This window comes from Physcomitrium patens, chromosome 8 (assembly GCF_059467195.1).
Source record: "Physcomitrium patens ecotype Gransden chromosome 8, ASM5946719v1, whole genome shotgun sequence".
Lineage (NCBI taxonomy): Eukaryota > Viridiplantae > Streptophyta > Bryopsida > Funariales > Funariaceae > Physcomitrium > Physcomitrium patens.
In genome coordinates, this window is record NC_143417.1 from 11,924,858 (window position 1) to 11,996,946 (window position 72,089).

The 72,089-nt window shown below is 35.0% G+C and overlaps 4 protein-coding genes and 2 long non-coding RNA genes across 13 annotated transcripts in view; 2 read left to right on the forward strand and 4 right to left on the reverse strand.

Annotated features, from left to right (window-relative positions):
* Positions 1-2,168: 2,168 nt before the first annotated feature.
* On the forward strand, positions 2,169-3,793 carry LOC141045702 (uncharacterized). Its single transcript, XR_012218058.2, has 2 exons — positions 2,169-2,774; positions 3,002-3,793. It is a non-coding gene; the product is annotated as an uncharacterized LOC141045702 (long non-coding RNA).
* LOC112285757 (uncharacterized) lies at positions 3,323-6,328 on the reverse strand. 8 transcript variants are annotated; one of them, XR_012218057.2, is made up of 6 exons: positions 5,814-6,328; positions 5,459-5,619; positions 4,859-5,310; positions 4,549-4,655; positions 4,131-4,407; positions 3,323-3,792 (listed from the first exon to the last, which is right to left on the reverse strand). It is a non-coding gene; the product is annotated as an uncharacterized LOC112285757 (long non-coding RNA). The 8 variants fall into 8 exon arrangements; XR_012218056.2 differs by having other exon boundaries at positions 5,755-6,327; XR_016504511.1 differs by having other exon boundaries at positions 4,549-4,652; positions 5,459-6,328.
* A 378-nt stretch (positions 6,329-6,706) lies between these two features.
* Positions 6,707-12,901, forward strand: LOC112285756 (paired amphipathic helix protein Sin3-like 4). Its single transcript, XM_073535818.2, has 5 exons — positions 6,707-7,049; positions 7,893-8,740; positions 8,921-11,145; positions 11,353-11,719; positions 12,031-12,901. The coding sequence occupies exons 2-5, from the start codon at positions 7,926-7,928 to the stop codon at positions 12,806-12,808; spliced, it is 4,185 nt and encodes a 1,394-aa protein (XP_073391919.1). The 5' UTR covers positions 6,707-7,049; positions 7,893-7,925; the 3' UTR covers positions 12,809-12,901.
* A 3,235-nt stretch (positions 12,902-16,136) lies between these two features.
* LOC112285921 (uncharacterized) lies at positions 16,137-19,399 on the reverse strand. Its single transcript, XM_024527305.3, has 3 exons — positions 18,699-19,399; positions 17,591-17,835; positions 16,137-17,485 (listed from the first exon to the last, which is right to left on the reverse strand). The coding sequence occupies exons 2-3, from the start codon at positions 17,819-17,821 to the stop codon at positions 16,229-16,231; spliced, it is 1,488 nt and encodes a 495-aa protein (XP_024383073.1). The 5' UTR covers positions 17,822-17,835; positions 18,699-19,399; the 3' UTR covers positions 16,137-16,228.
* A 33,972-nt stretch (positions 19,400-53,371) lies between these two features.
* Positions 53,372-55,433, reverse strand: LOC112285493 (uncharacterized). The gene is made up of 2 exons (XM_024526370.3): positions 55,291-55,433; positions 53,372-55,095 (listed from the first exon to the last, which is right to left on the reverse strand). The coding sequence occupies exon 2, from the start codon at positions 54,578-54,580 to the stop codon at positions 53,927-53,929; it is 654 nt and encodes a 217-aa protein (XP_024382138.3). The 5' UTR covers positions 54,581-55,095; positions 55,291-55,433; the 3' UTR covers positions 53,372-53,926.
* Positions 55,434-70,992: 15,559 nt separating this feature from the next.
* Positions 70,993-72,089, reverse strand: part of LOC112286070 (protein CURVATURE THYLAKOID 1A, chloroplastic) — a 1,988-nt gene continuing 891 nt past the window's right edge. The window contains exons 2-3 of the mRNA XM_024527611.3: positions 71,880-71,977; positions 70,993-71,730 (exon numbers count right to left, since the gene is read on the reverse strand). Of these exons, the coding sequence (XP_024383379.1) occupies positions 71,467-71,730; positions 71,880-71,977 (362 nt within the window). The 3' untranslated portion in view covers positions 70,993-71,466. The remainder of the gene's footprint in view (positions 71,731-71,879; positions 71,978-72,089) is intronic.

A 72,089-nucleotide genomic window follows, 5' to 3' on the forward strand; every position in this document is an offset into this window, starting at 1 on the left:
TACACACATGTCAGTAGCTGAACAAACTCTGAGGTATTGAGGGTGCAAACATCGCATGTTTACATTTTATGATGGAATCGATAGGTAATTTTACCATTGTTGTGCCTTCTTAGAAACAAAACGTATTTGCTCTAGCCATGGTCATCATATTTTTAGTTTGCCAAGTTGAAGATTTTTCAATAAAAAATCATTTATCTGGCAAGATAGTATGTATTGTTGCAGAATCAATGAGCACATCATTTGATTCATCATTAGAAGATTTGTCATTCATATAAGCCTCTTAGTCATCAATACCAATTGAATCCATCGACGCATCTATGGTATAAACTTCATGAGCCTCAGCTCGTAGTTTCTTATTTTTTTTGAATATTTTAATAAAATATTCTGAAGTACGGCACACATGTGTTAAATGTCCAATCATTCCACACTTATAGCAAGAATGCATCTCTGATTTTTATTTTTTACTATAATTAATAGTAGAATATTTATTCTTTCCATATGGGTAGAAATGGTCATGACTATGACTACCCTGATACTTATAAGCATGTTTTTCATGTTTATATAATTTTTTCTTAGATTTTGAAATATTAAGTGCATGAGATTCTAGAACTGTAGTTCCAATAGGACGAGCTTCCGCATTGCACAAGTAAAATTCATTTTGCTTCTCTGCAGGAAGTAGATAGGACATGAGATCAAAATGATTATGAAATTTCATGTTCCTATGTTATTGTACAAGCACAGCAGATACAGGAGGAAATGTAGAGAGAGTTTTCTCAATCATTTCTTCTTCAGAGATGCTTTATCCACATAATCGTAATTGTAAGACAATACTATATATTTCACTATTGAAAGCATTTAAATTTGGAAAATCTAAGACACATAAATGTGTCCAATTATGACGTGCACGTGGAAGGAAAATGGTCTTTTGATGATCAAACTTGGATTTAAGATTCTTCCAAAGTTTTGCAAGATCTTACATATCCAAGTATTGATGTTGTAATGTAGGTACAAGATGACGACGAAAGAAGGATAAGTCCTTCCCAATAAATAGCAGGAAGAATAGAAATACTTATTGTAGGAGATTCTTCAAACATAATGGCATCCGAGAGTTGTTTTGTAAATAAATTTGCTTTTGCCATTTTCGCCCATAATAGATAATTGTTTCCATCCATAGTCAATGGTGGAAATAAAAGAGCTTGAAAATGTTAGGATGCAGTAGTAATAGTTGGAACTATAGTAGAAGTAGTTGAAGATATTAAAGCATTCCTTATAAATACATCTGTAAAGAAAATATAAAATCAAGTTCAAAATTGTGTAAAACGTACCTTAAAATACAAAGTCAAATAAAATGATAAATTTAAACTTGGAAAAAAAATTTAATTATTATTATTATTATTATTATTTTATATATAAAAGAGATTGTGGATTAAGGCAGTAGACCAATAGCAATAGGCAACGGCGGGCGGTAGTAGTAGGGTGATAGGGTGGCAATGATGGTAGAGCACGGTGATGGGCGACAACGACAAGGTCAGCGTCATCGACGGCAAGGTGGCAATGGCAGCAGCGAGTTTGGCAGTAGCTTGGCGACAAGCGCGGGGCATAGCAGGGAGCAAACTAAGATGAAGTTGAGCTGGATCAAATATTCTAAGCAAGTATTCTAAGCAAGAAGGGTAGAGAGTGGAATAAAAGGTCTAAGCAAGCAGCTAATTTGTGAGTGGCCAGCAAGAAGAGCAGCAAGATCATGAGGTAGACATTGAGCAAGAATAGCAACAGGTTTGAAGAGTCATGACTAGAGCAAAAAAAATTGTGATAGTGTATAGAAGAGAGTCATGTTGATAACTTGTTGAGAGTGTTTAGAAAGACACAAGAGTAATAGTAAGTAATACACACACACAAGAGTTGTAGTAAGTCATACACACAAGAGGGTTTATAAGAAGAGAGAGCTTCACACATAAAAATCTATTGATCTGGTTGTGTCTTGTATACACGAAGAGAAAACGAGAGAGGATAAACAATACTTCTCCACTAGACTCTAAATACTATAACTATGGCATTTACTATAGTCTACAATAAATATTATGAAGAGTGCCAGCTACATTTAATGATCTCAACAGAATTCATGACTTGACAAGGATAGGGTCCACCAGTGTGAACGCGTACAGACATATTTCTCTGTCGAATACGTCATCCTGGAAACAGAAACCTTGGGTGGTGGGTGAGTGGTCGGGTCCGTTCTGAGCACGTTGTGGTGTCCACTGCAACGGCGTCACAGTGACGGAGATCGCCTCAAAATCCTCGCATGCCGATCTTCTACCCAGCGAGTTCCGGATTCAAGTCGGGCTTCAACGTCCCAATCTGCAGACGTGTGGACGAGTCAGGCCTACAGACATAGTCATGTGGGGGTTTGGAGTTTTAGTTGTAGGGAGTTGCAGAGCCACGAAGCAGTAGTAGAATTGCGTGGAGGATTGCGTCCGCGATTGTAGTCCAAGAGGGTGAGAGATAATGGGGATATGAGTGTAGTTCTATGAAGCTTCGGGGATTTTGGGTACGTTTTTCTGGCTCTCTGCCATCGTGAAAAGCAACATTGCCGCACTCGCGTTGGCCGATGTCTCTGGGGTGTGCAAATGCGTTAAGAGCTGATCATCAACTACGCCCTGTTTATAAACCACGATAAGTTTTGGGACCAGGAATAGGCGGATGCGATCAGAAACAGCTTCATACTCTAAGATACGCTCACCCTTCTCGTCGCAACAATGGCTGGTTTAAATCGCGTGGTATTAATTTTTAATTAGCCCCATATTTCATGTGTTCTTTGCTCAAAATGCGAATTGAAAATTTACAAATGCTGTCATTCAAGTTATTGAAGTTCATCTTCAAGGTTTTTATTCTGGTTAATCTGGGATCGGAGTGGAATGAAGTGGTTCACTGTCAGGTAACAACAAACTAGTTTGCAAACCTACGAAGCGTTCTGAAATTCTCGCGTTATGACCTTGTTGTACAGACCAAACAGAGCTTCCAATTAAACTGAGGTGCCCACAATGCTTTCATGTTTCAATCTCCTCCTGAAACCTCCAAACCTGTACTTTCTTTGTTCCAGATTCCAGAAGTTGAGAGTTTTTTTTTTTTTTTTTTTTTTTTTTACGGTATGGCAGCTAGTACGACGGCACCAAAGGATCCTATTACCAGTTTTTAAGGTCTTAATGGTTTTTCATTATCGTTGCCTTGGTGGGAGTGCGCATTTAGACAGTAATACAATCGCTGGGGTAATTGTGTCTTGCCAACTAGTTGCACATGAAATCACAATGGAAAGAAAGAATGCACATGGTTAATTACGCTTGTATCCATCCATTAATGATTTAAGATAACACAACATAATATTTTCCTTGTCAGAAGGTGGCAATCCATGAGGAATTCTTTAAACGAAAACATGCACACGAGTGGCAGGCAGGCTCCAGAGAGGAGCACATTAAAGAACTGCTGCCGTTCTCACAAGTCACTCAATAGCTGTTTGGAGCTTCCTACTACTGTCCCACACAAAGGGATTGGTCAAGCCAGAAATAGAGCGCGATAAACACCTAATCCCTCTAGAGTTGTTACAAAGATGAATCAATGCAGCAACCATTTGTTGCTGCACACTGGCAGCTGAGCGCTCGCTCAATAGGAGTATTGGCTCACACATAGAGATGCGACCTCCACAAAGCTTCACAGTGCTCAATTTACGAGGGGATGCATCGTAGGGGACAATTTGGGAGGCAGGTATTCCCCGCATGCGTGATGCCAACCACAGTGATGCTGCATGATTGCCACTTCAGATTTAGTAAACAGCAATATCCAAATTCAAAGACATACCTAACCAAGCCAGGAAAGCCAACATTGTGCATGCTTTTTTCTCAAGCGATGAATCACGTGTCGAGCACGGACATAACTGCCTGTGTCAGATTTCACATAAGTGTCTCATAAGTACCGCATTAATACAATGGAAATCTATCAACCATTTTGTTGTATCGAATACATCTTGCCCTCACAATTACATTCAACTCATTCTTCTCACAGCTTACTTCTGTCTGAGGAGCAAGGCTTCACCAGCAAATGATGTGGAGCACAATCACCAGATTTTGAGGATGCCTTACCACAAAACTCATTGAAGAAGTGTTCGCTTCATAAATACCACCTAGCATTTGGTCTTCTGTAGAAACTTGTGAAGAACACTCCTCAACGACTCTCATAATTCACGAAGTTGATTTAATCTGCCCTGCTGTGCGATAGAAATTTCGTTCATCATTATTAGAAAGTACGAGAACAGCATGGCATGCTCCTCTGAACCGGATCGTACCCCTACAAATTTCAATCTCCAGAGTGTCTCTTCACAGATTTCATCACGTATGCAGTTCCTCTAGCGATAAAGTCCTTCACCATGCATAGAGTCGCCACCATCAATGTGAAAAATATCAATCATGGACTCCATGCAAGAATGGATATCCGAATTTAGTGCATGCGACCTTCCATGGTAAAATATTGAAAAATTTATGACAAGGAAACACCACTCACTAAATCTTTACACGTGGCGTCCAACGTCCACTCCTGCAGAAATGAATAATTGATAGTGTTGTCTTTCTTGACATTTATGTAAACGTACGTGCAATACGAACTTTCTACTGCACATTAGAACTTTACTGTTATTCTGGGAATTGTTTAGTAACTTATCTTCTGTGTTTCTCTAGTAGCAAGTTCCACCACATTAAAGAACTAATTGTCAATCATTTCCTGAACGAGTATTTGACAGCAAATAGCTAGACTTGAAACCTTGAAATCTGAACATGAGCATGACAGGCAATCATGAGACGTGAAAGTTGCATGCCTTTTGTATTGGTTCGCAATTAAAGAAAAGCGTTGCACGAAGCAAGAGCATCCAGTGACGAGGAGGTTGCATCACTCGGAGCATGAACTCAAGGCGCAAGGCACTCCCACAATGGGTTCAAAGTCGGCTGCACATTGGCCGCTTGCGGATCTTCCACTTTCAGCCTTATCTCAAGGTATCTGATTGGCTCTTCGTGTTGGTTCAAAGCGTTTCACAGCATAGCATTCCCTTGCCAATTCATGCACATAAGAAATGATTGGAACAAATGTATAGTTACTGGTCATGACCATCACATAATGTTTCAAGATTTAATTCAGAATTGTTCATGACACACCTAGGAAGATCCATATCGAGTCAAACGCCAAATCGACATAAAGACGCGGTTCTAGAGAAGAGAGCTGGGAGAAGTACACTTCATTGCAGCACTTCAAACAGTGCCGTAACACCAAGATCTGCACAAGAGATTTTTGAAGACAAATTTTAGGAGTCATTTTCACTAGTATAACCATTATTGAATGAAATGAACCTTGTCGATTGAAGAAAGACAACCCCCAGAATCAAAGACTCAACGAACAGCTAAAACCAAAAACAGGATCTCACCGATTCATTCCGCGAGTTCTAACGACGGTAAGGTTTTAAAAACATGCAGGGTCGCTCACGAAGAAAAAAGAAGGTTCCCATTTCTGAGCGCTTCCTTCTCGGGCTTACAGTAAAGATTGCCTGATGGTAGCAATTCATGACTACTCTCAAAGGTTTGCTTCCTGACGAATTCCACACATGAGAAACTCAGATTCTTCTTCTTACTGCGAATAATATACCCGCACACGATGGCCCGATCCTGTAAAGCTTAAGATATGCTCTCTAAGCAAAGAATTTGAAAACCAATGGGACCATACACTCATGCAAGGCGCTGTCTGACAATCAGAGCACGTAACGAAGTCGTGTATGCACACACAAATTCATATGTCCCGCTTCCATGTCGAGGGTTTCTCGCGAATTCCACTGTTGTGAGCTTGAGGAGATCGACGAATGACGATGTCCCTTCGTGGATGAAAAATATCGAATGATTTCGTAGGAACCGTGTATGGCAACGGACCCGGAACTACTCAGCTGGATTTGGACGTCTGCAACTCTCGATGTGACACTTTAAAGCTACGAACCAACTTTAGGGCTAGTGTACATTTAAGTTGTGAAATTCCACCACCGTAACTTTGATTGACATCCTTCCTCCTAACCACAACCTCCTTCTACACAGTAACTTCGCCTTTGCTGCAATCACACCATTGCTGCGCGGAAAAAAGCGTACCGCACTTATAACGCTTGTGTAAACAATGATCACATCTTGGATGATAGGTTACAATTGCTTCATACGTATGTTAATGGCTTGCAGAGATTTAAAACTTATCTCCCGACCGTGCCTCGACAAATTTCGACGAATTCAATAGAGCTTTTACTTAACACAGAAAAATATGATAGTGTTTTATGATTATGACAAAAAAAAAAGAAAAAAGGAAAAGAGCAAAGAAAAGAAGAGAAATCTCTCTAAAATAGGTCCTACAATGAGTCGTGGCATAAAACAACGATACAGGATACAGGGAAGTACAGCACCCGAACCCCGATGATGCAGATGCAGGAGAGCCTCGGGGTGCTAGAGTCAGGAAAGCAGCCATATACTGTGGATGTATGTGTGTCGGGCAATGCTGAAATGGAATGAGAAAGTGGAGAGAAGGCCGAGACCTCCCAGACTGTGGGGTTCCCACAGGGAGGGAGCGTGGGGTTCACCATGCGTTCTCTAAGAACAGTTGTGCCGGAGAGACTCCACTGTACTTTACTGCAGGGGCGAAATTTGCTCGCCTTGGTAACGAACGAAAGAAGACGGGAAGGTCCTTCTTCTTCTGTGCTTCGCTGAGCCTAAGTTACATCAACACCATGGCGATTGTCTCTTTGCTCATTCTTCCGCTTGGTTCCCTCTCTGGCCTGCCCGCTCGCTCACTCGCTCCCAAGCAGCCGTCATCCCATGCCATCCCATCCCATTCATGTCGCCTCTCGCGCGTGGTGCTTTCTCTGGAGGAATGAAGGACGGAGGCGCTTCGTTTGTTTTGCAAAGGAGTAGTTCTTGGGAGGTTGAGGAGCTGCGTGGATGAGGCGGAGGAGGAGGAGGAGGAGCAGGAGTAGTTTTATCGTCTTTCAAGTTAGTATTTCCTTTACTGCTGCATTAGCGATGGAGATTTAATTGTCATTGTCATTTTCGGCTTCTCATGCACGTCAACCCTACCGGCGACGCATCTGGCGCATTCGAGTCATTAAAGTTCTGTTTTTCTCTGTTTCGTGTTGATTTTTTCTGTCCTGCGAAACGGTGACGGTGTATCGGCGTTATTATTATTATTATTATTTATTTATTTAAATTTCTGCGACCAGACTTAATTCTATCGGAGGGTGTTGGATTGGGTCGTGGACGTGAACTGGCGGATGTGGTAGGTGGAGTTATGTCTTGAGGGGAGGATTTCGACATGTGTTAGTGAGGATTTTCTTGATGCGATGTCGTTGTGATATCCCGGTGATCTTGATTTTACACTGTTCTCGGGATAGTGATGGATTCCTAGCTTATTGTGAGGTTTTTCTCCGTTTAGAGCTCGACAGACTAAAATGTTTAATTACTTTTGGGAGGTTTTGAAGTAGTGAAGGAAGGATTTTATGGTCATAAGGTTTGAGTTGCTGAGTTTTAAGTTCGGACACATGAAATGCTAGAGGAAGTGATGATTGGAGATAAAATGAAGGAAAATTGACATTGGTAGAGGTCGCTGTTGTGGCAAGCTGCGAAAGTGGGATTATTAAGCGTCGTGTAGGCAGATACGATTGTATTCTGAAGTTCGTATTCTGAAGGAGATTGGCAGTCCTGACTTGCGCAAGAAAAACACGTCACCTCGTTGAATTGTTCGGCGGTCAGTTGACGTTCTCTCTAATGCTAGATAACTCAATTAGCGTTGGATTTGGATCCTGTTGCGAAAAGCTAATGCGCTGGTAGTATTTCAAGGTTTTGGGTGAGGAATAGGTATCGGTTAGAAAAATGAAGAAACGGGAGAGGGGAGACGATGAGAACGGGCCTCCGCAAGGGAAGCGAGCTGCGGGGCCACGAGGAGCCGAGTCTTCGGAAGCTGCCGCTAACAATTATTCGGCAGCGAACGGCCAGCGCCTCACTACGGACGATGCGCTTGCGTACCTTAAAGCCGTCAAGGAGAAATTCAAAGACGATAAAGGAAAGTATGATGAGTTTTTGGAGGTCATGAAGGACTTCAAGGCGCAGCGGCTTGATACGGCTGGCGTAATTACTCGCGTGAAAGACCTATTCAAAGGTCACCGACAGTTGATACTTGGCTTCAACACATTTCTTCCGCGAGGCTACGAGATCACCCTACCATTAGAAGAGGACAAGAAACAGCCTGCAGTCGAGTTTGATCAAGCAATCAACTATGTAAATAAGATCAAGGCTCGCTTTCAGACTAACGAGCATGTATACAAGGCTTTCTTGGAGATCCTGAATATGTATCGGAAGGGTAACAAGTCCATCAACGAAGTATATCAGGAGGTAGCATCGCTATTCGAGAATCATGGCGACTTGTTGGAAGAATTCACATACTTTCTCCCTGGGTCAACTGGATCACCTGTCCATCCTGTTGCAACACCCGTACAGCAGATTCCACGCCTACGAGACGAGAAAGGGTTTGGAGCAAATGTCAAGCCCTTGAACGAGAGGCTTGTAATACCAAAGAAAGGAAAATCTTCGGTTATGTCGGGTGAGCGTAGCCGAGACCGTGAGCCGGAGCGGCGAACAGAGAAAGATCGCAAGAGATCAGACAAGGAGAAAGATAGGAAGGATATGGGGTATGATTTACTATACAGTCATCTTGCATTGCGTTCAAAGATTAGGTCAACATGTAATGTATGATAATTCCGGGCAACCACGTGTATTTCTGGTACCTAGATCTCGTTGAGAAAATCAGTGTCTATAAGCAATTGTTCAAAAGTCTTCTTCTAGCTGAGTTAAGTGAAATGTGACGACAGGGACAGAAAGGATAGGGTCGGCAAGGAGGATGGAGGGCGTGACAAAGAGAAAGATTTCGCGGAGCAGAAGCCTGCAAAAAGAGCGTCTGCTCGTAATGCAAGCGATGCTATAAGGAGGCAATGTCAGGCTGGCGAGGGGGGCGACGGTTTCTCCGTGACCGCCTCCCAAGCGTTGACGGATGATAAGAAAGCAGTGAAAGGTGAGATTGGTGTGCAGTATCCATTTTTCGACAAGGTGAAGGCCCGGCTGCGCAGCCGAGACACATACCAGGAGTTTTTGAAATGCCTGAATATCTTCAGCCAGGAGATCATTACCCGCGCAGAGCTGCAGAGCCTGGTGGGTGACATCTTGGGGCAGCATGCGGACCTGATGGAGGGATTCACTGAGTTCCTGACCCACTGCGAGAACGTGGAGGGCTATCTGGCAGGGGTGTTCAGCGGGCGCAAGCTGGGGGATTTCACAGAGGCGGCACCGTTGAAGGCCGTGAAGACGGAGAGGGGCGGTGAGCGGGAAAGGAGCCGGGAGGACAGGGAGAGAGAGCGGGACGCGAAGGAAAGGGAGCGGGACGTGAAACCATCGCAGGCTGCGAGGGAGGGGGGCCACAAGGTGGTGTCGAACAAGGACAAGTACATCAACAAGCCGATATCGGAGCTGGATTTGTCTAACTGCGATCGGTGTACTCCGAGCTACCGGCTGCTGCCAAAGCATTATCCTCGGCCGGTGTCGAGCCATCGGACGGCGCTTGGAAACTCGGTGCTGAACGACAGCTGGGTGTCCATGACGTCGGGGAGCGAGGACTACTCGTTCAAGCACATGCGGAAGAACCAATACGAAGAGAGCCTGTTCCGGTGTGAGGACGACCGCTTCGAACTAGACATGTTGCTGGAGGGGACAGCGGTAACGGCGAAGCTGGTGGGTGAATACACTACGAAGCAAGAGGAGCTTAGCGGTAAGGCGGAGGCATTGCCTCCGATGGACGAGTTTTTGTCTGCGATCAATTTGAGGTGCATCGAGCGGATATACGGGGACCACGGGCTGGACATGCTGGAGGCGGTTCGGAAGAACATGAGCCGAGCGATGCCTGTAATACACTCGCGTCTGGTGCAAAAGGAGGAGGAGTGGACTCGATGCCGAGAGGAAATGAACAAAGTGTGGTCCGAGGTGTACGCGAAGAACTGCTACAAGGCGCTGGATCACCGCAGCTTCTACTTCAGGTCGCAGGACAAGAAGGCGCTGAGTACGAAGGGACTGCTGGCAGAGATCAAGGAGGTTAACGAGAAGAGGAGAAGAGAGGACGACACTATGTTGGCGATTGCAGCAGGTGATCGAAGGCCTCTGCAGCCTGATCTACAGTACGAATTCAGCGACCTGGCAATTCATGATGATATGTACCAGATTATAAAGTATTCGTCGGAGGAGATCAGTAGCTCGTCGGACCACACGGAGAAGACGATGCATATGTGGAGGATGTTCGTGGAACCGGTGCTAGACCTATCGTCGCGTTCTAAGGGGGTGGAGGACATGGAGGAGAGGGTGAAGGCGAAGTCGTCTGAGGGCAAAGTCTGGGATGGAAATGGCGGAGAGAATGGTGGCAGCGAAGGGGATGAAATGACGAGCAGCCCGGAGGGTGGGACCGCTGCAGTTGAAGGAGGGGACAGCGTTAGCGGAGGTGTGGAGGTTGTGGGTGTGGAAGAATGTGGGGCTCGGGTGACCGCAGGTACGACGAATGGGGAGGTTCGGCGAGCAGCAGATTGTGGGGAGAGGAACTCAGCAGACATTGCAGGAGGAGAAGCGGATGAGAGAGGCGGTGACGGGGCTAGAGAAGATGTGGTGAGGGGTGGGGCGGAGGATGGTGGGGAAGGGACAGCTGCACGGACGGAAGGGTCTGGATGGTTACATGCAGGGATCAGTGGGACGAAGCAGAGCAGCGGGGCAGCAAAACGAGGCGATGTAGAAAGGCGGGCGAATGCGGGGCATGGTGAGAATAGAGGAAGCGGATCGGTGGCGGATGGTGGTAGTTTAGTGGCGGACGATAATGGCAGCGGTAGTCGTGCCGCCGCAGATAGAGAAGAAGGAGAACTATCGCTTTTTTCAGAGCGGGAGAACCGAAAGAAGTTGAAGTGCAGTCCGCGGCGGGGAAGAGAAGAGAATGGTGTGGTAAAGTCATTCGGTAATGGGGAGGCTGCAGATGGAGTGGGTGGATCGGGGATGGAGCATGAGCAAGGTACTAGTAGTTTGTATGCTGGGCTTGCGAGAGATAAGGTCGTGATTTGGGAGCTTGTTCTGGGAGGTGTTGGATGGAAGGGGGTTAGTGTTGGCATTGGAGCCAGGCGTTTGCAGTGGTTCTGTATGATTAGAATTGCCCATAGTGGAATTTTGACTGCAAGCTGAGTGATGGAGGACTGGTTGACAATGTTGGTTTGGTGTTTAGATGCATACGACGAAGTCGAGGAAAGCGCTCAGAAGTCATGCGAGGACAGCGACACTCCGTCGGAAGGTGGGGAGGAGGTTTCGCCAAGTGAGCAGTCTGGGGACGAGCAATCGGAGCATGACGACGATGACGAGGAGGAGGATGAAGATGGGAAGGCAGAGAGCGAAGGAGAGGCTGAGGGCATGACAGATGTGGAAGATGGAGATGGGGATCGGAACTCGTCACTGGCAAGTTCGGAACAGTCGTATGCACATTGCAAGCCACTGGCGGCTTATCCCGGACCCGGTGCAGGGTTGACGGTGGTATCGCAGTCGAAGAAGGGCGGAGGAGTATTCTATGGGAACGACACCTTTTACGTCCTTTTAAGGTTGGGTTCGGAATCCTTGGGCTCCTTGGCGATGGTAGAAATCGAGTATTCTGTTGGTATGCAGCGGTCATAATTGTAGGGGTCAATTTCGCAATCGAAACAGTATTTGTCCAGATTTAATTCTATGGGCAGAGTGCTGAATGATGAGAAAGTTGTTATGTGGGGAGCTGTTGCTGTGGATGGTGGCGAGGCGTGGAGTTATGCAAATGTGGTGATTGTTGCGAAGATGGAAGTGCAACGTGTCCAGCTATATTTGGCAAAGTTGTTTTGTGTGTGAAGAGGCGTGTGACGAGGTTATTTTGTGTGTCCAGGCTCTACCAAACTCTATATGAGCGGCTTCTGTCGGCGAAGGTGAATGCAGAGTTGGCATCGAAAAAGAAAGGCAGCGATAGCGGCGCCCCCCCGAACTTGTATTCCCGGTTCTTGCAAGTGTTGTACGGTTTGCTGGACGGTTCTGTGGACAACTCAAAGTTTGAGGATGAGTGCAGGGCAATCGTCGGCACACAGTCGTATATCTTGTTCACGTTGGACAAGCTGATTTTCAAGCTAGTAAAGCAACTACAAGCGGCAGCAACGGACGACGTGGTGCAGAAGCTTCTGGCACTGAACGCATATGAAAACGGGCGGGAGGCTGTGGATCCCGTGTACTATGCTGATGCTTGTGTGGTGCTGCACGACGAGAGGATATACCGTTTCGAGCAGAGGTGGAATCCGAACGAGTTGTTGATACAGCTGATGGACAATTCGGACATTCCCGGGAATAGTTTCGAGAGCTCATTTCAGAAGTACTTGGACGGGTTTTTGACGTCAGTACCATCAGGCAAGGGCGGGCAGCTATTTGTGGCACGCAACTTGAAGCGGAAGTTGGTGGAAGAGTGTGTAGATTACGGGGAAGATGTGAACATATTGAATGGGCTTGAGATAAAGATGACATGTCGGACTTCAAAAGTGTCGTACGTGCTGGACACGGAAGACGTGTTTTGGAGGTCGATGCCAGGAGGCAAGAGACGGAAGGTGAAGGCGGGATCGAAGAGAAAGGGTCAGTTTCACAAGTGGATGCAAGAAATGGAGGGTTTGAAAGGTGCTTAAGTGATAATAATCCGATCTGTTTTTATGGGTATCACCCATTACATTGCCACATAGGTGGCTGAAAGTTTAGTTGAGGATCATTGTTTGATTCAAGCGTTTTTTTTTTTTTTTTTTTTTTTTTTTTCTCTTTTTTTTCCGTTGCTTTGGCATGTTGATTATGCAACCTATCTGCTTGAAGATTTTAACTGAAGGTTGCTGATGTTTTCTTTTTTCTTTTTTGTTCTTTCCCGCGCGGAACTACTTTTTTCCAGGTCTTCATTCGCCTGATTTTGCGTGAATCGACTTTTGTTAGTGTATGCTGTTCTTCTTTTTGTGTCTCATACTTAGCTCGGGAGTTCCTGTCGTTGCTTATTAAGACTGGCTCCTTCTCACTAGTCGGAGTTTGGTCGCGCAGCCCTTCGGACGAAGTTCTCCTCGGTATGGATATGTCACTACATATATATATATGGTTGTATCCCACATCCATCATATCCACCTCCAGAGCAAAAAAATATGATCTCTATTTTTCCACCTATATTTTTTATATTTCTACCCATCACCTGTGTGCCACCATAATCTTTGTTCTAGTTTAACTTCAAAGCCACTCCTCAAATTTGTTGAGTAAGAACAGCAAGACTCAATTCATAAGAATTGAGTTCATTAGTGTGTATCAGTGGTAGAATGTACATATGTATTGGTTAGAGATAGTAGCTTCATAGTCTTTTATTTGATGTTCAATTGCTTTAGCCATTTGCTATTGTACTTCATATAAATTTCCTATTAACACTTGGAAAAATTTCTTCAATGCACATTATACTCCCTTAATATCCTATGTTGAGATGTTGCTAAAATAAAAACTTCTATTAATGAAGAAACCACATCTTTTTCAGATAAGATGATGTCAAATATATGTCTTCAAAGCTATTTTGTAGCTTGTGCCATTGAGCTTGAAATTCATAGATGTCAACTATATGGTAGATGGTGGTCTAAGCTTATAAGAGCTCCTAAAACTTGCCATTTTTTTTAAACTACTTGCACTTGGCAATAATATTCTTTTTTATGTGCCAAAGATGTAAAAGATGTTGAGCCTAAAAAAAGATGGATGTAATTGTAAAAACAAATGTCAAATCATAATCTATAATTATTATGTTTGGCATTGTAATGTCATCAAAAAGACTTTAGGCTTATGCCAATACCCACTTATAATCCATTGTATCTTTCATGACCAAAAATGCAAATTTAGAGTAGAACATCAAATTCAACCTTATCTAGCCTATAATGCTTAAAAGCGACATCTTGAAGAAATTTGTCTTATATATGCAATCCAAAAGCAAGACATCATGGTATATTCTTGTCACATTGATATATTGTACATGAATTAGGAATAAGTGTATAATATAGCTATCAATATTATATTATATTATGTACTTTCATTTTGTTCCTTCTAGTTCATCTACCAAAGAATGTATTAACAAACAACCCTTTGGTTACTTGTGGCAAGCATGTGCAATAGCATTGTAGTATGTCTTAGATGTAAGAAGCAACAATTCATATTTAGGATACAAATCCACTAGTCCTTGATGTGCACAAATACTCATTCAAGAAAATCCTAGACAATCTATTTTTTAGATTCTACTAGTTGTTGAAAAATAGAATAACTTGCTATATTCATCAACAACTCATTGTTGTATTTGTTATTGTATATTTTGACCTTCTACAAGTTGTTCTTGTTAGTTTAGCCCCTAGCTTGCTATTTGCAACTAATGAGGTACATGCCCATTCTATATTACATATCTTTCAAATCCAAATGACAATAATTATAATGTTGACCACATATATTGTATCCTAGCATAATCCACAAGTCTTTATTAGACTACACAATTAATATATCATATCCAATCTTTGAATAATAACTACAGACATAAGCAATGAAATGGGTGCAGTTGACAAATACAAGTATTCTTAAATTGCAAGCAAGGTTGAAGAAAGAAGATAGAACAATAGAGGTAAAAAGAAATTTGAAAGATATACAAGCTTTTACATGTATTATTTAGAACTGCTACATTGATCAATCACAATCAATTCATATACACTTACATCTAATATTCATGGTATTTGGTATAACAATAGATGATGGATATAAATAGAAAAAAATAGGTGAAAAAATAAGCATCCTATTTTATTTTTTTTTCAATAAAAGGAGTTGGTGACACTACAAAATATATATACAAATATAAAATAAAAATATAATTGACATATTTGCAACACCACATTGTTGTTAGGTGATAGGTAGAACTAATAAATATATAGGTGGGAATTTCAATTATCAATATTTATTAGATAAGTAAATAGAAGTAAACAAAATTACATAAAAGTAGATAGAAATACATTATATATATAATATCTTTCTTTAAAACCTTTAATTATTTTTGAAATATAGATCTTTTATTTTTCTTAATTGTATAAAAATATGTTATCTTTTGGCAAGTCTAAATGAATTTATCTTTTTAGAATATATATATATATATATATATGTATCCTAGAAATATAAATACATACATATACTTTGAAAATAAATAAAAATACAACATGAAAGTGCATCTACTTTTTATTTTTACATTCTAATTTTTTATATATATTTTTGATTTTTTATTGATATAAATATAAAAAAAATGTTACTTTTTTTTAATGTTAAATAAAAAACGTATCTATTGTTATTTGGACTTAATGCATCATTTTTTAGTTTATTTTTAAAAAATTGTTTGAATTTAAGGCACCTTTCAACAACTTCATTAGATGAAAATATAGATCCTCTACACAAATAGTTAATTATAATTTATTTTAAAGTAACAATTTGTAAGCCTTATCAAATTCTAACATAAATAAGAATCTTGAAAATACTTCCTATTGATATATTTCTAGTTTATTAACATAAAAAAAAACAAAGTATGAAACTATGATAAGTTTCATTCAAGCTGCTAAGGCATTAAAATTCAGCCATATAAATTTTGATTCAATTTGATACTTGGAGCATGATTTGTACATCTTTCCTTACCATCATTCTTTCCAAATTAAAATTTTCTAATACAATTGTGAAACTCTCCAGATTTGTTTTTCAGGTGGTTAGATAATATTTTCCTTTAATAATAGCATGCAAGTCACAAATGAAGGTTATCCAGTTGAAATCTACCTGTAAACCCAACTTGATTAAATCTATTCATACAGACTCCATTCACAATCCAAAATACGCAGTGTCATCAATTTTTTCTGTAGTGAGCTGTTCAGAAGGTGGATCAATAAACAAAAAGAAAAAGAAAAAGACAAAGAACACCATTTGACACTTCAGACCTTTGAGCAACGCCGTTTCTTCACCTGGAAAAAAGAATGTACAACGGTGCCAAGTAAGAAAGCCAGATCAAGACTTCCTCAGACTAACCTACTCTAATTCGTCAAGTCATCCACAGCTTCAGATGGTGGTACAACCTCTGATTGTTCAACATCAGCTTGTGCAACCTCTGGTTGTGGAGGCTTGTCCACCTCCTCAGCCTCAGGTGCTACTGGTTTAGTCTCTAACTGTTCTTTCGCTTTGCTTTCTCTGGCTTCTCTATCTTGAATCTGCAGCTGCACAAAATGTTCTTTCTTTGCCTTCACTTCCTCGAGACATTTCGCAACATCACCGACTGTTGTAGGTGGTGAGAGCTTCATCTTCCCGAACGAGGTGAGGGCGTCCAAGGACAAAGAAATTCTCTCTTTTTCTTTGTTCTTTACAGATCCAACTTTCTTGCCTTTGGACTTGCCTCCTGAGCCTGCAAACCAGCCATCCAGTTCTTCGTCATTCCTGTTCTTTTTGCTCAGGATCACATTTCCAACGCCCTTCGGAGCCAGGATTTCTACTTTCGAGGAGGCGACGTTTGTGGTTGCTTCTTCCGTGGAAGGAGCATATTTCTGGAGGTAATGGAAGAGCTGGTCACATAAGATAATCTCATCAGTGTAAGGCTCAACGAAATTCTCCAGCTCTTTCTGCTTCCGGTACGCTTCCCTCTCCCTCCTCTCTTCCTCTCTCTTATCAAAAGCACGTTTCCTCTCCACGGCCTGCTGCTCCCTCCATTCTCTCTCTCGTTCCCAGAACTCGTCCTCCTTTGACCGGAACTCCGTTCGTAGACTCTTCACCTCATCCCTCAAAACTTTGATCCTCTCATATGCTACGTTCCTCTCCTCAATCAACGCAGGGACGTTGATTGCCTGCGCGGCCTCCTTCTCCTTGATGTCTCCCAGAACCTTCCGCTGCTGCTGCTCCTGCGCCTTCAAACTATTGAGCAAGATATCCTTCTCTTTGATTTTCTCAAGCAAAGATGTCCTCGTGCCATCATCTTGAGAAGTCTTCTCGAGTTTCTCGTTGTAATCCTTGACAATGTCGCGAGACTTTGTAAGGTCCTTCATCTGCTGCAGCACTTTCTTCTCCTCCTGAAGAGTGAGAGATGTATGGGAAAGCCGATACTGAAGTTTCTTTGTCTCCTCGTCAATCTGCTCCACTCTGGAGTAAGGCAAATTCTCACGAAGCGATCTCGCTTCATGTCGCTTCCTATCCCGCTCCTTCTCAAGCACACTCAGCTCATTGCGAAGAGCATTTTTTTGTTCTAAGACACTTCGAAATGTGACACTCAGCTCCGTCAGACGTCCGCGCGCTTCTACAAGCTCCTGATGATGCAAAGAAACGTTCGTAAATGTCAACACTCAAGTACATGTGCTGAGTCCACAGAAGTTTAAGTGACAAACCAAAAGAGAAGCATAGTGAGTTTTTACCGGTGAAACCATTCCTCTACTCTGCTGCTTGTTGTCCAAGATGGTCTTGATCTCCCGCACACGGTTTTGAAGGCCATCCATTTCAGCTTGCAACTTTCCAACAGCTTCATCGAACTCGGCCTTGTTCGGCCTTTCTAGCCTCTTCACCCGACGCAAAGGTACAGGCTTGAAGACTGCAGCCTGTGCCCCATCCTCCACAGGGGCAACTGGAGTTTCGACAACTCCCACCATCTTGCTCGGGAGCTCTACGATGGGACAAATAATTCACAGGAAGGAAAATTAAAAGCCGCATACGCTCCAAGTCAACGACGCAGTCAAGAACAAGTAATAACACGCACGCCCGTCCGTTTTTACAGGGCATGATTAGTAATGAAAATAAAATGATTCGACATATCTCCTATCATATGACAGAGTCCTCCTGGACGATCACATATATAAAAATACAACCGCGTTTTTGTCCTCACTTGTCCAGCTTGATAAAGATGTGCAACGCTATGAAGAATGCTGCATCCACTCGACAGCCATCACAAAACAAAAAACACGATACTAAAAAACACAACGGCAACTGGACAAAACCACGCATCACTCAAAAGATGGACAATTCAACAAACCAACACGCTTACTATGATAACCAGCACAACACATGGGAAGAAAAAAGCTATACAAAAGCCAAATCCTAAAGATGAAACTCTTGACAGACCAAAAGCAGTTAAGCAAGTACTGGCAGCACATTCTTGACGTTCATTACGAAAGTAACCAGACCTTAGACCCCAACTCCGACACCTCTGCACACCAAGAATTCCACAACGCAAAACAAAACAAAACAAAACAAAAAAAAAAAAAAAAAAAAAAAAAAAAAAGGAAAAAGAAAACGAAGCAAAACAAAACAAAAGGCCATCGCATCCACAATGTAATAAAAAATGGAACTTCACGAAGAATGTGAAGTGAAAACCACAATCTCGACCTCTGTAAAACACAACGATCAGCCATTCCCGCTACTTTACCTCTCAGTGAGGTCATCTCCAGATCCTCCCCAACACCCTCACTTCCACCCAACTTAGCGAAAACCCAAACCCACCACCCACAACGCAAGAGATTGTCAACAAACCTGAAGCCGGTCGGTCTGAGGCGGATTATTTAGCTGGGGCTGGATCCGCCGGACGCAGAGATCGGCAACAAAGCTTCACGGACACTCACAAAAACACAGATAAAGCTTGCAAAAACAACAGGAGAGGAAGGAGACCAAAACAACCTGAGAGAGAGAGGGAGAGAGAGCGAGAGACGCAAGGGGACCAGGCAGAGGAGGGGTCGCAGTAGCAATCGGTGCTCCAAAGCAGGGAAAGCCCTAATTGCGAAACCCAAGGGTGGGGGAATGGTGATGGAAGATAGAGTGATCAAAGGCGAAAGCACGCTGCTGAGGTGGGGGCATGCGTGCATGCGTCTCCTTCCTTCCTTCCCTGCGTGAGTGCTTGCGACGATGGTGGTGTCCCGCCGCGTTGCTTGCGGAGTCCCGGCAAGTCGCAGCGTGTGCTTCGTCGACGACGCGGAGCTGATCTCTCCTCCTCTCTCCGTCCCTCCCCCCACCTCTCCCTCACCCACTTCGTCTTCCTCGTCGTGTTGCTGCTATTGTTCCTGTTGCTTGCTCTTGCTGAGTCTTGCTTGCTTGAGGGGGTGGTGGCGGTGGGTTAGTGGGATCCCTCTTCTTCCTCCTCCTCCTCCTCCTTCTGGCTCACGGCCGACCGACTGCTGCTTGTGTGCCATATTCCTTGAAGGCGTTGCAACCACGCGGAACAGCCAACCCGGAATGGGAAAGAAAGACTGAGAAAGGAAGAAAGACAGCAAGCAAGCAAGAAAGGGCAAGGATTCAAAAAAAAAAACAGAGGCCGCAGCGAAGGCCACACCCCTTCTCCCTTCAGAATTTATATATGTGTGTGTTCATCAAATACAAGTTTGTTGTTGTTGTTGTTGTATTGTTAGCGTATTAATGAGAATTGTCATAGATGAATTTGGCAAATGCATTGGTTTTGGAGCATCTCATTCCTGTGAATTTGGATATTGTGATCTTTATAAGAATATATATATATATATATAAGAGAGAGAATTGTTGAACCCAAGTAAATCAACCCACCCATCATCATCGGTTAAGGATCCAACTATTTTTTAATTGATTTTTGATCAATATGGATTTGGTAGTGGAATTTTTTTTGATGATGGTTAGGATGGGTGGATCAATTTAGTAAATACTTGGATCACTTTAACAATTTCCTATATATATATATATATATATATATTTATTTATGGTATATTTAATTATGTATGGAAAAAAATTACAATAAAACTAAATCAATTATAATTACAATAATTACAACTTAATTAGATGAATAATTATAAAAAAATTGAATTAAAAGACCTCAAAGAATATTTTTTATGTTTTATAATCTTAAATATTTGTAACTTAATTTAAAACGATTTATAGAATCCTTTAAAACCTTATAAAATCTTTTATGCTTGTATAGAAATATTAAAGAATCTTCAATTTATATAAAGTACATACTTTAGTTTTTAAGAAGTTATAAAAGAAGATTTTTTTTTTTTTAATTTTTTTTTTTCTACTTTTAGTATATTTTTTAGTTTTTGGAATGTCTCTTAGAAAGTTCTATAGGACCTAGTTGCCATAGTATCAATCAAAAGCCAAGGAAAAGAATGCCTTAGTCTTGCTAATATAACTTTTGTAAAAATTCAAATATTATTTTGTTAATTAATCTTCTAAATGGTCTTATTTTCTAATTTTATATCTTATCTTTCTCATGCTTCTTATTTTCTTGGTCTGTTTATTAGACAAAAATCTATCTTATTAAATTACACCAAGGATCAAGTTTTGTCACAAACATATATATTAATACTAGTATTTATTAAGATAAGAAGAATTAAATAAAAGTAAATAAATTTAAAAATATCTTGTAGAAAAGCTTCTTAAAATCTCCATAGATGCAAATTTGACTTCTTAAGTATTTATATGTGATTAATAGGTTGAAAAATTGACTAATAAGTTGACTATTTGTTGTACATGTTGGTAATGTAGAGCACTTGTTAAAAACCTGCTTTGTAAGTTTGACTTGTGGCTTCGAAGTTGAACACATGTTGGATGACATATAAAATGTTGTTTTATAATTTCTTAATTAGACAATATATATAGAGGCAAGAATGAGGTATTTCTGATTTTTGTCGATTTCTTTCTAACGTCTAGTTTAGTTTCAAGAGTTTATAGCTTTCTTGTTTTTGGTAATAACTATTCTAATTTCTTTTTGAATATATATACTTTTTCATTCTTTATATGTCATCTTCCTTTAAAACACATTTCACCTATTTAAACATAGTATTCAAATTTTTATTCTTAATAAATTGACAAAAGTATATTTATAATGTTAGGACTTTGTCATTTTTTTATTCAAAGTAGATTACTCCTTTCTATTGATAAGATAAGCATATTAGAAGTTGTGGATTACCTACTTTTAAACTAATATTATTTTTAAAATTTCTTTATTTTTGAATCTTCTTTTCAATTTGTCCCAAGTAATATTAATTTTTTTTTTTATTGTATTATTATAATATAACTTATTAAAATGAATGATGGAATAGCACAAATATAAGAGCAAAAGAGGAAATCAATGCTTGTAATATATTGCTTCAATTCACTATTATAAAGAGTAATAAGATTAATTTGATGCGTGTAGAAGGTCTTATGGAACATTGCCATGTAGCTCCTAGTGTCAAGGACAAAGACTCGATGAGGGAAAATATACACAAAAAGGCTATCTCGATATAATAAATCAAAATATAAACAAGTATGTATATTAAAAGGAAACTGGAATGGCTATTGCCACAAGACAAGAAACTAAAGACTCTTGAACCTGGACTAGGAGCAAGAAAGGAGTTGACAAGAGTGAAGAAGCCTTCACTCTTGTCTCTATATATACTATCTAACTAGGGGCTACGTGGCGACATTCTATAGGACCTCCAATATGTGTTGACTTTGTAAGACACATGCCTTGACTTACAAGGCAAGTTTTTCTACGTGTGGGCCACATAGTTAGCTTGATCTTCAAGCTAACAACATGTGTGGTACATGGCCAACTTGTTGACCATGTTTCTAATCCAAAAAGTCAATTAAAGACATCTATGAAGTCAAAGCAGCATCTAGGAAGTTTCTAAGAAGCTTCTATATTAAATATTATAGAATTAACTTACTTTTATCTACTTTTACTTACTTCTACCTATTTCTATATGTAATTATTAGCTTACATGATTATGGCCATGACATTACCCCCCCTTCTAGAGACGAGTTCCACGAGGAGTGGTCATCATATGTTGAGGAAATCTATGATGCGACGAATTGTATTCGCCACATACTCTGATCTCTGTTCTCTTCGAAGATGATTGATAGGGCCTCTCAACCATCGGTAGTGTCCCATACCACGGCGGAAAGACCACCCAGTTATTCGATCATTGTTGAGGCCTTCGTAACTTCCTTCGAATAGAATATTTGGAACACCATCAGGAGTTGTTCCTACCTCTAGCAAAATCACCAAACATCGAGAGTCCCTTCCCAAATCGTGATACCAAACGCGTTGTATCTCACCATCTATTCGAGGAAGAACATGTCGTTCTTGAAGATCTTCATCTCGAGTGCGTCGTCTTGAAGGTTGTGATAATCGTAATATCTCGTCCGGCAAGTCAGCAAACGAAGGTTCTTGAATTGAATCCGCTGGTTGTTGGCTCTCCATCTAATTAGCGTCACAAAATGCAAAGAAGTTACAAACAAGGATAGGAAATTGAATGTTATTTTGCCTCAATCTTGTCTCTTTTATAAGAGAGATTTTCATCTTGGTTTTGATGGATGTCGTTGATGAAAAACTTTGACTTTAGCTGATGCATTTGTTAGATTCCTGGATGGCTCCCATGTGCGTTCACTAATATCATATCCGCGCCAATGAACAAGATATTCCAGCTTATTTTGGCGCCGCCTTGAGTCTAGTATCTCGTCCACCTCAAATTCTTCATTATTATCTACTTTTATAGGAGGCGGTGGCATTTGTCTTCTTCCTTGTATATCCACTGTCTTATATGGTTCAAGAAGAGACACGTGGAATACAGGATGGATCTTCATTGACTCCGTTAGATGTAACCGATATGCAACTGGGTTGATCTTATCACCCACATTGAGTTGTGGTTGCTCCTTACGATATAGATCTGCATTTATCTTTTGTCGTTCTTGAGCTTCCTTCAATTGCGTCTTCATTATTGCATGTAACTCTGACAACCGATTTGCCATATCTTCTGCGTATTATTATAAGCAAACTCTGCCAATGGCAGAAGAGTTGTCCAATCATCTTGTTGGTAGTTGATAGTACACCTTAAATATTGCTCCAAGACTTGGTTTACGCGCTCTGTTTGTCTATCAGTTTGAGGATGGAAAGCCGAAGATAGCTTTATGTCCACTTTTAAAATCTTGAAAAGGGTCCTCCAAAATCTTGACACAAATTGAGTTCCCCTATCCGATATGATATCTTTAGGTAATCCATGATAGCGATAGATATTATCAATGAAAAGCTTAGCTGTTTCTTCACCTATGATAGATTTTGTACATGGCACAAAATGTGCCATCTTAGTGAAACGATCTACTATCACAAATATAGAATCATAAGATCTTGAGCTTGGAAGATCTGTGATGAAATCCATAGAAACAGAAGACCATGGTTGTTCTGGTATAGGTGTCACGGACATACATATAATTACCTATATGAATAGATAAAAGTATGTAAAAGTAGATAAAAGTAGGTTAATTGTATAATATCTTCTAGAGAAGCTTCTTAGAAGCTTCATAGACGCTGCTTTGACTTTATAAGAGTCTATAGTTGACTTTTAGGCTAGAAACTTAGTCAACAAGTTAGCCATGTGCCACACATGTTGGAAGCTTAAAGAACAAGCTAACTACGTGGTCCATCCATAGAAAACTTGCCTTGCAAGCAAAGGCATGTGGCCTAGAAAGTCAACATATATTGGAGGTCTTATAGAACATCGCCATGTGGCTTCTAGTTAGATAGTATATATAGAGGCAAGAGTGAAGCCCTCTTCACTCTTGTCAACTCCTTTCTTGCTTCTAGTCCAGGTTCAAGAGTCTTTAGTTTCTTGTCTTGTGGCAATAGCCATTCCAGTTTCCTTTTAATATACCTACTTGTTTATATTTTGACTTATTATATCGAGATAGCCTTTTGGTGTATATTTTTCCTCATCGAGTCTTTATCCTTGACAGATTGACAAGAGTACACTTACAATATCAGAGCTTTGTTTTTTCTTGAGTAAGAGTGGATTACCCCTTTCTCTTGACAAGACATAAGCGTATTAGAAGTTTGCGGATTACCCACTTCTAAACTGATATTGTTCTTAGTATCTTCTTTGTTATCAAGTCTTTCTTTTCTTTTGTCTTGAGCAATATCAAACAAATTTTTCTTCTTACTGTCATTATGGCAGAGCTTGTTGAAATGAAGAGTGCAATGGCACAAATGCAAGAGCAAATGAGGGAGTTAATGCTTGCGATGCATCAACTCAATTCACCAACACAGGAAAGAACAAGAATAGCAGAAAGTGGAGATATAGAGATGATCGGAGCCGCTTCAACATCTACAACAAATCACGTTCCTTCTCCAATTGTACAACATCCTATAAGCACTAGAGAACCAAGAATTGCCTTACCTGAGAAATTTGATGGTACGAGATCAAAGTTTCGTAGGTTCATCAATCAAGTACAATTGGCAATTGAACTTAAACCGCAAAGCTATCCAACTCCAGGATCACAAGTCAGGTTTATTGGCACTCTACTTTCTGGTTCTGTATTATCGTGGTTTTCGTCTTTTCTTGAACAACGAAATCCAATATTGGACAATTTGGAAGCTTTTTTGGCAGAGTTTCGATCTATGTATGGTGAACACGATGCAACTCGTGTTGCAACAAATAAGATCCGAATTCTGCGACAAGGAAATCGCTCAGTAACAGTATATGCTTCACAATTTCGACAACTTGCAATTGACATCAAGTGGGATGATGCTGCACTCATCAGTCAATTTCTTTATGGATTGCAATACGAAGTAAAGAAATTGATGCTCAACTTACCTGATCCTCAAACTTTGAGTCAAGCAATCGATTTTGCGGTAAAATGTGATAATCGACTTTTTGAATTTCGATCTGAGAATCATTCACAGGAATTTCAACGTTATTAATCAATGGCAACATCAACATCTTGGCCAAACGTACATTTGGAAGTAGAAGACATGCAAATTGACGCGGTACGTTTTAAACCTCTAACTGAGCAAGAAAAGATTCGTCGTCGTCAAGAAGGATTATATTTATATTGCGGAGAACCTAAGCACACTGCTCAACATTGTCCAAAGAAACGATGCAACTATAAAATGAGGGGTACGACGGTCAAAGAAGACGACATGTCGAAAAACGGATTCGTCCAGCTACAATAGGGACCGTGCAGCTGGAACCTTGTACAATTCCTAATGAAGGTCCTATCCTCTCCTTAGAACCCTCTCCTTGTTTTATAATAGACTTATATTTAGGACCTAAGAATTACAAAGCCTCTGCTTTATTAGATTCGGGAGCCTCAACATGTTTTTTAGATGAACAATTTGTTAAAAGTCGTAAAATACCCTTTGTACAGAAACCTAAACCAGTACATGTAGAAGTCATAGATGGTCGTCCCTTGTCTTCTGGAGATGTCACTCATGAAACTCATCCTATAAAAGTAACAATAGATGGTCATGATAGCTACATAGCTTTTAACATAATTAAATCCCCGTCCAATCCAGTTATTTTAGGTTTATCCTGGCTAGAAAAATATAACCCTCGAATAGATTGGAATTCGCGTAAACTTGACTTTTTCAAAAGCGTTATTAATAGTTCTATGAACCAAGTAAAAAATTATAAGTCTAGTACAGTAAAACCCGTACTGATAGGTGCAAAAGCATTTATACACGCAGCAAAAGAAGGATCAACTTTTGCTATTTATGTTGCACCTATTTCTGAAAACGTAAAGACTTCAAGTGGCATTCCAAGTCAATATCAGGAATATCAAGACGTTTTTGAGAAAAAGAATGCAGATATTCTTCCTGAGCATCGTCCATATGATTGTTCAATCGACCTCAAGGAAGGAACTCAGCCACCATTTAGACCAATTTACAGTTTATCGCAAGATGAGATGGCTGAACTCAAGACATATATTGACAAGAATTTAGCGAAGAATTTCATACGCCATTCAAAATCTCCAGCAGGAGCTCCAATTCTATTCGTAAAGAAAAAAGATGGATCTTTACGAATGTGTGTTGATTATCGAGGACTCAACAAGATCACAATCAAGAACAGGTATCCATTACCTTTGATATCAGGACTCCTTGACCAGTTGAATCAAGCTAAGATCTATACAAAAATAGATCTAAGAGGAGCATATAATCTAGTACGGATCAAAGAAGGAGATGAATGGAAGACTGCGTTTCGAACCAGGTATGGACATTTCGAATATAATGTCATGCCCTTTGGACTCACGAATGCACCAGCTGCTTTTCAACATCTCATGAATGATGTATTTCGTGAATTCTTAGACAATTTTGTCGTCTGCTATCTAGACGATATCCTGATCTATTCCAAGAACGTCGAAGAACATGAAATACATGTTCGTCAAGTATTACAAAAACTTAGAGATACAGGATTGTACGCCAAGATGGAAAAGTGTGTATTTCACACTACTCAAGTTGACTTTTTAGGATACATCATTTCAAATGATGGTCTCATGATGGATTCTAAGAAAGTCCAAACAATCATGGATTGGAAGATTCCAAGGACAGTAAGAGATGTTCAATGTTTCTTGGGATTTGCCAATTACTATCGGATCTTCATCAAAGATTTCTCACGAGTTGCAGCTCCACTTACACGCTTGACTAGTAAAGATAAATTCCAATGGAATCAAGAAGCGAAAGCAGCATTTGAAGCCTTGAAGACATCGTTTGTCTTTGCACCAGTCTTATATCGTGTTGACTTTTCCAAGGCATTTTTTATGGAAACAAATGCATCAGATTTTGCCTTGGGTGCAGTTTTATCACAAATGGGAACAGATGACAAACTTCATCCGATAGCTTTTCATTCAAGAAAATTTTCAGCAGCCGAGATCAATTATGAGATCCACGATAAAGAACTTCTTGCGATCGTGGATTCCTTTCAAGAATGGCGTCATTATCTAGAAGACGCTTCTAGTCCAGTCACTGTGTATACAGATCACAAGAACCTCGAGTATTTCATGTCAGCACGCGTGTTGAATCGTCGTCAAGCTCGTTGGAGTATGTCTTTGTCAAGATTCGAGTTCATTATCACTTATCGGCCAGGAAAACAACAAGGTTTATCCGATGCCCTATCTAGACGTTCTTATTTTGCACCAAAAGAAGGAGATGTAGCTTTTGAGCAACAAAGAACGGTCCTCTTGAAACCGGAGCAATTTCATCTCCGAGCAATGAAATCAACATTGACTGTTGATTCAACTTTTCTCAAGCAAATCCAGTCCAGTATGTCCTCAGATCCTCTTGTTTATGATATCGAGAATAATTCTTCCAAGTCTCATGATCCTTCTAAGTTTGAGTTCAAGAATAATCTATTATATTTTGAAGGACGCCTATATGTTCCAGAAGGAGAAGCACGTTTACGTGTTCTTCAAGCACGTCATGACTTTCCAACAGCAGGGCACTTTAGATATAATAAGACTTTGGAACTCATATCAAGAGATTTTTGGTGGCCACAAATGTGGAAGTCAGACAAAGACTTTGTGCAATCATGTGATATTTGTTCAAGATCAAAAATTCCTCGTCATCGACCTTACGGACTTCTTCAGCCATTACCTATACCAGAACAACCATGGTCTTCTGTTTCTATGGATTTCATCACAGATCTTCCAAGCTCAAGATCTTATGATTCTATATTTGTGATAGTAGATCGTTTCACCAAGATGGCACATTTTGTGCCATGTACAAAATCTATCACAGGTGAAGAAACAGCTAAGCTTTTCATTGATAATATCTATCGCTATCATGGATTACCTAAAGATATCATATCGGATAGGGGAACTCAATTTGTGTCAAGATTTTGGAGGACCCTTTTCAAGATTTTAAAAGTGGACATAAAACTATCTTCGGCTTTTCATCCTCAAACTGATGGACAAACAGAGCGCGTAAACCAAGTCTTGGAGCAATATTTAAGGTGTACTATCAACTACCAACAAGATGATTGGACAACCCTTCTGCCATTGGCAGAGTTTGCTTATAATAATACGGTACATTCTTCCACGCAACAAACACCTTTCTTTGCCAATTATGGCTATTATCCACGACTTGATACTTTTGATTTTTCAAAAGTTGATAATCCTGCAGCAGAAGATATGGCAAATCGGTTGTCAGAGTTACATGCAATAATGAAGACACAATTGAAGGAAGCTCAAGAACGACAAAAGATAAACGCAGATCTATATCGTAAGGAGCAACCACAGATCAACGTCAGTGATAAGGTATGGCTACTTCGTCGCAATATCAAGACCACTCGACCTTGTGACAAATTGGACTATCGTAGGCTTGGCCCCTTTTCTGTTTCTGAACAGATCAACCCAGTTGCATATCGGTTACATCTACCGGAGTCAATGAAGATCCATCCTGTATTCCACGTGTCTTTTCTTGAACCATATAAGACAGTGGATATACAAGGAAGAAGACAAATGCCACCGCCTCCTATAGAAGTAGATAATAATGAAGAATTTGAGGTGGAAGAGATATTAGACTCAAGGCGGCGCCGAAATAAGCTGGAATATCTTGTTCATTGGCGCGGATATGATATTAGTGAGCGCACATGGGAGCCATCCAGGAATCTAGCAAATGCATCAGCTAAAGTCAAAGTTTTTCATCAACGACATCCATCAAAACCAAGATGAAAATCTCTCTTATAAAAGAGACAAGATTGAGGCAAGATAACATTCAATTTCCTATCCTTGTTTGTAACTTCTTTGCATTTTGTGACGCTAATTAGATGGAGAGCCAACAACCAGCGGATTCAACTCAAGAACCTTCGTTTGCTGACTTACCGGATGAGACATTGCGATTGTCACAACCTTCAAGACGACGCAACCGAGATGAAGACCCTCAAGAATGACATGTTCTTCCTCGAATAGATGGTGAGATACAACGCGTTTGGTATCACGACCTTGGAAGAGATTCTCGATGTTTGGTGATATTATTGGAGATAGGAACGACTCCTGATGGTGTTTCAAATGTATTATTTGAAGGAAGTTATGAAGGCCTCAACAGTGATCAAATAACAGGGTGGTCTTCTCGCCCTGGAATGGGACACTATCGATGGCTAAGAGGACCCATCAACTATCTTCGAAGAGAACAAAGATCAGAGTATGTAGCAAATACAATTCGCCGCATATTAGATTTTCTCAATATATAATCACCGCTCCTCGTGGAACTCGTCCCTAGAAGGGGGGGTAATGTCACGGACATACATATAATTACCTATATGAATAGATAAAAGTATGTAAAAGTAGATAAAAGTAAATTAATTGTGTAATATCTTCTAGAGAAGCTTCTTAGAAGCTTCATAGACGCTGCTTTGACTTTATAAGAGTCTATAGTTGACTTTTAGGCTAGAAACTTAGTCAACAAGTTAGCCATGTGCCACACATGTTGGAAGCTTAAAGAACAAGCTAACTACGTGGTCCATCCATAGAAAACTTGCCTTGTAAGCAAAGGCATGTGGCCTAGAAAGTCAACATATATTGGAGGTCTTATAGAACATCGCCATGTGGCTTCTAGTTAGATAGTATATATAGAGGCAAGAGTGAAGCCCTCTTCACTCTTGTCAACTCCTTTCTTGCTTCTAGTCCAGGTTCAAGAGTCTTTAGTTTCTTGTCTTGTGGCAATAGCCATTCCAGTTTCCTTTTAATATACCTACTTGTTTATATTTTGACTTATTATATCGAGATAGCCTTTTGGTGTATATTTTTCCTCATCGAGTCTTTGTCCTTGACAATAGGTAATGGCTGAAGAAGTCCGTAAGGTCGATGACGAGGAATTTTTGATCTTGAACAAATATCACATGATTGCACAAAGTCTTTGTCTGACTTCCACATTTGTGGCCACCAAAAATCTCTTGATATGAGTTCCAAAGTCTTATTATATCCAAAGTGCCCTGCTGCTGGAAAGTCATGACGTGCTTGAAGAACACGTAAACGTGCTTCTCCTTCTGGAACATATAGGCGTCCTTCAAAATATAATAGATTATTCTTGAACTCAAACTTAGAAGGATCATGAGACTTGGAAGAATTATTCTCGATATCATAAACAAGAGGATCTGAGGACATACTGGACTGGATTTGCTTGAGAAAAGTTGAATCAACAGTCAATGTTGATTTCATTGCTCGGAGATGAAATTGCTCCGGTTTCAAGAGGACCGTTCTTTATTGCTCAAAAGCTGCATCTCCTTCTTTTGGTGCAAAATAAGAACGTCTAGATAGGGCATCGGATAAACCTTGTTGTTTTCCTGGCCGATAAGTGATAATGAACTCGAATCTTGACAAAGACATACTCCAACGAGCTTGACGACGATTCAACACGCGTGCTGACATGAAATACTCGAGGTTCTTGTGATCTGTATACACAGTGACTGGACTAGAAGCGTCTTCTAGATAATGACGCCATTCTTGAAAGGAATCCACGATCGCAAGAAGTTCTTTATCGTGGATCTCATAATTGATCTCGGCTGCTGAAAATTTTCTTGAATGAAAAGCTATCGGATGAAGTTTGTCATCTGTTCCCATTTGTGATAAAACTGCACCCAAGGCAAAATCTGATGCATTTGTTTCCATAAAAAATGCCTTGGAAAAGTCAACACGATATAAGACTGGTGCAAAGACAAACGATGTCTTCAAGGCTTCAAATGCTGCTTTCGCTTCTTGATTCCATTGGAATTTATCTTTACTAGTCAAGCGTGTAAGTGGAGCTGCAACTCGTGAGAAATCTTTGATGAAGATCCGATAGTAATTGGCAAATCCCAAGAAACATTGGACATCTCTTACCGTCCTTGGAATCTTCCAATCTATGATAGTTTGGACTTTCTTAGAATCCATCATGAGACCATCATTTGAAATGATGTATCTTAAAAAGTCAACTTGAGTAGTGTGAAATACACACTTTTCCATCTTGGCGTACAATCTTGTATCTCTAAGTTTTTGTAATACTTGACGAACATGTATTTCATGTTCTTCAACGTTCTTAGAATAGATCAGGATATCGTCTAGATAGCAGACGACAAAATTGTCTAAGAATTCACGAAATACATCATTCATGAGATGTTGAAAAGCAGCTGGTGCATTCGTGAATCCAAAAGGCATGAAATTATATTCGAAATGTCCATACCTGGTTCGAAACGCAGTCTTCCATTTATCTCCTTATTTGATCTGTACTAGATTATATGCTCCTCTTAGATCTATTTTCGTATAGATCTTAGCTTGATTCAACTGGTCAAGAAGTCCTGATATCAAAGGTAATGGATACCTGTTCTTGATTGTGATCTTGTTGAGTCCTCGATAATCAACACACATTCGTAAAGATCCATCTTTTTTCTTTACGAATAGAATTGGAGCTCCTGCTGGAGATTTTGAATGGCGTATGAAATTCTTCGCTAAATTCTTGTCAATATATGTCTTGAGTTCAGCCATCTCATCTTGCGATAAACTGTAAATTGGTCCAAATGGTGGCTGAGTTCCTTCCTTGAGGTCGATTGAACAATCATATGGACGATGCTCAGGAAGAATATCTGCATTCTTTTTCTCAAAAACGTCTTGATATTCCTGATATTGACTTGGAATGCCACTTGAAGTCTTTACGTTTTCAGAAATAGGTGCAGCTTAAATAGCAAAAGTTGATCCTTCTTTTGCTTCATTAGGAATTGTAGAAGGTTCCTGCTGCACGGTCCCTATTGTAGCTGGACGAATCCGTTTTCCGACATGTTATCTTCTTTGACCGCCGTACCCCTCATTTTATAGTTGCGTCGTTTCTTTGGACAATGTTGAGCAGTGTGCTTAGGTTCTCCACAATATAAACATAATCCTTCTTGACGACGACGAATCTTTTCTTGCTCAGTTAGGGGTTTAAAACGTACCGCGTCAATTTGCATGTCTTCTACTTCCGAATGTACGTTTGGCAAAGATGTTGATGTTGCCATTGAGTAATAACGTTGAGGTTCCCGTGAATGATTTTTGGATCGAAATTTGAAAAGTTGATTATCACATTTTACCGCAAAATCGATTGCTTGACTCAAAGTTTGAGGATCAGGTAAGTTGAGCATCAATTTCTTTACTTCATATTGCAATTCATAAAGAAATTGACTGATGAGTGCAGCATCATCCCACTTGATGTCAATTGCAAGTTGTCGAAATTGTGAAGCATACACTGTTACTGAGCGATTTTTTTGTCACAGAATTCGGATCTTATTTGTTGCAACACGAGTTGCATCGTGTTCACCATACATAGATCGAAACTCTGCCAAAAAAGCTTCCAAATTGTCCAATATTGAATTTCGTTGTTCAAAAAAAGACAAAAACCATGATAATGCAGAACCAGAAAGTACAGTGCCAATAAACCTGACTTGTGATCCTGGAGTTGGATAGCTTTGCGGTTGAAGTTCAATTGTCAATTGTACTTGATTGATGAATTCTCGAAACTTTGATCTCGTACCATCAAATTTCTCGGGTAAGGCAATTCTTGGTTCTCTAGTGCTTACAGGGTGTTGTACAATTGGAGAAGGAACGTGATTTGTTGTAGATGTTGAAGCAGCTCCGATCATCCCTATATCTCCACTTTCTGCTATTCTTGTTCTTTCCTGTGTTGGTGAATTGAGTTGATACATCGCGAGCATTAACTCCCTCATTTGCTCTTGCATTTGTACCATTGCACTCTTCATTTCAACAAGCTCTGCCATAATGACACTAAGAAGAAATTTTTTTTTGATACTGCTCAAGACAAAAGAAAAGAAAGACTTGATAACAAAGAAGATACTAAGAACAATATCAGTTTAGAAGTGGGTAATCTGCAAACTTCTAATACACATATGTCTTGTCAAGAGAAAGGGGTAATCCACTCTTACTCAAGAAAAACAAAGCTTTGATATTGTAAGTGTACTCTTGTCAATCTGTCAAGGACAAAGACTCGATGAGGGAAAATATACACAAAAAGGCTATCTCGATATAATAAATCAAAATATAAACAAGTATGTATATTAAAAGGAAACTGGAATGGCTATTGTCACAAGACAAGAAACTAAAGACTCTTGAACCTGGACTAGGAGCAAGAAAGGAGTTGACAAGAGTGAAGAAGCCTTCACTCTTGTCTCTATATATACTATCTAACTAGGGGCTACGTGGCGACATTCTATAGGACCTCTAATATGTGTTGACTTTGTAAGACACATGCTTTGACTTACAAGGCAAGTTTTTCTACGTGTGGGCCACATAGTTAGCTTGATCTTCAAGCTAACAACATGTGTGGCACATGGCCAACTTGTTGACCACGTTTCTAATCCAAAAAGTCAATGAAAGACATCTATGAAGTCAAAGCAGCATCTAGGAAGTTTCTAGGAAGCTTTTATATTAAATATTATAGAATTAACTTACTTTTATCTACTTTTACTTACTTCTACCTATTTCTATATGTAATTATTAGCTTACATGATTATGGCCGTGACACCTAGTTAAATAGTATATATGGAGGTAAGAGTAAAGCCTTCTTCACTCTTGTCAATTCTTTTTTAGTTCTTAATCTTGTTTCAAGACTTTTTGATCTTCTTGTTTTTTATAATAGCCATTTCAATTTAGTATTATACAATCTTTGAAATTTTTTTTAATCTTTTTGAGTGCCAAAATAGTGTATTGATGTTTTAATCTTTTGAGATTCATGTCCTTGATAATTTAAGAAGAGTGCTAACTCATTTTTCTTGTTTTTTTTTTAAAAGTAGATAGATTATCCTACTTGTATTGTTGTATTTTGAAAGTTGCAAACTACCCAACTTTAAACTAACAATTTAGTTTTTAATGCTAATTTTTTCCTTAAAAAGATTGAACTATCTCTCTTTATAAAAAATTTCATTTGGTACTAGAAGTTGTGAATTATCCTTTTCTAACTTGACTTGTGAGTTTATTTGAATTGTTTATGAAAGAAAATATTAAGGATGCTGCTCTGTACAAAAATCATAATAGATTTGTAACTATTGTTGATTTTCATGAGCTTGTTAATATTCATAGGATCAAAATCTCACACATTTCAAATGTGAATTCTAGAGATACTATTCCTATGTCAATGGAAGAAGTCAACAATAAGGTTCAAACTCTATGCCAAGAAGTTGTGCAATTAAGAGAAGCAAACAAATCAAGTTCAAAATTAAATTACTTTTTGTGGTTTTTGGCTCCATATTTAAGAGTTCATGATTACTAAAAAGAGAATGAGAATATAGACTAGCTTCTCTTGAAACAATACTACAACCAAGAGAGTAGGATTAGAGTTCTCTTCACTCAGTAAGAGATTCACACCCCTTCAAATGTAGATCAGAAATTAGAATAGAATGTAATGACCAAAACAAAGACGTGCCAACCTACTCATACAAACATACCACCTATCAGTAGGCAGTGTGCGAAACAAAATTTATTGGGGAATCAAAACGACTGGCAGGACCACCACACACATACACACACTAATCTCCCACTCGAGATTCTACAAAAACAGAATTAGAACCTATAATAAAACAGCTAGAAAATTGCCTTCAATTATCGACTAGCACCGAACTAACCGCAAAAAGCAACTCAGAGGCAGAGTACACTTCAGTGTGTGCTCGACTTACAAGCTTACAAGGGAGAAAGCGGCCAGTAGGCAAGGTGCACAGTCGGCTGCTAGGATACAGTCGGTGACGACTGTTGTAGGTAAACGCAACGGAGAAGCATCACGGTTGACAACTGGAATCTAAGCAGCTTCTGTGCAAGTTTATCTGGTTCACTCTGAGACGAGCCTAATTTTCCAAGTAGTTCGATATTCGGATTTGACCGAGAATACTAGAGCGATCTACCATAGAAGGCAGCTATCATTTCTACAGTTTTTTTCATCACCAATGGAATATTGATCCCTATGCCTTCTGTGATTATATGAGTCAGATCCTGCAGCTTCACAAGTTTTTTTTCCCTTGATTATGTCAACAAGTCTCACATCCAATCCAAGGGACATCGGTCCCGAAAGTTTTAGATCCTTCAGAGTTGGTATTGTTCAAAAGCGTGCCCTCAAGTTTCGATTTGGTGTTACAGAGGAGAATATGTTCGGAAGCCTGGAATCAAGAACTCTTAGTTTCCATAGAATTTAAGACGCATCTCTCGAGGATTGGCCTCCAACAGAACAATTGCTCTTAGACTTTGTTAAGACAGGACATCTGGACCATGCCCTTGCTCTCATTTCACCAACTCCAATCGGAGTAGAGCCCTCATTCTTCATCTCCATCTTGCCTAGCTTCGGAGGATTCTGATTGATTCCTCCTCTTACCCATCCTGTCACGCTGTTTGCACCACTGCACTTTCTCTTTGTTCAAGTTTCGGAGATCATCTTGACACAGGCGCCATCACTGTCTTTGCTAATTTTGAATGATTTTTAAAATTCTAATGAAAACCTCATAAAGTAATGCCTTGCCGATCCTAGTTTATGCTACATAGTTGATAAAATCCAAAATGACATGCCACGTTGATGCTCATTTTTGGCAGCTTGAATTTTGAAACAAATAGTACTTTTCCCGTAAGTCAATTCTTAGAGCCTCTGCCTCCTGGTTTCATATACCCCATAAACATCATATTCAGAAATATGAGTCAGCTGTATAATCATCATAAGAACACAAATCTCAAATAGTCTCCGATTTCAAAATCAATGCATGTCGAAAAATGAATCTGATATTTCTGGTGTAACTTACACCTTAACCTCTGAGAAAATCTGTTTTTTCTCAGGCAAACAATTTATCAAGAGTTTCTGAATTGCCCCTCGTCAGTCTACACTCTTCAAACCACCTTGCGCTTCTAACGTTGCTAATGCTTCGGATGCCCACGATGTTCGCGAAATCGTCACTAAGAATACCTGTGTTACAACTGGTCCTAGAGTGTTTGCTACCAGATTGACTAGATTTTCCAAATAGCTTCAAAAAGTTCATCCTTGCAGATTCATCCACCGAATCACAGTCATAAAGAGCGACGATGAGTACCTAAACCAAAAACTATCAACGTACACAAGAAACATAAGTACCGTTGATATGGAAAATATAGAATAGTAACCTAGGATTCGTTTGTGTGGAAGTGCCTTTCCAACTATCTGAAAAAGTTGAATGATACCGTGTTTTCTTCATCTCAAGATTGCGAGAAACATCCTTTCCTTTATTGGCAGCTATCGAAAACTAATCATCAACCTCCAGAAAATCGAGCAGGTCCCGATCACTACTCCCCATCTTGATAACAACCAAATCAATTTTTGTATTCACCACTGTATTCTCTGTTGGTTCAAGTTTCGGAGGTTTTCTTGACACAGGCGCCTTCACTGCCTTTGCTGATTTTGAAGTTGTAGATACATGGTCCTGAACCTTCGACAAAGCATTTGGATGCGTCTCAGGTTCGGGTTTGGAGTTCTGATATCATGAACATTTTTCACTCCAGTTGAGTTCTGTGTACCATTATTCATAAAACGTAACTGAATTACATAGGCTGTCAACTTTAGTACATAACTCCAGTTCAACTCAGATCTTACTCATCAACCTGTCCCATAACTAGATCAAAAGGTCGACTACTGAGAAACCCATGGACGCAAAAGTTTCGTGCAGGGAGCATTGAGTTGCGGATAGATAATCTATGCATTCCGAGTGTACCAAATTTACTACTGTCTGAAGTCCTGATCCAAGTCCAGATTAGTCCCCAACGCTGGTTCAAATTCTTTAAGGGACGACTGCCTACCTGAGGAATTCTCTGGAGGAAGTTTGGGAAGGAGCACCTGAGCTCTCCGTTGCTCTATCTCTCTGAGGCCCCAAAACCTTCATATCCTCTACTTCCACGGCCTTTCTCTGCTCCTAAACAAACCACTGCTCAATCTCATCCTTCCTGCTCTGGTCCACCTCTGGGATCTGTCCCAGCTGAAACTTGTGTACTTCGTTCCCCCAAACTGAAGAGGGCAGTTTGTTCCATTCTGTATTCATTAGAAACAAAGGAGGTGAAGACTGCAAGAAATCCATGCTTAAACTCTCCGGAGCACTGACTGCTCTTGAGTTGGGTGATCATGTTGCTGAAGTATTCTTTTGTAGTGGTGAGTGAGGAATCTCCGTCGATTATGGAAGGCAAGTGAAGTGAATGATGTGTGGAATTTGAAAGAGTCAAATGATACATGAGATGAAACACTTTAAGTACATTATCAAGGGTCACATTCTTATTCCAAGAGGTGTATTATAATATTATTTACTAAATAAATTGGTATCCAACAATTTTTTTGCATCAATGACACTATATCAAGCTTGGAATAAGAGGCAACCTTCTGTTTCACTTACAAAGATCTTCGGATGTATTGCATGTACAAATGTACCAAACTATATGAAATTTAAATTTGATACAAAAGGTAAAAAATATTTATTTTTAGATTATTGCAAAGGTACCATGGCATATAGACTAATGTGTTTAGATAGCAAAAGATCATTAAAAGTTATAATATTGAATTTTAGAATAGAAGAATGTTTGTGAAGACTTGGAGATTTGTCTAAATAGAAATAAAATATATTTGAAGAAATATTTTTTTAAAGAAATAAAAGAAAAAGAAGAAAAAAGAAAAAAATAAGTAATGACAATATATGAAAAACCTAAATTTTCTAAGAACAAAGCTTTATCAATCCTAAAGACTAGTACAGAGGATTTACAAGTAAAAAAAGATGATATATATGAAAATAAATCTTTAATAGATAAGAGATATTTTCAAAAAAAAAAAGAAATTGTTAAAAAAAAATAGTATTCAATGAAACCAATCTTCATCTAGTGAAAAAAAAATATTCCATAAAATAAATAAATAAATAAATAAAATAATTATATATATTTTTAAATAAATAAATATATATATAGATATATATATATATATATTCTTTTCATTGATCTTTTATCTTTGGGTAATGTCATGAATACTTAAGATGGAATTAAAATATACCTAATTAGGCTGAGATAAAATATAGAAAAGATATGAATGCAAAAGGTTAAATTTTTTGTAATTAGAAAATTTTAGATAGACATTCTAGATTTGAGTTAAGAAAAAGTAGGATTAAGAATTAAAATTACTTTGTATATAGAAATAAATCATAAGTAGCAAGTATATGGTTTATTAAGCTTTAAGATTGATATTGCTATACAACCTACTTGAATATAATTTATATACAATATATATAAGAACCACTATTATAAAAAAGATCTTTAAAAGTAATTTAGCTTAGAGTAGGATCAAAATGATGAAAGAAGAAACAATCCAATTATGACTCTAAAATTGAACCTTATTCAATTTGGAATGATAGGGCACTTATAACCATAATTTTGATAGAACCACCAATTTTTAGTCAAGCCATTGCAAGTACAAAGGACCATGAAGGAAAGCCACATGTAATTTATAAAGAACTCAAAAGAAAATTGATTCATAAATTGATATGAAAGAATAAATCGATTGAGAGCAATAAAAAATTAATAGTGGCATTTTTTGTAAGATTCTTTTTAAAGTGATTTTTATTCTATAATGTGCAACTTACTTCTACAATTATAGTTGATTCAAAAAATACATAATTGTTTTGATTCAAAAAATACTTGAATATTGGTGAATTAATTGAAGATTAGCTAATGCAAATGAATTGGAAAAAAAGACCAGAGACTAAGGATATATAGCCTATAGAGATTCAAAATCTAAGTTAATTAAAAAATGTCATGGATATACATAGGTACTCTAATAAATACCTATATGATTAGATAGAAGTAGATAAAAGTAAATAAAAGTAAATAAAAGTAGATTAATTTCATAAAATCTTTTAGAAAAGCTTCTTAAAAGCTTCATAGATACTACTTTGACTTTACATATAATTGTAATTGATTCATAGGTTAGAAACTTAGTCAACAAGTTAACCACATGTTGTTAGCTTGAAGAACAAGCTCATTATGTAGGACACATATAGAAAACTTGTCTTACAAGTTAAGATATGTATCTTGCAAAGTCAACACATTTTGGAGGTCTTATCAAATATTGCCATGTAACTCCTAGTTAAGAGTATATATAGAGGTAAGAGCAAAGCCTTCTTCACTCTTATTAATGCTTTCTTGATCCTTAATCTTATTTCAAGTCTTTGTAGTCTTCTTATTTTTGACAATAATTATTCTAATTTAATATTATATCATCATTGAGTGACTTTTTAGTTCATTTCAGTGACACAAGAATGTATTGAGGATTTTCTTTCTTTGAGGTTCATGTCATTGATAGTTTGACAAGAGTGCTAACTTATTATTTTTGTCTTGTTTTAGAAATAAGTGGATTATTTCACTTCTATTATTATATTTTGAAGGTTATTGACTATCCACCTTTAAACAAAAAAACTTATTTTTTTACATTGATCTTTTTCTAAAAGAGATTAAATTACTCTTTTTATAGAAATTTTTATTTAATATTAAAAGTTGTGGATTATCTTCCTCTAATTTAATTTTTTGAATTTATTTGAATTATCTATAGAAGGAAAGATTATGGATGCTACTCTTAAGAGAAATAAGAATAGATTTGTAACTATTCCAAATCTTCATAAGCTTGTCGATACTCTAAGAGTGGAAATCTCACATAGTTCTAACATGAATCATAGAGGTACTATGCCTACGCCTATAGAAGAAGTTTAGAGTCTGTGGTAAGAAGTTGTGCAGTTGAAGGAAGAAAATAGATTGATCTTACAACCAAATCCAAGGAGTTTTGCTTCTACAAATGTGATATAAATAAGAATTAATATGCTTGAGAAGTTTGATGGAACAAGATCAAAATTTTGAAGATTTTTACAACAAGTCAAGCTCTATCTAAAGTTGCATCCTTTTAAATACCCTGATGGATTTACTCTCTTTGTTTGCACCTTTAATTAAAAATAATTTGTGACAATTTTATAATTTGAATTTATTTCTAAAAGCGTTTACAACCACATTTAGAGAAAGTGATTGAGAAAGAATAGCAGAGACCAAGTTCTTATTTTTATAACAAAGATCACAAACAACCACTATATTTGCTGCTGAATTCTACAACCTCGCTTACGACATTGACTGCAATGACAAAGTCCTTATCTATCAATTTTGATATGAGTTGAAGAATAATTTCAAAGATTTGTTATTGACAATGCCAAAGGCAAAATCTTTAGAATAATTTATTGCTCAAGCCATTATATGCGACAATTAATTATTTGAAAGACATCAAGAACAAAGATTTAACTAAAAATGAATAAATCAAATAATAACAATAACTCTCAAGTTTCTAGAAACTTATTTATTGAGGCCAAAACCAATGCAAATTAATATGATATATTTTAAACTCCTCACACAACAAAAAAAAATACTTGACAATATCAAGAAGGCTTATGCTTATATTATAGAAAAATTAAACACAATGTCTTAGCTTTGTGAGATTTAGGACCCTCAAATTTTTTTATAGACAAAGATTTTGTCAAAAAATAAGAAATTTCATTAGTCAAAAAAACTAAACCTATCCATGTAAAAATCATAGATGGTTTTTTACTATCTTTTGAAGATATTACATATGAAACTATTCCTTTAAATGTAGCAATTAAATATCATAATAGCATAATAATATTTAACATAATAAGATTTTCATCCAATTTGATTATTTTAATATTATCTTGATTAAAAAAATATAATCCTTAAATAGATTAGATTTCTTGTAATCTTAATTTTTCTGATAGTTTAATCCAAAATCTTATTAGTTAAATAGAATTATATAAGTCTATTACATCCAAACCTTTATTGGTAAGTGCGAGAACTTTTATGCATGTTGCAAAAGAAGAGTTATCTTTTGCTTTATATGCCATGCCTATTTTCAATAGCAAAAAGATGTCAAATAGTATTCCTAGCCAATTTTAAGATTTCAAAGTTATTTTTGAAAAAAAGAATGCAAATATTCTTCTAAAATATTATCCTTAAGATTGTTCCATTATTCTTCATAAAAGAGCTCAACCACCATTTATAGCAATCTATAGCCTATCACAAAACGAGTTGGTTGCACTTCAGGAATACAATGATGAAAACTTGACTAAGAATTTCATATGTTATTTTAAATCTCGAGCCGAGGCTCCTATCTTATTTATGAAGAAAAAAGATAGATCTTTGGAGATGTGTGTGGACTATCAAGGATTCAATAAGATCATCATTAAGAATAGGCCTACAAAGAGCATATAATTTGATATGCTCTACCTTTGATTTTAAGACTTCTTGATCAACTGAATCAAGCAAAGATCTATACAAAAATAAATCTACAAGGAGCATATAATCTGATATGCATTAAAGAAAGAGATGAATAGAAAATTATATTTCAAAGCAGGTATGGAAATTTTGAATATAATGTCATACCTTTTGGACTCACAAATATACTAGTTAGTTTTCAATATCTAATGAATGATATCTTTTGTGAGTTTCTTGATGGTTTTATTGTCTGTTGTTTGAACGACATTTTAATCTACTCTAAAAATATAGAAGAGCATGAAGTTTATGTTTGTCATGTGTTACAAAAACTTAAAGATATAGGGTTATATACGAATTTAGAAAAGTATATATTCTATATTACTCAAGTTGACTTCTTAGGATACATCATTTCTAATGAAGGGCTAATGATGGATCTGAAGAAGGTCCAAACTATTATGGATTAGAAAATTCCAAGGAAAATAAGGGGTGTGCGATGCTTTTTGGACTTTGCCAATTACTATTAGATCTTTATTAAGAATTTCTTTTTAAGTTGCAGCTCTTTTTACATATTTGTCTTGTAAAAACAAACTTGAATGGAGTAAAGAAGCCAAAGCATTATTTGTTACTTTAAAAAAAGAATTTACTTTTGCATCAATCTTATATTGTGTTGACTTCTCTAAGGTATTTTTTATGAAAATAGATGGATCAGACTTTATCTTAGTTGCAATATTATCACAAATAGAAATAGATAATAAACTCCATTCAATGGCTTTTTATTTTAAAAAAATTTTAGCAGCCAAAATTAATCATGAGATCCACAATAAAGAATTCTTTGGAATTATGGATTCATTTCAAGAATAGCATCATTATTTAAAAGGTACCTTGAGTTCAATCACTATATATATAAATCACAAGAATCTCAAGCATTTCATGTTACCATATATTTTAAATCATTGCTAAGCTTGTGTCAAGGACAAGAACTTGATAAAAACAAATAAACAAGTGAGACTTTTCTCAAAGAAAGATGACAAAATAACTCAATATATATATATTAAAAAAGAAATTGGAATGGCTATTGCCAAAAGACAAGAAAACTAGAGATCCTTGAAACTATACTAGAAGCAAGAAAAGAATTGACAAGAGTGAAGAGGGCTTCACTCTTGTCTCTATATATACTGTCTAACTAGGGGCTATGTGGTAATATTCTATAAGACCTCTAATATGTATTGACTTTGTAGGATACATGCCTTGACTTACAAGGTAAGTTTTTCTATATGTAGGCCACATAGTTAGTTTGGTCTTCAAGCTAATAATATGTGTGGCACATGGCCAACTTGTTGACCATATTTCTAATCCAAAAAGTCAATTAAAGATACTTATAGAGTCAAAACAACATCTATGAAGCTTTTAGGAAGCTTCTATAGCAAATATTATAGAATTAACTTACTTTTTCCTACTTTTATTTACTTCTACTTATTTATATATGTAATTACTAGCTTACATGCATATATCCGTGACACCTTGTTGGAGCATGTATTTATTGAGATTTGATTTTATGATCACTTATCAATCCAAAAAACAATAAGGTTTGTCAGATGCCCTTTTTAGACATTTTTATTTTATACCAAAAGAAAGGAATACATCTTTTGATCAATAAAGAACAATTTCTTAAAGGTAAAGTATTTTCACCTTCGAGCAATAAAATCAACATTGACTGTTGATTCAACTTTTATCAAGAAAATTCAATCAAATATGTCCTCTCATCCTCTTGTCAATAATATTAAGAATAATTCTTCTAAGTCTCATAATACTTCCAAGTTTGAGTTTAAGAACAACTTACTCTATTTTGAAGGAAAATTATACATTCTAGAAGGTGGAGTACTAATTATATGTTCTTTAAATTCGTCATGACTTTTCAATAGTCAGACATTTTAGATACAATAAGACTTTGGAGCTAATTTCAAGAGATTTTTGGTGTCCTCAAATATAGAAGGCAATCAAAGACTTTGTACAATCATGTAATATTTATTCAAGATCCAAAAATCCTTGCTATCAACCTTATGAACTTCTTCAACCATTACCTATTCTAGAACAACCATGGTTTTCAGTTTCTATGGATTTTATTATGGATCTTCCAATCTCAGGTTTGTATGATTATATATTAGTGGTAATAGATTGTTTTACTAAGATGGTATATTTTATACCATGTAGAAAATCTATTATATGTGAAGAAATGGCTAAGCTTTTTTTTAACAATATCTATCACTATCATGGATTATCTAAAGATATTATATAAATTGGGAAACATAATTTATATCAAGATTTTAGAAGACTCTTTTTAAGTTTTTAAATATGGATATAAAGCTCTCTTCACATTTCATCATCAAATTGATGAGCAAACAAAATAAATGAATCAAGTTTTGGAGTAGTATTTGAGGTATATTATCTACTATCATTAAGATGATTGGACAATTCTTTTACTATTGGTAGAGTTTGCATACAATAATTTGGTAAATTTTTCCACTCAACAAACACCTTTCTTTGTCAACTATGGTTATCATCCACAACTTGATATTTTTGAATTTTTAAAAGTTGATAATTTTAACACAAAAGCTTTGACAAATTATTTATCAAAGCTACATGCAACAATAAAGGTGCAATTAAAGGGAGCTCAAAAATAAAAAAAAATAATGTAGATGCTTATTGTAAAGAATAACCACAATTTAACATAGGTGACAAGGTATGGCTACTTTATTGTAATATCAAGGCTATTCATTCTTGTAACAAGTTGGACTATTGTAGGCTTGAACCTTTTCCTATTAGTGAATAAGTCAATTTTTTTGCTTATTGATTATATCTATTAGAGTCTATGAAGATCTATCCTATATTGCACGTATCCTTTCTTGAACCATATAAGACAATGAATATCTTGGGAAGAAAACAAATGCCACTTCCTCCTATAAAAGTAGATAATAATCAAGAGTTCCAGATGGAAGAAGTCTTAGATTCAAGGCAGAGCCAAAATAGGATAGAATATCTTTTTCATTAGCATGAATATGATATTAGTAAATGTATATGAAAGCCAACAAAGAAACTTCTAAATGCATCAAAGAGAATTAAAGCTTTTTATCAATGACATCCATCAAAACCAACATGAAGAATAGCAAATCTTTGCTATAAAAGAAATAAGATCAAAGAAAAATAATACTCTACCTTTCTATTCTTTTTTATAACTTCTTTGTATTTGTGATGTTTAGGAGATGGAGAACCAAAAATTAGCAAATTCAACTCAAGAGCTTTTATTTACAGACTTATCAAATAAAATATTTTAATTATTACAACCTTCAAGACAATAAATTTGAGATGAAGATCCTCAAGAATGACATGTCCTTCTTCAAATAGATAGTAAGATACAACGTATTTGGTATCACGACCTTAGAAGAGAGTCTTGATGTTTGCTGATTTTATTAGAAGTAGAAATAATTTCTCACAATATTTCAAATGTTTTATTTGAAGGAAATTATGAAGGTTCCAATAATAATCAAATAATAGGGTGGACTTCTTATCCTTGTATGAAATACTATCAATGGCTGAGAAGATCTATCAACCATCTTCAAAGAGATCAATGATCAGAGTATGTGGCAAATATAATTCATCGCATCTTAGATTTTCTTAATATATGAAGATCGCTCTTTATAGAATTAGTATTTAGAAGGGAGATTAATATCATAGATATACACAAGTACTCTAATAAATACCTATATGATTAGGTAGAAGTAGATAAAAATAGAAAAAAATAAGTTAATTTTATAATACCTTCTAAAGAAGTTTTATAGACTTTGTTTTGATTTTACATGTATTTGTAGTTAATTGGTAGGTTAGAAACTTAGTCAACAAGTTAACCACATGTTGATAGCTTACAAAACAAATTAATTATGTGGCGCATATAAAGAAAACTTGCCTTGCAAGTTAAGATAAGTGTATTACAATGTCAACATGTTTTGGAGGTCCTATAGGAAATTGCCATATATCTCCTAGTTAAGAATATATATTGACGTAAGATCAAAGCCTTCTTTATTCTTGTCAATGTCTTTCTAGTCTTTAGTCTTGTTTCAAGACTTTCTAATCTTTTTGGTTTTTGCAACAGTTATTCTAATTTAATATTATGTCATTGAGTGACTTTTAAGTTCTTTTCAATGACATAAGAGTGTATTGAGGATTTTCTTTCTTTGAAGTTTTTATCCTTGACCGAAGATGATAAAATCTAAGTTAGATGCAAAGGTTGCTTAAAGAATATTAAGCTCAAGAATCTTGAAGATAAAAAGGTAAAAGCCAAGTTGTAGAAAGATCTCACAAAAATTGGTTGAAAAACCTTGCTTAACCTCCTATGGAATTTCTAAATCAACTATATTGTGAAAGAGTTAATTTTGAAGAAAGTTTCTTTTATCATGAACAATTTAATTTGGAACAAATTGAAGCAGAAGGATTTCCTTGTCATTGTTAATATCTATAGACTTAAAAATGCAAGGAGCAAAGTCTAACAACAAGTCAAGAACTTAACTATTGGGATCATATTAGAATTCTAAAATAATTCTTGTAATATAAAATAAAATTACAAGTATTATTGCATTTAAGATACAAAAGAAAGGAAAACTTTTGAATTCTTAATTCTTATCTTTTATTCCAATCATACCAATTATAATATCAAGATATTATCATGTTATATAAAAATTAGCTTAGAAATGTATTAAGCATTTAGTAGTAGAATGATATGATTTTACTTTGCAGTTGGATTCAAAACCTAAAAAATAAATTAATAATTAAATCATAAGATGTTTAAAAATACCTTAGAAATTTTAAATAATTTTAAAATTTTAATTATATTATATTTAATTTATAATAAAACTTTAATTATTCTAAGATAATATCATAATTAAATCTTAAAGAAATCAAAAGAAATATTAAAGAATAAAAAAAACATAAAAAATATTTAATTTTTTTTAATGAAATCATAAAAAATCTAAAGAAATTACAAAGAAAATTTAAATAAATATAAATTAATTCTAATTTAATCTTAATTTAATATTAATCAAATATTAATTAAAATTTAATTAAATTCCAATTGAATCTAAACATAATTTTGATAAAATATTTAAAATTCTAACCAAATCTCAAGTAAATTCTAAAAAATCATAATTAATTTTCAAATAAATACTATAGCAAATTTTAAACTTAAATAACTATTATATTAAATTTTGATCTTAATTAAAACTTTCTACATAACTCAATTTATAAGTTGAAAATATGCATACAAAATTTACAGATGATCTAATTTACGAATTAGAAGAAAATATTCATAATATTCTTAGATATCAACTATCTTCTTTTTTCAACCTCAAAGTAAACTTCCAACTTCAATATCTTATTGTTAAACTCTTAAAATTTTCTTAAAATTTTTAAGAACGTAAAAAAATTAGTTAAATATAAGAATTTAAAGAAATTATTCTAATAAAACTTACACATTGCTTAAAATCTAGGAAATCCTCATCAACCTTCAAAATCTAATTTACTTGAATCTCATATGCATTCAATTTAATCTTATAATTGAGCTCAAATTAAAAATACTCATTTAATTCAATTACTATTATAAATCCAATTTTTTATATTTATATATATTTTAAAAATTATAAAAATTACCAATATATATATATATATATATATATATATATATATATATATTCTACAAACAACAAAATTATGCAAAGCTTTCACAAAGTCAATATGTACTTAAATCCTTCAAAGGAAATTTTCATAAAATCTTTATCAAATCCACTTGCAAAATCCATGCTTTAATTGGAAAAAAAAATAAAATAAAAGAAAAAAAAAACACACACACACCCTATTTATTATAAGATTCAAGTTTGGTTTTGAACTTAGTTTATAATTAGCCATCTATAGGTAATAGTCTAAGATTTATCTAAGTCATTTTTATTCATTGCTATTCTTTATTTCTATCTAAAGATTCTCTTAATACTATTTTTACTAATATATTTTATTTTAATTTGTTTATAGTCCTAAAAATTAAGTATAAGCCTTTTTTACAAGAAGTCAATATTAGCACTTAGCTACTAAATATTTTGAAAGGATTATGAAGTGTACTGTTGTATTACATGTTATCTTGCTCAGAAATGCATCGAGCACCTAGCTATAGGAGGTGAAGTTGTGTTTCACAAGTATCCAAGAAACCCTAATAGGTTTCACCCATACAAGAAGAACATAATCTGAATTTCAATTCAAAAGTGCTAAAAACACTCTTCTTAGTAGCCTTAACCATACATAAATCCCAATTACCTTGTTATTTTCATATTTAAGCAATTTAGATTTTTCTTGTAAGTCCCAATCATAATTAGTGAGTTTTAACAAGCTATAATATCCAATCCGATTGCCCACTTGATGTAAAATTTTTCTTGCAATTGCCAATCTAAGTCTTCTATATGCTCAAGAACTTTTAGTCCAATCCAACTTACAGATTGTGAGAAAACCTCCAAAAGTTGCACTAATGTCACTAGGCCGCCAACTTGAAAAGTGAAGCAGAAATCCCAGCAGTGATTTCTCCCTTTCCAACTATTAACTTTGATTCAAAATTGGTATGCAGCTTGATCAACAAGTCCTTCAAGACCATGCCAAATTTCACATTGATCCAACTAATAGATCTCTAGATATCATAAAAATCATACCCAACCTCAAACTGCTAACTTCCAAAACCCTCTTGTGCTAAAAACCAAATATCTCTAAACCATGTTGTTAGATTATCACAAAATTTTGTGTACACCTAGGAAACCAAATAATCCAAACAGTCTCAAATTTTCAACTATAGATGTTACACAAATTTCATAAACTAGCCAAAATTGCTAGCCCTAATTATATTATATAAAACCCAAATCACCAATACAAACCCTGACTTTGAATAATAATTGCTAAATCCTCCAAAATCCTTCAAAATTAATCCTTATGCCTTTGAAATGAACTTCAAGCTAGCTCTCAAATTCTATCCTTCGATCTTCAAATGAATCCCTATTTTGCCTCAGGCCATTGTTTTTGTGGCTAGAGGTTTGATTTTGACCCTATCTCACAAACGGCCGACCCTTGGGTATCAATCTAATCTATCCAAAGGATTTTTTAGCCCAATCCTACTCTCAACTTAATCTTAGTACCAACTATACTAATTATTTACCTCTTCTAACCTAATTTTATCAATTGATGGTCTTTCTAAGGTTGTAGAAGAGTCTCTACAACCTAGAAGGTAAAATTACTAACTAACTTTCAACTTATTAACTATTAAGATAAGAAAATAACCTAAGAGGCTTTTATAAAAGCCATGTTTAGATACCTCAAATTATAATTGAACTAAGATAATTAGATATTAATTAGAAATTCAATTTTGATTATAATTTCACTACATAGTCGTATTACATCACGACAATGCCAAGTATATTGAGGCCAAAATTCTTTGGAATACAAAAAGTGATAAGAGAGTTGAAGGAGTTACTCAATAAACTCCTAAGTTTTAATCTTCCTACTGTTGATTGTCTTCGGACTATTGGAAGAAAAACAAATGTTGGTATTCAAAATTTCTAAAGAAGAAAAATAATGGTCCAATTGAAAGAAGAACTAAAGGTTATGGATAATAGAGTAAATAATGGAACAATTAAAAAATATAATATGAAAATTTCTTTTTCATCTATTTCAAACTTTTATGAAAAAATATTTATAAAAAAAATTAAAAAAATAAGTTTATCACTCAAAATTATATTATAATAATAATACGTATATTATCATATTTTTATAAATAATAAGATCTATTTAAGTAGGAATTAAATATATAAAGTATAAGAGTATTATATAATTTTATTCACCTAGTATTTGTCTTAGAATTTAACCAACTTAAAATCCAATAGAATCTTAGAACTTTTTAGTCTATAAGTTGGAAGAAAGAGTATATACATAATAGCATGATTGAAAATATAGAAGGTTATAAAAAATCAATTAACCAACTCAATCTTAGTCAAATTAGAACTTAATAAAGAAAAGATTAATGGAGTAGTTAGAATATCCATTTCCTCTAGATTTGCAAGAAGTGTAGAAAAAATGGAAGAAATAGAATACAAAAATATTCTTATATTAGATATATTTATAATTAAAAAATATTACATTTATAAATAATCTAAAAAAATTAATACCAAGGTAATTCCTTAGACTAAATCAAATAGTCTCAAAAAAAGAGATAGGAGCAATTAAACATTCATTCAATTCCAAAATTAAACTTATATTCATTCTCCTTTGAATTGAATTTAAGAAATAAGAAAAAAAAAACTATTATTTGCTAATAAAACCTCTTCTAAGACTCAACTAAAATTTAAGAAATCTTTGGTAATATATATATATATATATATATATATATATATATATATATATATATCTTAATTTATTTTTTTAAAATAAACAAAAGGATTTTCTTAGTTGCCTTACATAGTCTTTAAACTCTTGGCTTGTTTTGTAAGGTTGATGTTTGACTAATTTACTAAAATATTTTTTTATTTATAAAATAAAAATTTAATTATTTATGGCTACATTTGATTCAGTTGTATGTTCTTTGTCTAGTCCTTAACCAAACCAAAATTTCTTTAATGTCTTTCTAATCAATTACTTTCTAAGTACCTTTCTATTAATTCACATAATAAGTTTTAGTTTGGTCCATTTTAAAGCTAGTTTTTATATCCAATTAATTTCTTCATATTTTACTATATATTAACACTAAATATATAAAGATTATTTTAAATTTGAAAAGAATTTATTTAAGCAATAAAAAAGTGATTTATTTAAATCCAAAGAAAAATAAGCATATCAACTAAAAAAAGTATCTATATATCTTTTTTTGCATTATTATTGAAAAACATAGTTTTAAGATCCAATTGATATGATTAAAGATCATATGGAGTAGCTTAAATAAGTATAAGCCAAATTAAAGCTAATTTTAAGATAAGAAAAAATGATTTTGTATAATCAAAACTAGCTACTTGTATATAGGTTTTGGCAATTAAAAAGGATTTAAATTTATTAATATAATATTTAATATCTTATTTAATTTTAAAAATATATTTAGATATATTAAATTTGAATCTCTTAGGAAGTTGAATTATTTTCTAAGTTTTATTTTTGAAAAAATGACAAATTTTCAAAATCAATGGCTAATTAGTATTCTTTGGTATAATTATTAGATAAATCTTATTTAAAACTAATGGATTTATTGATTTTTTTAGGATTTAATTTTAGAATTTTATGTATGATATTTTTTCTATAGATATAATTAATTATATCACATATTCTAGTACATATTGATTTTTTTGATGAAGTCATTGCTTTTGTATTTAATATAAGACATGATGTTGTAAATAAGTTTCATTATAGATGATAGCAAGGACAGTGGCTATGCTAGAATTATATTTGTTGGTGCCACAAAGTTTATCCACACCATTTTCCAATAAACAAGTAGTAGTATTTTATTAATACTATTTTTTTAATATAATATATTTATTTTAATATTAAGCTATGAACAAACTTTGTCAAATTGTGTTATTGAAAAAAGATTTTAAGTAATGTCAAGAATATATCAAATATTAGATTTTTTTTAATTTTTCAATAATTTTATTGCAATATCTCCTTAATCTTCAATTGCATGGATACTATTGTCACCTAAACGAATTAATCTTCAATTGCATAGATAGTATTGTCACCTAAACAAATTAAAAGGCCATCGCTTATAATTTACAAAAGCTGATTTGTCATAAGAGATATGTTAGGTGGCACAAGTATCTATATACCAATAATTATTAATTTCAGATAATTTATTAATTTAGTCAAATAAAGAAAAAAAATTTAATATATGATTTTTTGAACTATTTTGATTTTGAATAAAATTTAATTGAAATTTAATATAAATAGTTATTATTTTCTCATATAATATTAAGAATTGATAATCTTCAATATAATGTTGTGGCTTCTTACAACTGAAGCTACAAAATAATTTTGTATTTTATCTTGTCTTATTTGATAATTTTATATTAAAACATTTACTATTGTTATTAGAATTTTTTTTCTAATATTTATTGAAATTAGAATTTTTTATACATTCATATACATATATATATATATATATGTAAGGATTATTAAGACAATATTATACTGACTTAAGTATTCATATCATTTATAAAAATAAAAATAAAAAATATATTATATCAAGTGATGCATTAATGACTAAAGAATTAGATTTGGTTACCAACATAGAGAACATATGAACATGTGACATTGGAAAGATATGCTCTCTATCAAGGCATGAACATCTTTATTTGAGAGTTGACTATCAACTACAACATTGTTGAATTAATAGTTTGAATTTATGAATATGATTTGTCATGGAGACATTGGATTTTAATAAATTTAATTGAGATTAAGATGCATTTTGATAACATCTTTAGATTCAAAAATTTGGGTCGATTTATCTTAAGTTAATTTTGCTGACGTTCAAATCTTTACATGAGATAATATAGTAAGATCTATAATATTAATAAATATTCCAAGAGCTATTATATTTTTCTCTTTGTAATGAGTTTTTTTTTTTTCTTTTTTTTTTTTTTTGTTAAAGAAAAGACTCTTACAATGTTCATAATAATATTAGTTATTGCACAAAGTATTGATTTAGATTCATCACCATGAGCAATAGATTAAAATTTCTCTACTTTAAGAAACAAGGTGAGTTTATACTTTTAGACATTAAAATACGTTCTATCAAACTTTCCAATATTTTGTATCTTTAGAATTTTAAGGTGAACCATGTTGTAAAAAAGTACTTATTTGAGATATAATATCATTGAATGTATTGATACATTCTAAACATATGCAAAATTTTGAATTTATTTTCAAAATATAACCCTAGCTTTTATATCATATTAGATTAAATTAAATTAAATTTCATAATAAATTAATTTAAAATATCTATGTTTTAATTTAATTAAATCACATATAGATTAAATTAAATTTCATTATCATATCAATCTTTTTGGATTTTTAATTTATAATAAGCAATGATGCTATTTTAAATTAATTTTAAATATATTTATATTTTTTATTTTTAAATTAAATTAAATCAAAACATGGTTATATTAAATCAAATTTTGATTATTGTAAAAAATTAACTATTCAAATATTTTGTATAAATCATGTATACATATATACATATATACATACATGTAAAGAGAATTGTTAATGCTACATCCACAATTGATATTGCTACACCTCTTATAACTTCCACACAACTTGAATTGACTAAAATGTATGTCTCTATGCTTATTGCACATTTGGTAATCCAATATTTAATCTCAATATTGATATAAATATAATAAATAAAAACTAATTTCTTTGTATTTTTGGCAATCAGATAACAAACTAAAAAACAAACATAAAATTTTGAAACCAATAGTTCTTGAGGTAGTTTTTTTTTATTTTATTTTTTAAAAGAAGAACACAACTTCCAATCTCTTTCTTTCATAAAACATTCACTTCTTTTTCATAAAACATTTACTATCTTCTTCTTGGCTACCACCCTTTCTCAAAACAAAGAAAGGGGAAAGTGTGCAAAAGAAAGAAACATATTATAAACTAGTTGTCTACAAGGAGGTCATGTAGCATTGAAAATTCTCTCTATATATTATACATATTTGATATGTTTTTCTTTTTGAATTAAGTTTCTAACTTTTTGGTGAATTTTTTCTTGTAATAAAAATAAATAAGATAAGAAATAAAGAAATGAAACATAATCACTGTTGTTAAGAAAAATTACATATTTTTATTGTCAATAGAAATATCTTAAATTGCAACACCTTTTTTGAAAATTATAACTCTTAATTTTTACCAAAGACATTTACAAACAAAGTGCTGAGACCTGCAATAACATAGAACGCCTGCAGTCCAACAGTTCAATGTTGTAATATATACATAACTGGACCCTAAGAAATGGACACCGAAGCTGTCTTGAACGAGTGATGGATGTTCGGCAGAGATTGTGCCAAGCGTCTCCATAACTCCACGGCCCTACTATGTAAAACAGGCACTGCATTAACTGCTTTCATGGCTTGGATTCATCAATGCCCAGTTGATTGATCATGCCAGTAGGAATCACTGGTATTACACAATATGCGCCGTATTACAAGCTGTTTGCAAGAGAACCCCATCAACGAGACAGAATTGAACAACCACCACCTGATGAATCCTTGGGTAGGAGTCTAGAGACGGATGTCTAGTAAAGGAAGGAAAAAAAACTTTTTAAAATCGAGTACGAAATCGGCTCTGATTTTGGCCTACGGATGTGACTAAATCTAGTGACAATCTGCAAAAACGATGAGCAAATCGAACCTGCAGCTTTGAACCTCGCAGCCTCCAAAACCAACGGCTAATTGCTCCACCTCTATCCTCCCAACTGTGTACTAGTTTCATAGAATCAAGCTGATCCACTGAAAGATGCATGGTAATGTGTAGCAAGGATGAAGTACCTGAGTAAGTCTAAGCCTTGGCCATGGCTGGTACTGTTTCGCTCTGTAGGCCCGAAGCAAGGGGCTACAAACTTAAGTGGCTCAGAGAATTGGTGCGATAGATACAGGAGTTATCGATAGAAGCAGTCACAGTTTAATCTTTTGTTTGCATACAGTCTGCTTCAATGTTTGGTTGCTGATGAAGATATCTAAAGTACAGTTCAAAATTGCAGTCACGTGTTTCTTGTAAATTTTGGCCAAATTGACGCGCCCTCTCATAACAGTGTCCAAATCTAACGTCGCAACGTTGGAGGAAAGATCTTGCAGGCTGTTTACCGCAAGACTTATTGCCTCCACCTTAATGACAGCCGGGAGGTCGACGGTCTTTCGAGAGCGAATGGTTCCAGCGCCGAGATTAACCACGCCCACTTCATCCACGTGATACTTCATATCAATCGTGCTGTTAGTGTACTTGAAATCATAGTAATTTGGGTTGTCCACGCGCACGTCAGCCGATATCGAGATGTTCAAGAGCGCTGACAAGGTGAGCATATCGAGGTTGAATGTGACGTTCTGCAGCTTGGCATTTACCAAAGAAACCCTGGGGTCTCGGAACTTGAAAATGGTTAGGCTTAGCACGACGGCTACAATCGCAAGCAATATCCAAACCACCAAGCACACGCCGCAGCATATCCTGCACTTGCGCCGCTTGTGCAAGGGCACCTTCTCAGGCTTCAGCTTCTGCTCCTCCACCGAGGTTGGACTCATCGTCATCTTCTGAAATTCTAGCTTCTCCCCCATATAGATCGCCCCAAATAATGCTCTCCACACTCAACCACACTCTGCCACTTCTACCACGCACCCAACTTCCAAATCCGGAAGTAGAACAAACCCTTCCAATACAAATTCACGGCGATGTACACCCTTGGCCAACTCAATGCGACAACTCCAGACCTCTTAAGTACGACTCATCGTCTGAGGCCCCATCTAATTTCCATCCTGGAGCAGAAAAGACAAAGAATGGAAGGAAAAAAAAAAAAAAAAAAAAAAAGGGTAAGAAAAGGGAAACATCATGAAAAAGCTAAATGAAACACTCCCAAGCTCTCCAGAATAGTACGCATCCCCGACCAAGACCACCAATGCACCCAGCAACCTTGATCGTCTCTTCAGCGACGTTATTGAATGACAGCGCTAACTCATCGGGGCCTCTTTCAACACAACACACGACACCCCCAGCGCAGACTTGAACTGAAGCTCTCGCCGTCCAATCTGTACATTATTTGTTTCGTTTATTTTCCCTCTGGCGGCGGTCATCCCTGTTAGTCATAAAAAAATGCCACCGAATCACATCGAGGTCTTCCGACAAATGAACATGCAAATTGGGGTTAAGACGTTACAAGCGAACGATTGATGAAGGAAACAAAAAATAAATAAACAAACAAACAAGAGACAGAGGATTATTGATGATTTCGATGAGAAAGTGCAGAAGCGGCAGTAAAGTCGTGGCATACCTGATTCTCTCTGAGTTGGTGGCATTGAAGGTAGCAGGAACCTCTTCAACAACAAACCCATCAAACAAAAAAACAAAAACAAACAAACCATTAAAAACAACAAAAGTACGTTTCGGAAGCCAGCTGCCTTGGAAGCAGCTTCTGTATTGAATACGGGTTTGACATTGGGCTCAAAGGGAGTGACGGCGGGGGGGGGGGGGGGGGGGGGGGGTGGGTCTTGGCCAGCAGAGTCCTAGTAGTCTTCGTCCTGGTCTTAAGAGTCCACAGTAGGGGGTTGAAGTGGGGTGGGGGGTCTTAAATGAAAGGGATGGGGGGGGGGGGGGGGGAGTTGGTGTTCTGGTTGGTGGCTGTGAGATCAATAACCACCCACAATTTCAGCTTAAAACACATACATGCTTCCTAGAAGCTTCTTCACACACAGTAACAAACCAATCAAGAGTAAGAAAAAGGAGAAGTTTTTTAAAAATGTAATTGATATAAAGTGACCATAAAGACAATTTGCATGAACAGATGAGCTGAACATCTATGTTCATGTGCTTAAATATATATATATATATATATATACTATACTATACTAGTGGTTAAACTCATTGGCGTTGCCAACTTTGAGTACATGTTTGGCAGCCAATCAAATAAATAAATAAACACATAATATACCTCTGTTACCAATCAAAGCAATTAAAAAACACACACAAACACACAATATATCTATCTTGGTAGCCAGTCAGTGCCCCTTACTACAATTAAAATATAAATAAAAAAAATAAGAATGCACACACACACATACACACACAATATACCTTGATAGCCAATCAGTGTCCCTTGCTGCAATTAAAATTTAAAAATAAAAATAAAAATAAAAAATACACATCCACACAAATATACATTGGCAACCAGTGCCCTTAATTGCTCTAGCTAATGGGATTTTTTGATGCTACTTTCAAACATAGGCTACTTGATTTTTTTATATATATATATATATATATACATACATATATACAAGCAATGAGAGTGGAGTATTTCATGATAGTGAAGAATTAAGTGATAAAAATTGGAGTGTTTGAGGACTTGTCAAAGGACCCATTACCATTATTGTTATATTATGCTAAGCTTAGGCAAGAATTGTTGCTCAAGAAGGTCATAATTTCTTTTCTAATTGTGACAAAATGACTTAGGTTTTTGTATACCAAATTTTGGCTCTAGTGGAAGTTAATATGGATCAAGAATTGGACTATTAAAGAAGCTAGTTTGTTGTGGTTATTGTGGCACCAAACTATTACAATCAATATATTGAGACGGCAAATAAACCACATAATTTCACCAAGTTGTCTCATTTGTCCAAAATAATTAAATAAATCCATATTCCATTGATTTTGGAAGTACAACTTTGCTTACTATGCATGACAATGGAAAATTTACATTCTCAATGTCCTATTTTATAGTGTTGTATTTTGTGAAGTTTGCTTGAGAATGCACCAAGCACTTGGTTGTGGAAGATAAAATGGAACTTGTAACAAAAAGATCCTAATAACTCTCATAGAATTCTAAATAAATTCCAATTAGATTATAACAATTTTAATCAATCTTTAATTAAATTTTAAACAAACCTTAAAGAACTTACAAAAGAAACATAAAGAAATTATAAATTAACCTTAAAGAAATATATATAATAAAAAAATTCTAAAAAAATATTAAAAATATAAATCTTAATTGAATCTTAACCAAATCCTAATAAAGGCTTAAATCAATTCTAACCAAGCCTTACACCAAATCCTAATAAAATCCTAAATCAATCCTAACCAAATCTTAAATAAATTCTAATGAAACTAAAACCAATCTCAACCAAATCTTAAACAAATCTTAATGAAATCCTAATGAAATTCTAGTAAAATCCTAAATAAATTCTAATCAAATCAAATTCTAATGAAACTCTAACTAAATTCTAAATCTAAAAAAATCCTAAACCAAATCCTTAAATAATCTTTATAAAACCTAATCAAGCCCTAAATAAATCTTAAATCCTACAATACATTGAAATATCAATAATTAATAATCAAATTATTGATTTCAACTCAAACTTTGTACATTTTTTACTAACTAAATTGGCACCGAGTAAATTTTTTTTGAAAAAACTCTAATATATCAAATAGAAGATAACTTCTAAAATCCACTTAGATATTTTCAAGCCTCCTTCTCCAACCTTGATGCTAATACTTTAGAGCCAAAATCTCTCAATTTTACTACTTAATAAGTTTCAAACTTTGCACAATTATTGGAAGTCAAGTTTATTACTTATATGCAAAATTTGACTTCAATCCAAGTAATAGATTGATAGATATCTTAGAAACTCTTATTAGACTACCAAATTCTAATTCTTGAGACCTCAATATGCTTGAGCTTCAATAAAATTTAAATAAATTATCAGATCGAGTTTAAACTTGCAACATACATTATGTACAATAATAATCACTTAATTAAAAAAATATCATCCATAGATCATATATATATCCCACACAATTGTCCAAATTACCAACTCTTTAAATTTTTCAAAATCCAAAGTGACTTGAAAACAACTCTAACTTTGCAAAGCCATTACAAAGTTATTATATATTCAAATCACCTCAAATAAATGCTTAAAGAACTTTTCTTGTTTGCTCTCAAATTCTACTCTCTGATCAATTGAAGAACACTAGAGTTGCTGTAGGTATGTGTTTTTGTGCCTCAAGATTTGATTTTCATCTTGGTTCACAATTAGTCTACTTTGAATATCAATTTTTTATATTTTGAGGTAATTTTTGCTAAAATCTATTCTTAATCTTTTCTTAAATATACTTATATCAATTACTTATCTTATTTACTTTTATTTGGCTTATTTATGCTCCTACAAAATAAATACAAGTCTCTTTTATAAAAAAATAATATTAAGACTAAAGTTTTTATTACCTTTTTATTATTTATTTTTTATTTTTTACTATATCTTTTTATTAGATTCTTCTATGATAAAATGCTTTATTTCTTCTTTCACCTAATCACTATGTTACTACACAACAATATTGCTAGCATGTTTGGCTTGTGGCAGCATCTCTCTCGGCATCAAGGCTTATTGTCAATGAAAATCTTCCAAAAATTTGACCAGTTTAGCTTGCTATAGATACAGATTTGGATAGTGGTACTCTAGATATTGTAGATAGAAAAAAAAAGATATAATTTTAAATAAGTTTTTCTGATATTTAAACAAACTATCACAAAATATATAGCTTGGAATCATAAATTATGGTAAGATAGAATGATCAACTATATGTATAAGATAAAAAAATCCAAGGAAGCCAATAGTATCAAATTACTTTAAAAGTTTGAAAAATGTTGGTATTGCAAGGGCTTCTTTTCTATCATATTAGATGCAAATTCTAAATAGATCTTATCTAGGCCTATGAGAAGGTTTTTCTTCCAATTTTTGTAGAAATTGATGGCATTGGACAATGTCTTTTCAGTTGAGATCAACTACTTAGCAAAGGCCTTTTTTCTTCCAAAGTCAATTATATTGCTAGTTGTATTATTTTAAAGTTATGTCAATTATATCAATTGGTTCCAACTACACTACTATAGTTACATTATTTATAATTTATAGTCCACAAGGTAATAAAGTACCTCTTTTATTTATTTTTTAAAATAAAATAAAATAAATAAATTATTTATTTGATGGGAGGAAGAATATATGTTGAAAAAAGGTCTCTATTTGTTACAAACATACAACTGAAGAAGGTTTGAGAAGATTTTAAAAGGTTCCAAAAGATTTTAGAAGGATTTAAAAGATTCTAGAAGGTACTAGTAGGTTCTAAGAAGACTCTTGAAGGTTCTAAGAGGTTTTCGAAGATTTTGGAAGATTCTAATATATTCTAAGAAAGTTTTAGAAGGTCATAGGACGTCCTAGAAGGTTTTAGGAGGCTTTAGATGATTTAGGAAGTTGCTGAAGAAGGATCTTAGGCTTACTTTGTTCTCAAGCTTCATAAAAACCTTTAAAAAAGCTTCTTAAGACCTAATATATATAGAAGTCAAGGCTGAGGGGATCCTCAGTCTCGACAACTCACTTCTTGTGGTCTAGCTAAGACCTTCTTCTGTTGTATATAATTATTGTTTTAATGTCAAGTTAATTCCATTCCTTCGTCTTGAATCCTTGTCTTGTATATGGTTCCTAAAAATTTATCAAGATTGTCATAAAACAATATTAGGAGCTTGATCTTTCTTCATAGAGAGTGGATTACCTCTCTTCTTAGAGAACTGTAGCATTTTAGAGGTTGCAGATTATCCTCTTTTAGAGTAATATTGTTCTTTTCTTAAAATTCTTTTGGTTTCTTTTCTTTATATCATAGATCATATTTTTTTCTTTTAAAGGCGTATATTTCTTTGATTTTCTATTCTAAAAGATAGAAAATTCATAATGATAGATTCTAAAGAGATCAAGTTAGATTCTATTATTAATGCTCTCAAAGCATTGAGGATTAGGACAGAGACTTTATCAAAGTAGAATGAAGAAATATATATGACCATACATAATGGTCAAGAGCCACATCAAATCGCAACAGAGGTTTCAAATTCTCAAACAACTATGTCTACTTCAAACATGAGAAGTGCATCCACTCAAAGCAATGATTTGACAATAATAACAATAAAAGAATGAAGGATCAGCCTTCCAAAAAAGTTCAATGGTACCTACTCAAAATTTTGTGGCTTTGTAAACTAAGTACAATTAATCACCTTGCTTCAACTTCAATGATATTCCATTGAAGCATTTCATATTGGTTTCATTGGAACCTTATTCTTGGATCAAGCTTTATCTTGGTTTGCCCCATTATTTAAAAATAATTCTCCTATATTGCATAATTTTGAAATATTTTTGGCAGCATTTACAAAAGCATTTGGTGAATATGATAAGATTTATTCATCTACAACTAAAATTCAAAGTCTTTGACAAGGAATGCACTTTGCATCAACATATGCATTAGATTTTTGATAATTAGCATGTGATATAAATTGGAAACAAGATGCATTGATGAGCTAATTTCATTGGAGATTAAGAGATGATGTGAAGGACTTATTGTTGTCTATGCCACAACTTCTAATACTCAATGAAGCCATTAGCTAAGCTATGAAGTGCCATAACCATTTATATTAATGACAATAAGATAAACGTTCTTTAATTACGTCACATATATACACCAATTATTCTATAGCTTCTTCACCACCTAATTCTAATAAAGAGTTGGAAGCAAAAGATATACAGATTGATGCAATTTGCTTCAAACTTCTTTTTGAAAAAAGAAAAGTGTCAAAAAAAACTTGGCCTATGCTTATATTGTGAAAAATCTGGCCATAAGATTAATAATTTTTCAAAAAAATATTAACATATATATCAAATGAAGAGTGTGGCCACATCAACAAAAGTATTGTAAGAAAATAAGGGTGTCCAACCATATTAGGGACCATGCAGTTGAATTCTTCACTATCACGAACCAAAAAAAGGTCTTATACTCTCTGCTAGACTTTTTCATTGTTTTACTATACCTATACGGTTAAGAATCATAAAACTAGATTGTCATGCATTACTTGACTCAAGAGCCTTTGTATGTTTTATTGACTAATAATTTTCTACATCAAACAAAATCTATATGGTCAAAAAATCCAAAGCCGTACATATAGAAGTAATAGATGGTCGATCTTTATCCTTTGGAGATGTTATTTATGAAACAATTCTATTAGAAATAACCTTTGACAACCATAGCATCCAAATAGTATTTAATGTCATTAAATTACCATCAAGTCGAGTTATTTTAGGACTTTTATGGCTTGAAAAATATAATCCATAGATAGATTGGATATCACAAAAGTTCAAATTTCTTCTAATAGATCATAGAATCCCTACATCTATAAAAAAAAGCTTCTAACACCCAACAAGCCAAAACTTAAACAACATTTATTTATTGGAGCTAGAGCATTTGTAAAGGTAGCTAAACAAGGTACTATGTTTGTTGTCTATGCAAATCCACAATCGAAACCTATGATTGCTACAACAACAATTTCAGAGGCATATACAGATTTTGCAGATGTATTTGAAAAAAAAATATAGATATCATGTCAAAGCATTGCCCTTACAATTGTGCAATTGACCTTCAAAAAGGTGCTCAACCACCATTTGGACCCATCTATAATTTATGCCAAATTGAGCTTGCGGCTTTAAAAGAGTACATTGAGGAAAATATGGCTAAGAATTTTATTTGAGATTCTAAATCACTATCTGGTGCTTCAATATTCTTTGTGAAGAAAAAACATGGATTCTTACAAATGTATGTCAATTATTGTAGTTTTAATAAAATCACGATAAAGAATCAATATCCATTGTCATTGATATTTGGACTTCTTAATTAACTTAGCAAAGCAAAGATCTTTACAAAGATTGATCTATGAGGTACATATAACTTGATATACATTAAGGAAGGAGATAAATAGAAGACAATATTTTATACCAGGTATGGACATTTTGAATACAATATCATGCCTTTTGGATTTACCAATACTTCAGCCATATTCCAATATTTAATGAATGACATATTTTACAAGTATCTTAATGACTTTATTGTAATCTATTTCGATGATATTCTGAACTTTTTCAAGAATCCAAAAGACCACGAAAAACATATCCGCCTTGTGCTTGAAAAGCTACAAAGTGCTAGGCTATATGCAAAGCTAGAAAAGTATGTATTTCATGCACTTCATGTCGAATTTGTTGGATATATTATTTCTAACAAAGGCCTTTTTATAGATCCAAAGAAAGTACAAGCAATCATTGATTGAACAAAGCCAAAAACTGTATTTAATGTGCAATGCTTTCTTAGATTTGTAAACTTCCACAGGATTTTTGTTAAAAATTACTCCAAGATTGTTGCTCTACTTACGCGGTTGATATGTAAGGACAAACTAAACTAGGCCTCAAAGCAGAGAAAACTTTTCAAAGCTTAAAAGATGCTTTCACAACAGCTCCAATTTTGATACATCCAGATTTTAATAAGCCCTATTTTATGAAGACTAATGCCTCAGACTTTGCATTGAGAGCATTTTTGTCATAATATGGAGAAGATGGAAAACTTCATCTAATTACATTCCATTCTAAAAAATTCTCACTGGTAGAAATTAATTATGAAATCCATAATAAAGAGCTATTTATTATTGTAGATTCTATCTAATAATGGCACCACTTTCTTGAAGGCTCCTTTCATCAAGTGACTATATATATAGATCACAAGAATCTTAAATACTTCATATCAGCCCAAGTATTGAACTGTTGCCAAGCATGTTGGAATATATCTTTATCACCATTTGACTTTTGCATCACATATCGACCCGAGAGCCAACAAGGATTATCAAATGCATAATCAAGATGTTCCTACCTTGAACCAAAAGAAGACGAGGGAGCATATAATCAACAATGGACAACCTTATTAAAACTTGAGCAATTTCATCTTTGAGTAACCAATATATCAATGCCTATAGATTTATCATTTCTTAAACAGATTTATAAAGCCTCAAACACGGACCTTCTTGTTGTTAATATCAAGCATCTTACAAACAATCTTCCTGAAGAGTCTTGTAAATTCAAGTATGAAGACAATCTCTTGTTCTTTGAAGAACATTTGTTATCCTGAAGGACCAACTTATCTACACGTTCTTCAAACATGCCATGACTTTCCTACAACCGAACATTTTGAATTCAATAAGACCTTGGAATTTATGTCTAGAGACTTTTGGTAGCCTAAAATAAGGAAATATGTTAAATAATTTTGTATTATTATGTGATACTTATTTAAGGACAAAGAACCCTTGACATCAGCTATATAGACTTCTTCAATCCTTTCCTATTCCAAGACAACCATGGTCATCTATCTCTATAGATTTCATTACAGATCTCCCACCATCAAATTCATTTGATACTATCTTTGTAGTTGTTGATCAATTGACCAACATAGTATATTTTGTATCTTACAAGAAGTCAATTACAAGTAAAGAGATGGCAAGACTCTTTATTGACAATGCCTATCATTACTATAGGTTATTAGACGACATTGAGTCAAATCCTGGACCACAATTTGTATCAAGGTTTTGAAAGGCACTTTTCAAGATTCTTAAGGTTGACATCAATCTTTTCTCTACCTTCCACCTTGAAACTAATGGCCAAACAGAGTAAGTCAATGAAATTTTTTATTAATATTTGATGTGTACCATCAACTATCAACAAGACGATTAGACTTCTTACTTGTTATTGGTAGAATTTGCATATAACAATACAATCCATGCATCTACATAACAAACACTATTCTACTCAAACTATGATCATCATCCAAAATTGGATATGATAGAATCTTCAAAGTCGACAAATCCAGCAATAGATGAGTTTGCTACAAAGATGGCCAAACTTTAAGCAACTATGAAAACTCACCTAGAAAGGACTCAACAATGTTATAAACTATTGGCAAATGAATTTAAGAAGGAACATCCTCCATTCCCAATTGGTGACAAAGTATAGCTTCTTTGGTGCAATATAAAAATCAATAGGCCATGTGATAAGTTGGACTACTGAAGGCTAGGACCATTTGTGATTTAGAAACAAATTAATTATATAACTTATCACTTAGAATTACCTTCATCCATGAGGATTCATTCAATCTTTTATGTTTCACTTTTGAAAAGATATAAAGAATCAAACATACCAAGTCAAAGACAACTACCACCTCCTATGGTTGAAATCAATAATCATGTTAAATTTGAGGTAGATGAGGTATTAGATTCAAGGATAAGACATAGAAGGCTTGAATATTTGGTCCATTAGCTCACATATGATATCAACAATTGCATGTAGGAACTAATTGGCAATCTTATAAATTCACAAATGAAGGTTCGAAGGTTCCATCAACAACATCCATCCAGACCAAAAGTAGCAAAATGAAGGACAGTAGCTTGATAAGATGGCTTCACTATGAAGATTCTTAGTTTTTGGCTTCATAAAGAAGGAGAGGAGGCAATCTTTAAAGAGGTAGTTGTTGTCAAATTTTTAGAATAGTATAAGTCAATAGTTTGAGTTCACGACCATAGCCTGTTTATATTCTTTTGATCTTATTTACTTTATATGATATAGATAGTCAAGAGATAAACGCCTTATCGATCATACCATCTCAACCAAGTAGCTTGTAGAGATGATCTCGAGAGGAAGAATGGCCTGAACCATGAAGACATCGAAGGATACTTAATAATAGGTCATTGATAATTGTATTTGAGGTAGAACTTACCTATGAAGGACGTCTAGAAGGAGTGTTTGTAGGACAATTTCATAATAAAGATATCGAAGTTCATGTTTGATCATAAGTAGAAGGCTTAGAGTATTATTAATGGCTACAAGGGCCTATGAATCATTTGCCTCACAAAAAATAACTGAAATATATAGTGGAGATCATGCGATAGATCTTCAACTTCTTGTACATATACTAGCTTGCTGCAACATTGCTTCTTGGAGACCTCGAAGCTAGAAGAGGAGGTGATGTCACGGACATACAATTGAAGTAAGTTCCAAAAGATTTTAGAAGATTCTAAAAGATTCTAGAAGGTACTAATAGATTTTAAGAAGGCTCTTCAAGGTTCTAAGAGAATCTTGAAGATTTTGGAAGATTCTAGTAGATTCTAAGAAAGTTTTAGAAGGTCATAGGAGGTCCTAGAAGGTTTTAGGAGGCTTTAGATGATTTAGGAAGTTGCTAAAGAAGGATCTTAGACTTACTTTGTTTTCAAGGCTCATAGAAATTTCTTAAGAAGCTTTTTAAGACCTAGTATATATAGGAGTTGAGACTGAGAAGATCCTCAGTCTCGACAACTCACTTCTTGTGGTCTAGCTAGAACCTTCTTGTCTTTTATCTAATTATTGTTTTAATGTCAAATTAATTCCATTCCTTGGTCTTGAATCCTTGTCTTGTATATGATCCCTAACATTATCAAGGATCATTAGTACTCTTAGTTGATATAGGTCAGTCATACTTGCTAAAACGAGAAAGAAAAATATTTAGATAGATCCAATCACAAATCAAAAAATTAAGGGACTCTCTTCTTGTGAGCTATGGCTTCCACAACAGAACCTTCTAAGAAACAGATGGATCTTGCTATGGTTCCAAATGATGCTTCTAGAAGAAACCTTAAGAAGCTTATGAAATCTCTCTTGCATACTCAATGACAATGTTATATTGGATATATATATATATATATAATAAAAAGAAATTAGATTTTTAGCATATTAGCATTGTATTTTGAAATATAAAGATTCTAATTATAGATATTATTTAAATTAAAAAGATGCTATAAAATAAGTGGTGTGTAGTGAAGCAAGAATGTATTCTATACTAAGTACATTACTTCAAATATAAATTAATTTAATAATTATAATTTTATATTTTAAATCTCTCATAAATTTTTATATTTATATATGATAAATATCTTTAAAAAAAGCTAAACCTTGATCTTGAATCAATCACTATTTATATTTAAATGTAAAATATTAATTTAAAATAAGAATAGTTACTTTTAAGATAATCTTTATTAAAAAAAAAGAAATAAATAAATCTTTATCCATATTCAAATAAATAATTATATGCCTTTTATAATTGTCATGAAATTTTTAAATAATTTTTTTATAATCAAATTATAATTCTATTAAGTTTATAATTTGTAGCATATTTTAAAGTAATAAAAATAATATTTTAAAAATGAATGATTACATTTTCATATAACTTAAAAAAAATCAGATTTTTCTCTATTAAGGATTTTTGATATTGTAATAAATTTTCTATGTGCAAGAATAATCTATAATAGTAATTTTTTATAATACATTTAAGTTATTTTTAGAAGAAAAAAGAAAAAAATTACATAAATAAACTATCAATATAATAAATTATCTATTCTTGCACAATTGAAATTATTATATGAATAAAATATGATATTCTTTGAAATAAAATTTAGTTCAAAGAAAAAATGTGATAGATTTTGCTTTAATTATAACAACATAAATATGTTCAAATTATATAAAACTTATAACTTTTATTATTGTAAGTTTAATTACATATAATTTTAGATGATGATCTATTTTATTATCATATGAATTGAAATCTACCTAAATATTATTTTTTTCTTAAATGATATTATTAAGTATCCTTAAAATTTATCTTTTTTTTTATAAAGTTACAATAAAAAGAGCATAGATATTTCAGTACTCTTCCATGGATCTTTTGGTATCCCCCAAGGCTCTTCTCTACCAAGAGGGTGGGCATTCAATCTAGGAACTTAGCAACTAAGAGAAAAAAATCATAATACTATTTCCAAGGGAAACAGACTAGAAAGTTTGGAAGGAGGTACCAAACATTTGGAAAGAAAACTACCAAAATATTTGTGCCCTTAAATAAATGTATAACATTCTAATTTAAATAGTTAATTATATCACTATCAAACTTGAAATGATTGAAATATTTTTTTATTTTAATAGAAAAGTTGTGTATTATTTTGAATCAATCTTTGTGTAAAAAATATATAACAAAAAAAATAGTTTGTGCAATATTTACTGAATCTCTTATTATAAAAGCATCTCCTATGAACTTCATATAAATTTTAGTTAAGAATTTTGCTTTAATATTTTTACTTTATGCTAAAATTAATATCATGGTTAATAATATAAAATTGAAAATAATCAATCAAATTAAAGAAACAGTTGACCCATCAAAAGGCCAGTTCATGCTCTTTATTCATTTCATTGAAATTTTTTTTCATCAGAATTGTCTACATAAAAGACTATCAAAACTTCCAAGCCATTGAACAAGCAAACATTTTTTAAGAACTTCGGTTATTCTTTAACTCAAAGACATTTCCCACCTTAAAAACATCTTCCAAAAACTCCAACTGATATTCATCTAAGTCAATAACATCTATTTGTGAAAAAACTAAACAAGTAATGCAAAAACAATGAAAGGACTTAAGTATGACCATTTTTTAACTCTTAATTTTATATCCTTCCAAATATAACACTAAACATGTTTCAGAGACAATAAAATGTGAACATTTTCAGTTATGAGCAACAGCTCCAATAACTGGCAACAACTCAGTCTGTTTCAAAACTGGATTTGTGACATTGGATGTGAGTGCAGCTGAAGGCAGTCTTAATGACCTAGTTAGTTCAAGAACTCTACTAGGCTTGTAAAATGAAATAAAAATAAAAATAAATAGGAGACTTGATGGGTTCCATCTGCCGTAGTGTCTTGAAATCTGTTGCAGGATATCTCATTATTTGGGCTGCAGAGTTTATTCACCTCTGCCCCACACTTGATCTCAGGAGTATCCCAAAAGGTTCAGTTATTTTATTTTATTTCATTATTAGAAAAGGATTTTATTCCTTTGCAGATTGATAGATTTTTTATTTTTTTATTTTTTTGTATTTGTGACGTGTGAGGAAGAGAGTCGTATTGAGATTTCTTTGAGAAAATTTATGTAATTTAATGGTGAAAGAAAGAATCCAAGAGTTGTTGATCTCCCTTGTTAGTCCCTCTACAAAAGTGAAATAGATTTCTTTTAATTGAAACTCAATTTTTTTTTCAGCAACTTTTATTTTATTTTAGTCATAATAAATTCGTCTCTTTTTAATACTAAAAAAAGAAAATTTAGGTAGACTCTAAAACTTCATGCTTTCATTAGATGTTCTTCCAAAATCTTGGTTTATCTTTTTCCACTCCAATAAACATAATTTGTTCTCCAATAAAAACAATGTGGCATTTTGTCATTCACTGTTTTATCCTTTAAACATAATTTCCACCTCTCACATCTTTTATTGTATGAGACAATGATTATTTAGTAATTAGTGTGCAATTGGTGGATGTTTGGTTGTATTATGATTGGAAGGTTATAATTTCATGCTAAGTAGTTCTTTATAGTTTGAATAGCTAGTTTTTGATTTCTAACCCATATTTTTTCAAACGTCTTACGGTATCTAAATTTATTATGCAGTCTTCTTCTAATTAAAGATACCGGTTTTTACTAGCATGATCTGTAATCTTCAATAATTTCACTCAAATTGGTTTTGTTTTAATGTTTTTACCACATTTTTATCTATTAAAATATATGTTTTCTTGTTTTCCCCAAATTATCTAAATGCAAGTCGCTAAATTTAGAGTTTAGATCATAACACTTTTCTGTTAAGATGTTTTCCTGACATTAGTAAGTGTTTCACCAATGTGTTGATGATTCTGTTTACCACCTCTCAAGCTTTGAAGATTCATACAGTAGAGGTTTAGAGCCGTTAAAGTAACCTTCGGAGGTTATTGTGCACTGATGGAATGAGCACCTCGAGAGGAACATAGTGCTCGAGTGTTGACAAGGAGTGATCGGGGGCTTGGTCGAAGAAATTCGAACACAGTTGGACTTCGTTCGCAAGCACGCTGATGGATCACATTACAACTGAATTCATCAAATGTAGGAGAGACGAGCGTTACCGAACCGGATTTATGGGTTATATACCTTCATTTGTAAAAGCTATAGCAGGTGAAGCGTGCATTGTCAATGCTCAATTCACTGCGCTTCATGTGCACTTCAAATTCCGACCATAATGCAGTGAAATGCACTGTTCTGAGACATGATATTGGGACTGCCTAAATTGTCAGCTTCAGTAATCAATGAAGACCAAATTGTGCACAGAACCAATTCTTGAAGAGGCCAAAGGTCTGATCAGTTCAACAAGTCATCATCCTTAGATTTCCCATTCGCCCTCTCTCTCTCTCGCGCGCAAAGAGACATTACTCATCACTCAGCTTACTCTGGGAGCTCCCTTTTGTTGCTCTTCATCCTTGTTGTATACTACGCAAAATCCTTGTATTACACTTCTACAGTGACCATCGAGGTTTCGGAAAGGAACATCTGAGTGTGGCCATTACTTGAGAAGCTCATCAGGGCGGTCTGCGTTCCTCCAAAAACTGCACCAACATCAAAACACTAAAGTCTGCATCTTAATCCTCGTATTTCGGGTTGATTTTCTGCCTTGTGGCGTGTACTTCATACAGGAATTCAGTAGCTTGTGCGTATCATTCACGGTTTCTTACAGCCTGTTAGGTTCGTGGAAATTTCATATGAACATATGATATTTTTGGAAGTATAACGAGGCGTTTAAAGCGACTGACGGGACATGGTTTCAGGTATGGAGCGGAAATTACGATGCACGTGGGTGGAGACCAGACGGTAGTTAAAATGGATATGGAACCGACCACGGGGGATTTAGAAGCAAACGAACCGGCTCTTGTTCAAGGTCGTGCCTTCCATAACAGGGAGGCCATGAAAGCCCTGAAAGATGTTTGCTTGGTCCTTTCCTTGTCTATAACTGCTGCCGTCCAATCTATTTTTCGACGGAATGGCCTCCGAGTTCATAGTATTTTGGAATACTGAATGACTCTGTTTTAGTTGACTGAGAAGGTTCAATGTAGCTTGTGACCTGGGTACTGAATCTAGCCAAAAAAAAAAAAATTGCTGCGGAGTTCCACCGGAACTACTCATGATGTTGATAATGCTTCCGCTATATAATGTACAATTAGCTATAGCTAAACCCATCACCAAGGATAATCCCGACGTGGACCATATACTCGCTCACGTCACAGGAAATGCTCGACTTGAAAAGCTTGTCTATCTAAAATATGAGAGTAAGTCAGGAACGATGCCTTGTACTTGATTATATTTCAAACACAGTGTACTAAAAAGCATTTCACGTGGAACAAACTTACTGAATCAGTTCATGTCTTGCAATTGTTACACTTCTTTTTGATTCAATGTATATCGTTTGTGAAGGAAACCAGTGGAGCTGGTACTGCATGATAGTTAGTTCATTCCCAAACTAAGGTTTCGATGGTGCAGTTTTCATGGTATTACTGGTGGAAATCGTCGTGTATGGATTAACGAGTGTATAAAGCTCAGGGAGATACTTAAGGTGCACCCTTGATTACTTCACAGTAGATACCAATCCAGGGTGGCCTAATTTAGTCTGCACAGTAACCCTAGCCGTAATTAATCAGTGTGAGTAGGTTGATAGTATTGAAGGGAGCACGTTATTTCCCATTCAACGTCTGAGATTGGCTCACAGTGCGGCAGTGATCGAGCAGAATAAAGATACGAGACCAAGGCGTCCACTATGTTTTGTACAGTCTTCACAATCAATAACTGTCCTCTCGACAGTCATCATTAGTACTTATTGAGTTATAACACAAAATAACTGCATGCGGTGCTTGATAATATCACAGTTGCAATAATACATCAGTTGATGAGTCATTACATTTCTCTTCCCGAAGACTTCAAAGATGACATACTGAGAGCTCTGGGCTTGAAAGTTCATGGAAAGTTTTCCAAATGATGTACTATTACGAACCGAAGATTCAACTTATATGATCAAAAGCCTCACACAATTCCTTTTCGACCATATTCTACAGAAGCAAAATCCCTGGGATTAAATGCCAATGACTTCGTTGATTAACTACTGCAAGTGATCTTAAAATTCTGCCTTGTTTGAACGATTATGGAAAACTATTAAAGGGAGCAACATCGAGTTGTTGTGCGCTCACAAAGTCAACATCCAATGGATTTTACGCAGGTACCAAATTGGAAAAGGTGACCATGTGTCAGAATTTCGCGACGGCGACCGCTCCGTCTGAAAAAGAGCTACATATTCAGAACTTTACTCGAGAGATTCATATGTAACACCTTAACACATACCCATAACTGTGACTCCCGTAAAGAGTCACAGAGGTGAGATTTTCTACAATACTGAACACATCTTAATGTTCATAGACCAAGGGCATCAACGAGCCCAAAACATCAGACTCTACTGCGTTCCAACAAAACAGCCGTCCCTCACAACGTTCATCTATTCGACTCAATGTACCACAAACTGTATTCGAAAATCCAACACTCTGAACCTCATAAACAGAAACAGGGGTCCGCTTAAAAGATAATTGGCAGAACTCAAACTGTACTGCAGCCAACACGTTAATCCACACTGTAATTATACACCAAAAATTCGTTCAAAGTCTTAGTCACATTAGCACAATCGAATACTACAGTCAGTAAGCTGGCTTATTTCCCAGCAACTTCATTGGCAGCACCGGTGATCTTTCCCTTTAACTCCTCGATGTCGTCAACAAGCTCCTTTCGGCTGGACTTGAAGAGCAAGTAGCGGTAAACGAACCATCCCGTGTATCCTAGACCGATAAGCTCCATGACCTTGGGCAACAAGGGAACGGAGTTAATGGCTCCGACGATGATAGATGATAGCCATAGAGTCACAAGAGCACCTCCAGCGTAGATTGCGACGGTAGTCTTGTTCTCGGTCTGGTCCCACTGTCGATCCAATATACCAAAGTTAATCCAGTTACGACGATAATATTCAGGTCAGCCATTACATGAATGATCCGACTCTCGGTGCTGAAAAAGTTTTGGAAACTAGCGGAGGTTCCAATGGTAGCAACACAGTACACATTGATACTAACCTTGACCTTCAGGTCTTCGACGAATTCTTGAATTTGAGCAGAGCTATCGGAGCTGTCTGAGGTAGCACGAATCGACAGATTTTTTCTGGCCGCAGACTCTGCGACATAGTTCATGTAAAGACTGGTAAATATTATCACAGGCTGAGTGGTCACGTGTGGAGTTGTTAAATCTTCAGACATAGCCTTAACTGCATTGATCTATCCAGCTCA

Bases quoted from the DNA above. Each gene is read 5' to 3' on its own strand.
- LOC112285756 (XM_073535818.2), top strand. From the start codon at position 7,926: ATGAAGAAACGGGAGAGGGGAGACGATGAGAACGGGCCTCCGCAAGGG. The intron at 11,146-11,352 runs GTACTAGTAGTT...TTTGGTGTTTAG, and splicing joins GGGGATGGAGCATGAGCAAG to ATGCATACGACGAAGTCGAG. The intron at 11,720-12,030 runs GTTGGGTTCGGA...TTGTGTGTCCAG, and splicing joins ACCTTTTACGTCCTTTTAAG to GCTCTACCAAACTCTATATG.
- LOC112285493 (XM_024526370.3), bottom strand. From the start codon at position 54,580: ATGGGGGAGAAGCTAGAATTTCAGAAGATGACGATGAGTCCAACCTCG.
- LOC112285921 (XM_024527305.3), bottom strand. From the start codon at position 17,821: ATGGTGGGAGTTGTCGAAACTCCAGTTGCCCCTGTGGAGGATGGGGCA. The intron at 17,486-17,590 runs GTAAAAACTCAC...TTGCATCATCAG, and splicing joins GTAGAGGAATGGTTTCACCG to GAGCTTGTAGAAGCGCGCGG.